The 71,670-nt window shown below is 46.7% G+C and overlaps 1 protein-coding gene and 2 long non-coding RNA genes across 3 annotated transcripts; 1 reads left to right on the top strand and 2 right to left on the bottom strand.

Moving 5' to 3' along the window:
* Nucleotides 1-15,650: 15,650 nt before the first annotated feature.
* Nucleotides 15,651-59,233, top strand: LOC108177398 (uncharacterized). The gene is made up of 5 exons (XR_011388809.1): nt 15,651-15,783; nt 17,329-17,375; nt 39,924-40,095; nt 51,827-56,193; nt 56,749-59,233. It is a non-coding gene; the product is annotated as an uncharacterized lncRNA (long non-coding RNA).
* LOC138849717 (uncharacterized) lies at nt 41,578-60,399 on the bottom strand. Its single transcript, XR_011388810.1, has 3 exons — nt 59,934-60,399; nt 54,625-54,828; nt 41,578-44,523 (listed from the first exon to the last, which is right to left on the bottom strand). It is a non-coding gene; the product is annotated as an uncharacterized lncRNA (long non-coding RNA).
* On the bottom strand, nt 49,437-50,494 carry LOC100357230 (GTP-binding nuclear protein Ran). The gene is given in 2 exon segments (XM_008262366.4): nt 49,437-50,240; nt 50,242-50,494. Coding segments are annotated over 2 exon segments (642 nt in total). The 5' UTR covers nt 50,352-50,494; the 3' UTR covers nt 49,437-49,708.
* Nucleotides 60,400-71,670: the final 11,271 nt, after the last annotated feature.

Here is a 71,670-nt window from a genome sequence, read left to right on the forward strand (position 1 = left end):
TTATTTATCTTGCCTGATGGCACTTGCTAAAACTTCCAGAACTATATTGAATACAATGGTGAAAGTGGGTATCCTTATCTAGTTCAAGATCTTAGTGGAAATGCTTCCAACTTCTCCCCGTTCAATATGATGCTGGCTGTGGGTTTGTCATAAATTGCCTTTATTGTGCTGAGGAATGTTCCTTCTATAAACAATTTGTTTCAGATTTTTGTCATGAAAAGGTGTTGTATTTTATCAAATGCTTTCTCTGCATCTATTGAGATAATCATATGATTTTTGTTCTAAAAACTGACCCACATCTACACAAGGGAATCTAAAAAAGGATGAGATGATTAATTAGAAGCACTAAGAGACTTGGTTACTGATTTGGGGAAAAAATATCATACTGTAAGACAATTGAGGTTTTTACTCAGTATCTACTTTCTCCCTTTTCCTGGTATTGGCAGAAAAGAAGAGTGGAACATCAAGACGGGTCCCTGCCTTCCCCTGAAATTCTCAAGGCAGTTCCATGAGATACTCTCTCCTGGGATTTGAGTCTTGAGCTGGGAACTGATTTAACGGAGACAGCCTCTCTTTTCCTTCTTTCTCAGCTTATTTCTTAGATTTCTTTTCAGTTCTATGAACTCCTTCTTACCCTCCCAGTATACTTACTTATTAATCAAGGAATAGAGAATAAGAGCACTAACTGAGAGTAGGGATCTAGCCTACTGGTTACGACGATTATTTCCCGTATCAGAGTACCGATGCTCAAGTCCCAGCTCTGGCTCTTTACTCCAGTTTCCTGCTGGTGCAGACCCTGGGAGGCAGCACATATGGTTCAAGTAATATAAAAGTTCCTGCCACCCATGCAGAAGACCTGGATTGTATATCTGGCTTTCAGCTTTAGTCTGGCCCAGCCTTGGCTGTTGTGGGCATTTGGAGAGTGAAATAGTGGATGGAAGTTCACTCTGTCTCTCTTTGTGTCTGTCTCTCAAGTAAATAAAAAATAAAGAAATAAAAAATTAAAAGGTAGATTCTGATTTAAAGAAAAAACGCTGACTGATACAGTTGGCTGCCTTACATTATGAAAAAGTAAATTCAAAGCAGCTGAGGCTCAGGCAATAGGCCAGGGGTTAATTTAGCAAGGAGACGGAAAGAGGGGCTCTAGGAAACCTGTCAATCCACCCCTGTGAGCATGGTCTTTGCTGTGGAGCAGAACATTCTCAGATGATAGAAGCAGCAGTCCTGGTCACTCTGAATGTACAGTACAGAATTTGGTGCCGTCTGTCTGGTGGTGCTTTTTGCTCTACGTTGTGAGTGACACAGCAGCAGTAGCCTATCGGGATGGAACTCAGGAATACATGTGCTTCTGAGAAATGCAAATCTCATGTCTGCAGCTGTTGAATATGGTGATAAACAGATCAGAGGTAGTGCTGTGGCTATTACCAAATACTTCCTTGAGGGCTGAAGGGAGCAGGAAGCGTATATACCCAGCCACAGCCTTTCCCACACGAGACCCTGGACCACCTCATCAAAGGAAAGCTCAAGGAAAACCTCTGTCCTTATATAGGCCCAGCACACTCGGAGACAGGTCTCGTGCTACCCAATGGCTCATTTCTTTTTAGCACTGAATCTCTGGTGGAGGAGCCACCCACAAAGAGGCTCTTACAGTTTATAACCTGAACCACACCACTCTAGGAGTGAGGAAAGCCAGTGCACAACACCTAGTGCTTTCCGAAGTCCTGACTTCTGGACTGCACAGCCAAAACAGAGAGTGTTCTCAAGCCACATCGCATTACCAAGCAGAAGAGGAGACGCTGGTGGAGAGGTGGGGAAGAGGCACAGCTTTCCCGGCCGCCACAGCAGGCTTCTCCTACTGAGCAGAGGCGTTGCAGGGGGGCTTTAGGTGTCGTGCTGGTTGTTATAACTCATCTCGAGGTAGCCAGCTGATTCCTCAACTGTTGGCACAGACACCAAACCCCTCAGTAAGGAGCTGAGAATAAGTCTGAGTCCATCCCATCCCACTTTTCTCAAAGTTTACTAAATCCACAGATGTATTCTTTGAGTATGTGGTAGCATAATCCTTTCAGTTTTTGATGAACTCTGTTGGGATCTTACCTGAGAGAAGGAGCATCAGAGACTAGAGATTTAAAAGCGATTCTGCGATGTCTATGCATCTTATGACTCCTCAGTCTCCTCCCTTTTCCTTTAACCCTCTCCACTGTTCAATAACTGTCTCCACTGTTCAGTAACCTACACAACACATTTCTGAGAACTCACCACGTTTCTTTTTTTAAAAACTTTCAATTAACTTTATTTTTCTCCCAAAGAAATCTGTTACAAATTTCATGCCATTTTTTTTTTTTAAGAAATCCATTCAGTAGAGCCAGTGCTGTGCCACCTGCAGTGCCAGCATCCCATATGGGAGCTGGGTTTGAGTCCTGGCTGCTCCACTTCCAATCCAGCTCCCTGCTAATTCACCTGGGAAAGCTGCTGAGGTTGGCCAAAGGGCTTGGGCCCCTTCACCCATGTGGGAGACCCGGAAGAAGCTCCTGGCTCCTGGCTCTGGGGATCAGCCCCACTTTGGCCATTGAGGCCATTTGGGGAGTGAACCAGTAGATGGAAGATCTCTCTCTTCAACCCCCCAATCCCACCCTCTGTAAGTCTGCCTTTCAAATAAAAAAATAAATAAATATTTAAAAAAATAAAAGAAATCCACCCAATAGTTGTTTGCTCCTACTTCACAATTTTCTGTGGCACTGAAAATTGCATTTTATGACTACAATAAAAACCCATTTTGTGGAAAAAAAAGTTGAATTCTAGCTAGCTAGACATCTTTTCCCAAAACGGTATCAGTATTGGAAAATATATACTGGAATAGTTTTATGATCTTGGCTTGGATAAGATTTTCCCAAGTAGAAAAGAAAATTCACAGCAGCCCTAAGAGAAAAGATTGATTGGCTCACACAAAATTCTGTACAATAAGAGACACAATATACAATTTTAAGAGATGAATGACAGCAAAGTATTTATGACATATAAAACAGGTGAAAGAGTTTTATCTTTTTGAGCACTTTGATGGAGTGGAAAGCACAGAGTGTTCCCCTTCCTGCCACCTCCCGGACCCCCACTATGAATACCTCCCACCAGGGTGACACACTTGTTTCAATCAATAAACCAACATTGAAGCATCATTGCCACCTAGAATCCCTAATTCCCATCAAGGCTCATTCTTGGTGTTCTGTATCCTATAGGCTTTGACAAATACATGACAGGTGTCTCACATTACAGTATTATGCCGAGTCATTTCACTGCCCTAAGCAACTTTTTTTTTTTTTTTTTTTTTGACAGGCAGAGTGGACAGTGAGAGAGACAGACAGAGAGAAAGGTCTTCCTTTGCCGTTGGTTCGCCCTCCAATGGCCGCCGTGGCCAGCGCGCTGCGACCGTCACAACGCGCTGATCTGAAGGCAGGAGCCAGGTGCTTCTCCTGGTCTCCCATGGGGTGCAGGGCCCAAGCACTTGGGCCATCCTCCACTGCCCTAGCTGGCCTGGAAGAGGGGCAACGGGGACAGAACCCGGCGCCCTGACTGGGTCTAGAACCCGGTGTGCCGGCACCGCAAGGCAGAGGATTAGCCTGTTGAGCCGCGGCGCCAGCCCCTAAGCAACTTGTGTGCCCTGCCTACTCACCCCTTCTTCCCTTCAACCCCTGACAACTACAGACCTTTTTACTGGGCCCGTGCGTCCACCTTCCCAGAACATGCAGACTTTTCAGATTGGCTTCCTAAACTTAGTCAGATGCATTTCAGATTCCTCCATATCTTGCCAGGCCCGATGGCTCATTTTTTTTTCTTTTCTTTTTTTTTTTTTTTTTTAGCACTGAATGATTCTCCACTGTCTGATGTGCTACAGTTTGTTTATTTTTATTTATTTACTAAAGGATATGTTGGTGGCTGCCAAGGTTTGGCTGCTATAAATATATGTGTACAAGATTTCATGTGGATATAGTTTCAATTAGTTTGATTAAGCAAGTTATTCAATTAATTGAATTTATAGCTCAAAGTTTATTCAAGAAATATAATTGCTAGGTTGTATGGTAATAGTCTATTTAGTTTTGTAAGAAACTATCAAATTATTTTACAAAATAGATGTGGAGTGGAAGCTTTAAGAGGAGAGGGCCAAGGCTGGCGCTGTAGCATAGCGGGTAAGACCACCGCCTGCAGTGCCAGCATCCCATATGGGCGCTGGTTCAAGTACAGCTCTCTGCTATGGCCTGGGAAAGCAGTGGAAGGTGGCTCAAGTCCTTGGGCCCCTGCACCCGCATGGGAGACCCAGAGAGAGCTCTTGGCTCCTAGCTCCTGGCTTTGGATTGGTGCAGCTCCAGCCATTGTGGCCATCTGGGGAGTGAACCAGCGGTTAGAAGACGTACTTCTCTGTCTCCCTCTCTGCCTCTGCCTCTCTGTAACTCTTTCAAATAAATAAATAAATATTAAAAAAAAAATGAGGAGAGGGCCTCGGGTCACTGGGAACTCTGCTCTCAGAAGGAATGGCTGGTCTCCCTGGTCTCCTGGAGTTTCCTTGAGAGGAAATTGTTATAAATCACTGAATCACTCTCTGGCTTCATGCTTTGAGCTGTGATCTCTTCCTCCCACTGACACTCCTGTCAGTGGGTCATCATCCTCTGTCAGGCCCTCACTGGAGGCCACATCAATGGGACCACTCAATCTGGGAATTTTAGCCTCCAAAGCTGTGAGTCAGACAAGCTTTTCTTCTTTATGAAGTAGCCTGGCTTAGCTATTTTGTTTTAATAAAGAACAGCTGCTGGCCGGCGCTGCGGCTCACTAGGCTAATCCTCCACCTTGTGGCGCCGGCACACCAGGTTCTAGTCCCGGTCAGGGCGCCGGATTTTGTCCTGGTTGCCCCTCTTCCAGGCCAGCTCTCTGCTGTGGCCCGGGAAGGCAGTGGAGGATGGCCCAAGTCCTTGGGCCCTGCACCCCATGGGAGACCAGGATAAGCACCTGGCTCCTGGCTTCGGATCAGCGCGGTGCACCGGTCGCAGCACTCCAGTCGTGGCGGCCATTGGAGGGTGAACCAATGGCAAAAGGAAGACCTTTCTCTCTGTCTCTCTCTCTCACTATCCACTCTGCCTGTCAAAAAATAAATAAATAAATAAAGAACAGTGGGCTAATACATTTGCCTTTCTCGTTCACGGTATCTCAAAGCTATTTTTGTGTGAGTGTAAGTGGAGCTTTTTATTCTTTTTTCCTTTATAAGGACACCCCTTAGCATCAGCATATCACTGCATCACCGATGCATTTGAGGGATCTTTAAAAACTTCAGCCACAATGCGTATTATGAAAAATGTATGTATGGATTTAAAAAATTTTTTTCAATACATAAAAATTTTTCTTTTAATTCTACTTTCCCACAAACCTTTTAAAGTACCCTCTTATTATCCTGTTGGTGAACAGTTGGGTTAAATAGCCTTTACACATATAATTTTACACATATATAGGGTACTTTGAGGCCATAGGGTGTGTGCACTAGTAATTTTGATATAGATACTGCCTTGTTGCCTTTCTTGGACATTATTCCAATATATGTTCCCCAACAAGGTGTTTTTTCTTTTTTTTAAAGATTTATTCATTTGCTTAAAAGGCAGTTAGAGAGAGAGAGAGAGAGAGAGAGAGACATCTTCATTCCTTGGTCTACCCTCTAAATGGCCGCAATGGCCAGGGCCGGGCCAGGCCAAAATCAGGAGCCAGGAACTTCATCCCAGTCTTTTTTTTTTTGACAGGTAGAGTTATAGACAGTGAGAGAGAGAGAGACAGAGAGAAGCCTTCCTTCCATTGGTTCATCCCCCAAATGGCCACCACGGCCAGCGCTGAGTCGATCCGATGCCAGGAGCCAGGTGCTTCTCCTGGTCTCCCATGTGGGTGCAGGGCCCAAGCACCACTGTCCTCCCGGGCCACAGCAGAGAGCTGGACTGGAAGAGGGGCAACCGGGACTAGAACCCGGCACCCATATGGGATGCCAGCGCTGCAAGGCAGAGGATTAACCAAGTGAGCCACAGCCCGGCCCCCCATCATGTAGTTTTAATTTATATTTCTGTGACGATAACTGACATTGAGTGTTTTATAAGTTCAAGTGACATTTCCATTTCCTTTCATGTGAACTATTCATGTCCTTTACCCATATTTCTACTGAGTTTATCTTTCTCTTACTGATTTTAGAAATTATATTTTAGTGGGGCTGGCACTGTGGCGCAGCAGGTTAACGCCCTTGCCTGAAGCGCCGGCTTCCCATATGGGTGCCAGTTCAAGACCTGGCTGTTCCACTTCCGATCCAGCTCTCTGCTATGGCCTGGGAAAGCAGTAGAAGATGGCCCAAATTCTTGGGCCCCTGACCCCACGTGGGAGACCTGGAAGAAGCTCCTGGCTCCTGGCTTCGGGTCGGCACAGCTCTAGCCATTGCAGCCATCTGGGGAGTGAACCATCGGATGGAAGACCTCTCTCTCTCTCTCTCTCTCTGCCTCTCCTCTCTCTGTGTAGCTCTAACTTTCAAATAAATAAATAAATTTTAAAAAAAAAGAAGGAGCTACCTTTCTCTGAAAGGAGGAGAAAACTTCCTCTTTAAAAAATTATATTTTAGGAAAACTATTGACTTTTTTTCTAGAAGGAGAATTGAAATATTTTTCCCAGTATGTTGTCTTGATATTTGATTGGTTTACATTTTTTTTCGTAATCTTTTATTTGAAGAAAAGTTTAAACTAGACAGAATAGTTGAAAGAGTGATGTAATAAACACTCACATACCTTTACTCAGGTTCACCATTGGTTAACAATTTGCCAGTCTGGTTTCTTCTCTTCTTGTCTCTTCTCTGCAGATACATGCATATATCTACATTTATGTCCATATCTATGCTTTTCTTTCTCTGACTGATTTGAGAACAAGTTGTGGACATCATGATGTGTCAGCTCTGAATACTTGAGCATGTGATCTCCTGAGGGCAAAGACAGATTCTTTCAATCTCCTAGACATTTACTATAAGACATTTAACATTGCTACAATGACATTACTTATTAATATGTTCTATTTTATTGGCAAACATATAGCAGCTAATTTTTAAAATTATTTTTGTAAGAAAGTTGCAAAGCAGACATTGCAAATTAAGCATACTTAATCCAAAAATCTGAAATGCTCCAAATTCTGAAACTTTTTCAGTGCCAACATGATGCTGCAAGTAGAAAACTCTACACCAGGAAAATTTGTTTCAAGCACAAAATTATTAAAAATATTGTATAAAGTTACCTTCAGGCTATGTATAAGGTGATAAGAACACAAATGAGGGGCTGGTGCTGTAGTATCCCATATGGGCATCAGTTTGAGTCCTGGCTGCTCCACCTCTGATCCAGCTCACTGCTAATGTGCCTGGGAAAGAAGTAGAAGATGGCCTAAGTTCTTCAGCCCCTGCATCCACGTGGAAGACCCACATGAAGCTTCTGCCTCCTGGCTTCGGCCTGGCCCAGTGCTGACTGTTGCAGGTTGGAGCCATTTGGGGAGTGTACTAGTGGATAGAAAATCTCTCTCTCTCTCAAAAAAAAAAAAAAAAAAAAAGATCTCTTTCTCTCCCTGCCTCTATTTTGTAATTCTGACTTTCAAATAAAAAAAAAAATAAACAAATTAATTTCTTGTTCAGATTAGGGCCCCATCCCCAATATATCTCATTGTTTATATGCAAATTTTCAAAAACCAAATTCTTCAGGCTCCAAGCACTTCACATAAGACATATTCAAACTGTCTTAGTAAAAAGAATTCCAAATATTTTGGGGATCAGTGAATGTTGCCTCGTGAGTGGTAGCAACCAGATGGATGGATACTGACCAGCAGTGGTAGGGAGGTATCAAAAAGAAAAAGAAAAAGAAAAAAAAAAAAAGCAAGCAGAATAAAACAATACTATTGCACCATCTTCAGGTTAACTTGTGAATTACAATAATTTGTGTTACAGTTAATAAACGAGTTCTCTTTTACGGGGTGGTCATTTCAGATCACGGTCAAAGCCTACCTTGTTCTTGATTCAACAGAATAAAAACACTGTGAGGTCGTGAAGGCTGAAGCACGTTCCCCATGTTGGAGGACGTGCCTTTCCCTACCGAATGCCATCCTGGAGCTGGAGGACTGACTGTGGCCCAGGAGCAGGCCCCCACATTCCATCAGGCCAGCAGCTCGGCAGTGATGTATATGGTAGGGTCAGCAGGCCGCATGGTCACGTGGTCACGTACCATCTGCCCATGGTACTGTCACTGATTTCATGATAGTAAGTGATCCCTGGGAAGGGTTATAGAGTTTAGTGAGTCAATGTGATGTTCTGTGTGATGTCCCAAGTGTTCCAATCTCTTCAGACTTCAGACTACATTATAATACAGCCACAAGAGTTAGCATAGCTCCAGGGCAAAACACGGACTGTACTGTGAACTGTAATTTAAAAAAGTATTTTTGAAAACTATTTCTGATTCTCTTCTCTGATAGGGATAGAAAGGGACCCATTTGCACAATGGATGGCTGTGTATCATGAACCTGAGACTGTGAGACTCTCTCCAGGAAGTGTTCCCCACCTGGCCCTATGTCCACCTGCTACTTGGTTGAGTTGCTGTAGTTTTCTGTTCTCCGCCAGGACTCAGATTCTTCAGGAGCTGGACAGTTTCATTAAACGGGGATACGATGAGGGGCACCAGCCTACCACCTCTTGGAGTCATAAGAATAGCACTCATTTTGGGCATCTCTCCCATCTCCCATTCTGCATTCTGTAATCCCCTCCTTCATCCTCCCATACTCCATTCCTCTGCCAGAATGAAATATATCTGACGGTACTTTAAAGAGTCGTTCCCCATTTCTGATTCCAGTTTCCGTCAGGTGTGCATCCCAGAAGGCAGCAAGGGAAGGTTTAAGAAGTTCTGCCACTCATGTGGGAGGCCCAGTTGAGTCCTGGCTCAGACCTGGCCCAGTGTGGGCCATTGCAGGCCTCTGGGGAGTGAACCAACAGAGACGGAGCTTTCTGTCGTTTGTTTTTCCGTCTGCCTTTTTCAAATTAAAAAATAATAAAGCAGGCCAGTGCCGCGGCTCAATAGGCTAATCCTCTGCCTAGAACACCGGGTTCTAGTCCCGGTCGGGGCGCCGGATTCTGTCCCAGCTGCCCCTCTTCCAGGCCAGCTCTCTGCTGTGGCCCAGGAGTGCAGTGGAGGATGGCCCAGGTCCTTGGGGCCTGCACCCGCATGGGAGACCAGGAGAGGCGCCTGGCTCCTGGCAGCGTGCCGGCCGCGATGGCCATTGAGGGTGAACCAATGGTAAAGGAAGACCTTTCTCTCTGTCTCTCTCTCTCACTGTCCATTCTGCCTGTCAAAAATAAAAAAAAAAAAGAAAAGAAAAAATAATAAAACAAAAAGTTTGTGGAAAAATGGAATTAACAGTGTGGGGAGCAACTGGGAGCAACTCGGACTAGACTAAGTTACTGGAATTAAGACTTATTCTATGCATCTGCTCTCCCACAATATGGCGCTGGGAGAGGAGGCAACAGCTTCTACCCAGCTGCCTCTCACCAACTTGACAAGCTGCAGGACCTGCTCCTGATTGGAGCAGAGCAGCGTACTCGGCGTGTGGGCAGCCGAGTTAGGATTGGCGGAGGAGGACTATAAAGGAGGAGAGAGACGGCATGCACGAGGAACATCTAAGGGGAACACCTGTGCAGCCCCCGAGAGAGCCGGCCGGCGGTGTGCCGCTCCCCCGCGGAAGTGGGGAATGTGGCAGGGGGAACCGCCCTTCCACGGAGGTGGAAGGGATGGTAGCCAACCCGGGAAGGACCAGCAGCCAACCTGGGAAGGACCAGCAGCAAACCCGGGGAGGGCCGAGCAGACAGAAGAACAGCGCAGGGTCCTGTGTCGTTCCTCCACGAAGATGGGGAGCGACAAACAGGTGTTTATTTTGGTGCAAAAACATTTGAAGTCCACGTATTTTTTTCCTAATGGGCATTTTCCATAAACCTTTTGAAGGTCCCTCACAGTATTGTCAAACCTCAGTATTGTGGGGTTGCACATTCATCAGATCAACCATGGATGATATGGAAAATATTCAGGAAACCATGGAAAATATTCAGGAAAAAAATTGTATCTGTTCTGGACCTGTACAGACTACTTTCTCTGTCATTATTTCCTGAACAGTACAGGATAACAGCTATTTGTTTCCATTGCATGAAGTGTTACAAGTCACACAGAGATTTAAGTTGCCTAGACAGAATTTAAAGTCTACATGGGTTTTATGCAAATACTACATTGTTCTGTAGAAGAGACTTGAGCATCTCAGGATTTGGGTATCTGAGGGGTGTCTTGAAACTAATCCCTTGCAGGTACTGAAGGACTACTATATATAAACTTGTAATTTATTTGTTCTTTTAGCTGAATGATGGGGGCAATCTCGGAAAATTCCACCTGGTTTTCCCCACTGAAAGCGCTCATCCTACAGGCCAACAACCCATGAGGGTGTGGCAACTCTAGAATGTGGAGGTGTGGCGACACGATGTGAGGGTGTGGCAATCCCCTAATTATTCACTGGGGGCTAATGACGCGATTGCTGATTTGTCTGTGGACCTACTCAGTCCCCTGTGTACCACCAGACCACAGGCAAGATACTGTTTGTTACCTGGTGGCCACGTGCCCTGCACTAACAGGATGACAGAGTCAAGGTGATGCTTCAGGTCTCGGGGTATCAGGGTTGGTTCAAATCCTGTTCCAGTTGCCTCCAAATCTCTCCTCTAGGTCTACCTTTCCCCTAGGGATGGCTCCCTGAGTCCTTAGGCCCCACTGTGGGAGCCACAAATGAATCATGACCGTGACTATCTGCCAGGGTGTTTCAAGGTACTTGTCATGGAGACTGCACTCTCTTCCCCTGGGTGGGTTTGAGCTTTCATACATGGAAACTGGGCAGGTGATCCTGACCTTCACTGCGGTACATGCCCTCAGCCTCCTGATGACCTATCCTTGATGTGTTCCAATGCAATAAGCTGAACAGTTTCCTTACCTGCTCATCTAGTTTTGCCCCTAAACATATAGTCTTTAAAAAACATTAGAGCCAGCCATGCCTTATCCTCTTCCGAACCTTACTCCTTTGAGACTGGACATGGTCCTGGTTCCTTAACCTTACCTTCTGGAGTGCAAATGTGCCTTTCCTAGGATGAGAAGTCTCTGTCCAGGTGAATCTGAGGCGGTCCAGAAAGGGCTCCATGTTTCAGGCTTTGTCCCTTTTGATGTGTGCATTCCTTCAGTCTTCCTGGCATCTTGGGGCTTAATCAGGGGGTCTAGTCTGGGCTGCCACCATTTTCCCTCCTGTGGAGATCAAAGTTTTATGATCTTTTCAGATCAGTACAGGTACTCAAATGACTCCAGATCTAATTCTCACAGTATGTGAGGAGTAAAATATTTCTGAAGGAGGTGCCGAAGCTGTTCTTTACATCATGCAGTCTTCTGTCTTGGGACCTCGTGCTTTATGCTGGAGCTCCAAGAACCCCGGGCACATTTTATTTACCACCATATGGCACCGAGAAATCTGAGTGGCAATATCAGCACCCCAGCAAGGCAGGGTGAAAAGAATATAGCGCTCCTCTGCAGAGAAACGGCAATGGGAAATGCAATTGAGAGGGGCCCCTGATTTCAAAGGAATGTGGGGGAGGAGAGTCCATTGTAACTCCAAAATCAAAGTAGGTACAGATACAGGCAAAGGGGATGGAGTGTCAATCAATGTTTTGAGCTACAGGGACCTTTGATCATGGTTAATTATTCACACTGATCCCAGGAATAAGGATGGTAACCTACTTACGGATTATTTAACATATAAGAGAAACTTAAGGTCTAGTGACCAGAAAGCTGGAGTTGCCACAGTGGAGTATCACAGCTTCTCTCCCACTTTGAGGACAGAGAAGGAAAGGCCAACTCCAATTGTTTCTCCTACTATCTACTCACAACACACAGCATGGCTGTGACCCCAGAAGTGTGTGGATTGCTCCCCACCAGCAAACAAGCTGGTGAGAGAAAATCCATGTTCTCCACCCTTTTTCTATGGGATGTAACCTGTCATGCACAAAGATTCCATCAGCTCTCATGGAGTCATGTGTGAAACCCAGGTCTGCAGAGTTACTCTGGTTATTGACTTGGCTGTAGCAAGGAAGTCTTCTCTCAGCCAGGTGCCAGCTGTGTTCTGTTGACTATAAAGTACACAATGGTGCCAGCAGAGTGACAGCTGAGTTCACATGAAAAGTGAAGGGACTGTCCTTTGGGCCCTCTCATGGTAGTAGTGCATGATTGAGACTTCTGTCTACCCTAACGATCCTCTTTACCTTTGTCTTTAGATTTCTTCCTCCTCATTAGACTAGGAAGGTTTGGCATCGTCATTTTATTGAATACAGACTACCAAGGAATCCAAGTTTTACCTACCTAAGCAATCATTTTACTTATTTATTTGAAAGACAGGCAGAGACCTAACTAAGCAATCATTTTACTTATTTGAAAGCAAAGCAGAGAAAGAGAATTATCTCCTGTCTGCTGGTTTACTCCCTGAATGCTTGCAACAGTTAGGGCTGAGCCAGGCTGGAGCTAGGAGTGCAGATCACATCACACAAAGGATGGGAAGAACCCAATTACTTGAGCCGTCAATTGCTGCTTTCAAGGGTACACAATAGCAGGAAGCTAGAACTAGGAGTGAAGCCAGGACTTGAATCCGGGTATTCCAATGTGGGATGCGAGTGTCCCAAGTGTAACCTTTCAGTTCTTTATTTCCTAAAGATTTTATTTATTTGAAAGGCAGAGGTACAGAGAAGGAGAGAGGAAGAGGGAGAGAGAATGAATCTTCCATTTGCTGGTTCACTCCCCAAATGGCCACAATGGCCAGGACTGGGCCAGGCCAAACCAGGAGCCAGGAACTCCATCCAGGTCTCCCACGGAGAAGGCAGGGCCCCAAGCACTTGGGCCATCCTCCACTTCTTTCCCAGGTACAATAGCAGAGAGTTGGATAGGAAACAGAGCAGCCAGGATAAAAACGGGCGCCCATAAGGGATGCTGGCAACAGACAGTGGCTCAACCTGTTGCACCACAACCCCAGCCCCCAAGTGGCGTCTTAACCACTGTACCAAACACCTGCCCCCACTCTAAAATTATTAGAGCCCCTCCCAGATACTCAAATGCACTGAATCCTAAATCCCCACAAAGGCCATCCATACCAATAAACTGAGCTAACACAAGGTCTGTTCTGTAACCTTGGGAATCCATTTCTGCACACATTTTCCAGATTTCTGCCAATACCTGTCCGTGAAAACCTTGCACTTTTTTTTTTGAGTGAAACTATCCCATCCTAGAAGACACTGTTTTGTCTCCCTGAAACAAGCTGAATACTGACTCCAGCAAGAGGTCTAAAGACAATAAGGAGTGAAGACATTGAGAAGAATATGAGACTTATAAAAAGTTCATGGAAAATATGAGTTTATTTCTCTGAAAAAATATGGAAATCCATTCATAGTTTTTTCCTAAGATGCATTTTCCCATGAAGCTTTTTTACATTATGCAGTAATTTTTATTCCATTAATATACACATTTTTATAAGAAAACGATAGGAATGTGAATCAAAATTTTGTGAGAATATTTTCTCAAATATGCATTGGGTACATCAAATAGTTTGTGGAAAAATGGAATCAGGCGATAAAATACAAAAATTGCATTTAGAAAATGGGTTTATTTTGGCATAAAATAATTTTGAAACCCTTTTTTTTTTTTTTTTTTTTTTTAGAATATGTATTGAGCCATCATCGCTTCCTGCCAGGCTATGAGCCAGAAGCTGGTATGGAGAGCAGAGCTGTGCCCTTTAGTCAGACGCTCTAGGATTCCTGTGTCCCCAGCATATCTTAACCACAGTCCTTATTTTAAAACTTCTTAATTCCATTTCTCACAACTGAAATCCCCTCACATACGTCGGAAGGGGGAAAAAGGATTTAAAGGGATAAACAGCTTGTGAAAGGATCTCATTCAGTGTTCAACTAACACAAACCATCTAAAAACACGCTCCACCCAAAACATGCCTTAGTTATCAGTTTTCGGTGCCTAGAAATCAATTTACTTCTGCAAACAGCCCAAGGACTTCATCCACATTAAAAAAATAGAAAAATAAAAAAAAAAAAACCCTAACATTTTGGGGAAAAAAAGTTTTCAGTGCAATATTAGAGGGCAAAAATGGTCAGATGTGATTATAGATATTCCAGCAAGTGAGGACACAGCCCACAGGTAACCAGGCGGCCCACGCCAGGTGGGGACGCGGCATCACCCCCAAGCTGTCTTTTTGTCAGTCGCAGCTCCCGCCTGCCTTCTTCCCACTTCTCGTCTCCAGGCGGAGCCGTCGGCCGGGACCCGCGGGGTGGGCGCCGCCTGCGCACTCGCCGGTCTCCGTCCTGACGCCGGGTCTGCCCTCCGCGAACCATCCGGAACCGCGCCCGGCCCGGCGCGGGCTCTGGCCGCCAGCCGAGGCAGAGTCTCTCTTCTCAGCCATCTCGGTTCTGCATGCGCGGATCCCGCTCCAGGCCGTCTCCTCTCACACCTCCGCCCTCTTGATAAGAAAAGGGCCCGGCTCGCGCCCTGGACTTGTGGACAGGAGATGCCAGGGCCGTCTCCTTCGTTTTCTTCTCCCAACGACACGCTTTTCTTCAGCCATCAAAAAGGACCACTGATCGAGGCCGCCTTGCGAATTCCGGGCTAAATAAAGGCGCGGAGCCCCGAGGCAGGCGCGCCAGCTGTCCGGGCCGGTGGCGGTGTCCGGCAGCCCGCACCCGCAGGTGCCCTCGGGGACAGCATGGAGCGGGGTTCTTCTCCTTGACTAGACTGATGCAACTTTGAAGGAAACAGCGACGTTTTCCTCCAGCCCCGACGAGAAGGCGGCCCGACGCGGCCGCTGCTGCGAGGGACTGGCAGCGCGCTTGCTTCCCCGATGCTGACTAAACTCCGGCCGCTCGCCACAGCCGTTGCCGCCGCGTTCGCCAAGTAACGGCGCAGCTCGCGCAAGTAACGACGCAGCTCGCGTAGTAACGGCGCAGCTCGCGCAAGTAACGACGCAGCTCGCGTAGTAACGGCGCAGCTCGCGCAAGTAACGAAGCAGTTCCTGCCAAATAACGGCGCAGCTCGCGTAGTAACGGCGCAGCTCGCGCAAGTTAACGAAGCAGTTCCCGCCAAATAACGGCGCAGCTCCCATAGTAACGGCGCAGCTCGCGTAGTAACGGCGCAGCTCGCGCAAGGAACGGCGCTGCTCCCGCCAAATAACGGCGCAGCTCGCGCCAAAGAACGACGCAGCTCGCGCAAGTAACGGCGCAGCTCCCGTAGTAACGACGCAGCTCCCGTAGTAACGGCGCAGCTCGCGTAGTAACGACGCAGCTCCCGTAGTAACAGCGCAGCTCGCGCAAGTAACGCAGCTGCTCCCGTAGTAACGGCGCAGCTCGCGCAAGTAACGCAGCTGCTCCCGTAGTAACGACGCAGCTCCCGTAGTAACGGCGCAGCTCCCGTAGTAACGGCGCAGCTCCCGTAGTAACGACGCAGCTCGCGCGAGCGAGGCCGCTGCCCCCGAGGTAACTACGCAGCTGGCGCTGGTAAGGACGCAACTCGCGCCAGAAACGACGCTACCCGCGCTGGTAACGTTGCGGCTCGGCTTCGTTTTGAAGCTGCAGAAACTCAAAGTTTACGAAAAGCATAATTGTTTGCTTATATAATTAAGACGTCTAAGTCGTCACGGGTGAGATTTCCCCCCTAATAACGTGATTTTCGTTTGCTCTGTGCGTTGACTTTATTCTTAGGCTTGTTTTCATCGTATGTGGGAAAGGTCCCTGCTAAATACACGTTTGCAACGATCACGTGTGACTAGAAACCCATTTTAAAAATTCGAGTTTCAGTAAAGAAGTGTTAGATAAAAATGTATAGCTGCGAATAAATAGAAGAGTGAAAATTCATAAGATAAATAGATATCAGAATTAGGAAAATATTAGTAAGAATAAAGGAAAACTAATAGAAGGAACCAAATGTAAGTCGATTCTTTAAAAAGATTAATAAAAGTGACGCTAATCTTTTGGCTGCAAGTGACAGTCGTGTTCTTCCTCCGAAAAATATTTTTTCATGATCCGTAAATTTTAAAATTAAGTCTTGTGATTACATAATTTAGAAATTTTGTGCTGATGGTGTATCTCCTCTACCTTAGTCCATTTAATGAATGGACAAAAGCACCATTGCCAAACACAAATACACCGTAGTTGAATTTTATGTGTTTCCAAATAGCTGTTTATAGATAACCCTGAATTATAACTTATCTAAGGTAGTAAAGAATTCAAAAGTGGAGTTTAACTTGTTACTCTACCTGGTCATGCTGACTTTCAGAGTACCTGACCTTGAAGACCATCTATAAAAGGTGAGAAGTGTTAAATATTCATATAGATATATGAAGACACTGAAATGCCCTTCAAGTGAAAGGCAAACGTTTAGATACAGGAAGTTCTGAGTGTCGTAGTTAAGACCAGAAATATGAAGTAGACATCGCTACCTAGCTTCAGCTCTTGCCTTAGCAGGTAAAGAACGTAAACTAGAACAGAAGTTACTTACTTGGTTCTGAGACAATGAAGCAGTTTCCCCAGTACTTAAATATAAATCCAGCCTCCCAACAGATTTGGGGATGGCATACAATTTTTGTGAAAAGTTGAACATTATTAAGTCTAATCATATCCTTAGAAAGAGAAAACAATGATCGCATTTACTGAACTGGAATTACTGCAAACCCAGTCATTTATTTGATCACACAAGGCAATCTTAAATCAGGACTGTCAAACAAAAATATTCTGTCAGCCATTCATCACCTGAATTCTGGTACATGAGAATTAAGTTATGATATATATATATCAAGTCACGAGACATTCCTGTTGTGTCATAAAGAAGGCAGTGGCCAAGTATTCTAAGTAGCTTTTTTGAGATAACCTATAAAGTCTGCCTTTCATTCTTCTTAATGCCAGTGAAGATCATTTTGGTTCCAGGGATTTATTTCTTGAGATTCTCCAAGTACTCCGTCAGAGTGTCCCCTCCCCAGGCAGTGCCTTTGTGCGTGCTGGCATCTGTGTAGGAGAATCCAACAGCCTGACCTGTCTCCTGCTCAACTAGATCTTGGGGATTTGGTCCAGTCCCGTGCTTGCCTCACTTTTTCACAGTGTGGCATGGGCACATTTCTGAACAAAAGTCTTCTTGCCTTTCTCCACACCACCCATTCTTAACTTGCACTTCTGTTGCTCGTTTTTCAAAGGTCCTCACCAGGAAGCCGGATGTCCTACTCTCTAGAAAATCACATTTGTAAGTCAACTTTTATATTTCTTTTAGTGTTGCTCTGATAAGAATCACAGCTCCTTTTAGGTGTTGTGGAGGTTGACTCAACTACAAAGGTTCTGGTTCTGAACTCAGACTTAACTGTACGGCTACAAAATTAAAGCCATATATTTTAAGAGGGATTTTATTTTTTAATAAGGTCAGAATGTCTTTTTTTAGTTTTCAGCAGATTCAATATAGTTCATAGATATAATTGTAGGAGTATAACGACATCCCCTTTATCTCTCTCCCATCTCCCTCCCACATTTCCTCCTTCCCTTCCCTTTCCTCAAGTTTTTGAGATAACATATTTTTAACTTACATTATATTCAAGGGCTTAATGGTCCATGAATAAAGAGTTCAACTAGTAAAAAAAGAAAAAAACCCTAGGCTAGCAGGAATATAGGTAAGGACTACAAGCAATAATCAAATGGAAAGATGACCATCTCACCCATATATAGTAAATTTGAAAGTAATCACAGATCATTAAACTATAGAACTACAACTTTTTAAAAAACATGTATTTCTTTATTTGAAAGGCAGAGTTACGGCAGACAGGCAGAGGCAGAGAGAGGAGAGAGAGAGAGAGAAGGAGGGAGAGAGAGAGAGTTCTTCTATCTGCTGGTTTGCTCCCCAAATGGCTGCAATGGCTGGAGCTGCACTGATCCAAAGCCAGGATTCAGGAGCTTCTTCCAGGTCTCCCATGTGGATGCAGGTGCCCAAGGACTTGGGCCATCTTCCATTGCTTTCCCAGGCCATAGCAGAGAGCTGGATCGGAAGTGGAGCACTTGAACCGGTGCCCACATGGGATGCCAGCACTGCAGGTGGTGGCTTTACCCACTACACCACAGTGCTGGACTCAGTAGTACAATATTCTTAACTATTGGTTTTGTTGTGCCCAGATCATTAGATCCCCGCAGAGACACTCCAGAGAGTCGCCAGATCGTTAGATCCCCGCAGAGACACCCCAGAGAGTCAATCACACCGAACTGCAAAAGCAAGGTTTATTTGGGAGTACAAGCTGCGACAGGGACCCCATCCAACCAACCCGCGCAGCGGAGGAAGGAGTGAGGCCCCAGTCTTTGTTTGGGAGAATTTTTAAAGGAGAAAAAGGACTACATCAGCAGGAAAAAAGAGTTACAAACAGCATGGAAGCTTTGGGTACAGGGAGTTACAGTGGGGGCTTACAGCACGGAAGCTCTGGGCGCAGGGAGTTACTTTGTTTAGCAATCTCTACTGTGCTGTCCTTGGCCTACCTAGCTGTCCCTGGTAAGCTTTGATATCTCCGGAATGCCTGAATAACTGCTTTTACAAGGACTCGGGTCTGCTATGGGAAACGGAGGCTGCTTTTTTTATTGTTTTAAAATGGAGTCACTTTGGTTCTTCATTTCCCTCTTGTTTTTGCACATGTTTGAAAAACCCAATCATGGGTTTTGGACTGACATATTATAGGTTTTATGAGCATTTAAGGGTTTATATTGGGACCCTTGGACCATTAATTGAACGGTGTCCAATCTCTGTTTCATAACTGTACAAGTTTGTTAACAATGTAAGAGCCAAACGTTAAAATTAAAATCAGGAGAACAAGGGCCCTATGAGTCCTGATAGTAGGGTGGCTTGCCACGGAGAACAATTGAACCAAGACTCAAACCACCCTGAGAGGCCTCCCGTTCTCTTTTTCATTTTGCCAGCCCCTCCCTGACCTTAGCCAGCCATGTTATCTTTTATTAGGCCCGAGTGATCGGTGTAAAAGCAGCATTCTTTCCCAGAGTGGCGCACAGCCCACCACATCAGTCCCAGATGTCCAAGAGGTGCAGAGGGATGACGATCCGTCTTCAGAGTCACCCCTGCTGACGTGGGGCAACGAGGCACTCTGCGCTGCCATGGGGCGATGTCTTAAGCTGCTGTCTCCTGGGTGGGGAGCTGAGCGCATTTCTGTAGTAGCATTTGGTTGATCCCCTGGTTGCCCAAGGCCTTGGTTTGCTCCATCACCAGCTGTAAACACTTAAACAGACACTATAGTATAGAGACAGGGTGAGACTAAAGCAGATTCCAGCCAAAACCGGGAGAAAAGCCACTCATTAGTGTGGGAGAGGATCATCAGTACACACATGTTGGGAGTATAAATGGCAATCTACTACAGAGAACAAAGAATTTACAGAAATCCTCAGCGTTTAATTTCTGCTCTACTTTTATACACAGAATAATGACTAGCTATCTGCAGCATGTCTTTAACTTTTTAACTGTGTGCATTTACTTTTCCTGAGCAAGGCGGAGCTGCTGCTGCTATGTGTAACTGAGACAGTAGTTGATATTTAATAGGAAACACTGCTCACAGAACTGTACTCCCTACTAGCCAAATTTACCTAATAATGAATTATCTTGATAATGGAGAGTAGATACCATATGCACTAATTACACAGATGCTAAAGTCACAGTTTTAAACAAGGTAATTTACATTTTGAAGTACACTACTTACGGTAATACTGTTTAAGAGATACTACTGCTGCCCCCACAGGACATGTACAGAATGTCTGTATACCACTGACTTTAATAAGCAACAAAATTAGCCGGCGCCGCGGCTCACTAGGCTAATCCCCCGCCTTGCGGCGCCGGCACACCGGGTTCTAGTCCTGGTCGGGGCGCCGGATTCTGTCCCGGTTGCCCCTCTTCCAGGCCAGCTCTCTGCTGTGGCCCGGGAGTGCAGTGGAGGATGGCCCAAGTGCTTGGGCCCTGCACCCCATGGGAGATCAGGATAAGTACCTGGCTCCTGCCATCGGATCAGCGCAGTGCACCGGCCGCAGCACGCTGGCCGTGGCGGCCACTGGAGGGTGAACCAAAGGCAAAGGAAGACCTTTCTCTCTGTCTCTCTCTCTCACTGTCCACTCTGCCTGTAAAAATAAAAAAAAAAAGCAACAAAATTACAAGGGAATGAGGCCCAGGAGTGGGCCAGACAGGGTCCAGAACAAAGGACAGAGTTGCTGTTAGAGGAGTCAAGAAAGGTGTTGTCCAAGTTACAAATAAGTTTTCCGATTGAGAGGCAAAGAGAACCTGATAGAAGGGGCTTGATAATAACCCGGTGGGCTTTAGGCCTTGTAAGTTAAGGGACCTAGACCTATTTATCTTTTTACATAGGGTACATTTTAAGGGAGGTGTGAACCTCCTTGGGGAAGGCACTCTGTTGACTTTTATTACTTACCTGGCCTGGGAGGAGAGCTGGCCAGGTAAAGGCAGGTGGCATCTCCAACAGGAAATTTACAGCTCTGTCTGCAATGTTACTGACCCTACTTGGCCATTCTCTCAATAGTGGTGGTCACTTTGGAGACTGGGCGAAGTGAAGGGCTTTTCATCTTAGAGCCAATAAGATCTGTGGCTCTGACCTGAAGTCCTTTGACTCCAGGGCAGGTCCATTTTTAGTGATCCAACTCTTGGTAGAGCTCCCAGGGCTCTTTATAAGCTGACTTCTGCTGAGGCCCAGGCTTACCACATTGAAAGCCACTGCAGTGGACTGGCCTGCTGGGTCTCCCTGAGGGCAGATCACTGCACAGAGCTGCCTGTAATAGGCCTGCCACCCATCTTTACATTGCTTCTGATGCCCAGCTCTCTTTTCCTCCTGGTTTTTGTTAAATCAGGCCAGAGAATGAAAGTCAAGGGAGTGCTCAGTCCCACCTCTAATTTTTGTTGCCTAGACTAGAAGTCTAGAGTTATAGGCATGTTTCTTATGAATATTTAGCTGGGCTGAGTTACTCTGATTTCTGAATATGGTTGACCTTTAATAGGTTGACCTAAAGGTTGACCTTTAACTGACTTATGTCCTTACCCAAATAGCTATGCAAGGATACTGCCAGATTGTCACTACAAAATCTTACCAGTTATGAGCCATGCTTAAAAACCTTGCACCACCAGAGACAAAACAGATATGTTACTCTGTGTGGTGTTGCCTGGCAGCGGCTTTAATTTTAATTTACTTGAAAGAGTTACACAGAGAAGGAGAGACAGAGAGAGAGAGGTCTTCCATCTGCTGGTTCACCCCCCAAATGCCTGCCAGGAGCTTCCTCTGGGTCTTCCACTTGGGGGCAGGGGCCCATATGGGATGCCGGCACTGCAGGCAGCGGCTTTTACCTGCTGTGCCACAGTGCTGGCCCCAGGATGAAAGTTTCCTACAAAGGGTTTATTTTAATATTCAGTCTTGAGATAACTAATAAAATACTAAAACCAGGACCCCCAAAAGGTGTTTGCCCAGTCACCCTGTTTACAAAAACAATCACTTCAAAAAAAAAAAAAAACCCTCAAAGAATAAAAGAATAACATTTAAATATAAATGATGGGTACTTAGTTGACTCTACAAATAAAAAATAAAAAACAAAGAAAAACTTATTTTTCATCTGAAGAAAAGACAAAATACATTTGTGTTATTCTATTCCTCCCCACAGGCTTGCTCAAGGGGATGAATATTTCAGAATTAGGTAAATTGGCCATGCCAAGGAACACCATATGAGACTTGTTCTGCTTTTTGGTGTGTGGGTATGCCCAGTAAAAGTGAGGAAGGCAGAATCATACACTGGTTTTAGACAGTTATCTGCAATAATGTATTACTGGGACATGGTTTCTCTGGAAATTAGAAAACAGGCCAGCCATGGGTCAACAATAAAAGAGCAACAACCAAAAACACCATGGGGTACTGAAGACACTACAATGGCCCAAGTTCAATCAGGGGGCACATTCAGATGGTTTTGTAGTACCCCACTGTGCTGAGTGATACCACAGGCATTATTTTGGATGAGATAAATGCATATCATGCAATAGTAACACTGGCCTTGCTGAGTAAATGACAATTTGAAAAATATTTAAAGCAAAAGAGCAAACAATGAAAACTAAGTTAATACTTCTCCAGTGCGATAAGGAAATTGTATGGTGCAGCCTGCCTTTCGGGACTTCTGTGGAGATGCACCTAAGTAAGACTCTAAGCTCCTCTGTTTAGGTCACTGTTTTCAAGGTACTTCTTGTCTGCCAAGACTGAAAGGGAGAGTGGGGACCACCTCTCTGTGAGGCAAATGGTTTCCCAATCAATATTCTTCGCTCAGGAGGAAAGCTCTCCACTTCTCTCATGAAGTTATATACTGTATTAAACAATACACAGTATTCTGCAATATATAGACTTTTTAAAAAAGATTTGTTTATTTTACAGACAGAACTGGGAGAGGTAGAGGGAGTGAAAGGGAGAGGGAGAGGAAGGAGAGGAGGGCGAGGGTGAAGAGCGAAATCTTCCATTACCTGGTTCACTCCCCAGATGGCTGCAGTGGTCAAAGCCAGGAGCCTGAAACTCCATCTGGGTCTCCCACATGGGTGACAGGGGCCCAAGCACTCGGACCACCTTCTGCTGCTTTCACAGGCACACCAACAGAGAGCTGGATCAGGAGTAAAGCAGCTGGATCTCAAACCGGTGCCCATTTGGGATGCCAGTGTTTCAAGGAGGGACTTAACCCACTGCACCATAGTATCTGCTCCATGCACAGGCATTTTAATGATGTTGATTCTTCCAATCCGTGAGCAAGGAGTATCTTTCTTTTTGTGAGTGTTCTTGATGATTTCTTTCATCGTTGTTTTATAATTTACATTGTAGAGATCTTTTACTTCTTTGGCTAAACTTATTCCTAAATATTTGATAATTTTTATGGCTATTGAGAGTGGGATTTCTTTCTTGATTTCTTTCAGTGAGTTCATCATTAATGTATAAAAAAGTTACTTTTTTGTATGTTTATATTGTAAACTGGGACTTTACTAAACACAAAGGGTTTTTTAAAAAATTATATATTTGTGGTTTTTTTTTATAAGATTTTATTTATTTACTTGACAGGTGGAGTTACAGTGAGAGAGAAAGGTCTTCCTTCCATTGGTTCACTCCCCAAATGGCTGCAACGGCCAGCCAGAGCTGTGCAGATCTGAAGCCAGGAGACAAGTGATTCTTCCCATCTCCCATGCGGGTGCAGGGGCCAAAGCACTTGGGCCGTCTTCTACTGCTGTCCGGGACCACAGCAGAGAGCTGGACTGGAAGAGGAGCAACCGGGACTGTCGCTCCCCCTCTTCGTGGGGGAACGACACAGGACCCTGCGCTGTTCTTTTGTCTGCTCGGCCCTCCCTGGGTTTGCTGCTGGTTCTTCCCGGGTTGGCTACTGCCCCTTCCACCTCCGTGGAAGGGCGGTTCCCCCTGGCCACATTCCCCACTTCCGCAGGGGAGCGGCACACCGCCGGCCGGCTCTCTCGGGGGCTGCACAGGTGTTCCCCTTAGATGTTCCCTTTAGATGTTCCTGGTGCATGCCGTCTCTCTCCTCCTTTATAGTCCTCCTCTGCCAATCCCAACTCGGCTGCCCACACGCCGAGTACGCTGCTCTCCTCCAATCAGGAGCAAGTCCTACAGTTTATTGGCTGAACTGGAGGCAGCTGTGTAGAAGCTGTTTTCTTCTCTCCCAGCGCCATATTGTGGGAGAGCAGATGCATAGGATAAGTCTTAATTCCAGTAACTTAGTCTAGTCCGAATTGCTCCCCACACGGGACTAGAACCCGGTGCCCATATGGGATGCCAGCACCACAGGCAGAGGATTGACCTAGTACGCCACAGCACTGGCTCCTTATTTATATATTTGAAAAACAGAGTGACGAGGGGTTGGGGGAGAGCAGAAAAAGAGACAGAGACATAGAGAAGAGACCTCATTTCCTCTGATTCATTCCCCCAAATGATTGCAACAGCCGGGATTGGGCCAGGCTGAAGCCTGGAGCCTGGAACTCCATCCACACCTCCCATGTGGGTGGCAGAGGTCCAAGTATTTGGGCCATTTTTCACTACTTTTGCAGACACATTAGCAGGGAACTGGATCAGAAACAGAGCAGCTGGGACTTGGACTGACACTCTGATATGGGTGACAACTTAACTTACTGCGCCACAATGCTGGCCCTTCCTGTGAACATCTGGAAGCAGTCTCCTAGGCATCCTCTTGGAAAGCAGTTGCCTTGGGTGAAGTTATTACAAGGTTTCAGGCAAATAAAAGTTAATCTCACACATATGAAGTGTTGCTTCTGCTGACAAGATAATCTTAGCCATTCTAAGTGACCAGCTCTGGGGCAGGCATTTCACATGTTGGTTAGGTTGCTGGTTGGGATACCCACATCCTGTATCAGAGTGCCTGGCTCCACTTCTGATTCCAGATTCCTGCAAATGCCCACCCTTTTAGGTAGCAGGTGATGGCTCAAGTGATTGGTCCTTTGCCACCCACATGAGAGAAACAGATTGAGTTTCAGGCTCCTAGCATTAGCCTGGGCCAGCCCTAGCCATTGCAGGCATTTGGAGAGTGAACTAATGAATGAGAATTCTTTTTCTCTCTGTCCCTCTCATAAGTAGATAGATAGATAGATAGATAGATAGATAAAATTCTCAGCTTTGTCTAAGCTCATGCAGATGTCTCATCCATTCTCAGTGTTCTGTGTGTCACATAGAGAGATAACAAGTCTGTGAAGTCAACTTATTATTGTAATTCTTCAACCCACAAAATGAAATTCTTATTTTTGGCAAGGTCTACCCCGCTGTTGCAAAGAGATACATACTGCTTTAAAAAATTTTTTAGAGCTGTCATAGACACCTCTGATTTTCTGATTCTGTCTTGAGCTGAGAGTTCAGTATTCTGTTTTCCCCCATAAGCTCTTCAGGGCAGCCAGAGATAGTCTATCTGTGGAGGGCAGAATTCTCAGATGGCCTGAGACCCACCTATGGTGGACAGGCCTTGTATTTCCTCCCCTTGGCTGTAGGTGGAGCCCATGAACTTGGTGGATATTAGTACCACTATGGTGTTGCATTTTGTGGTAAGAAAAATTTGCAGAGGCAATTAAGGATATTGATCAGTTGACTTTGAATTTATCAAAAGGAGGCTTATCCGGCTGAGCCTGACTCAGTCATGGCAGACCTGTAAATCTGGGTCCAGGGGCCAGAGAACGAGGAAGTCAGAGATGGGAAGCTTGAGGGGTTCAAAGCAGCAGTGATTTCCCATTACCAGCTTTGAGGAAGGAGGCAGCCATGTGAAAAGGAATGGGGGTGGCCTATGGGAGCTGAGCAGGTTCCCAGCCTATGCCTTGACTTTACCTTGTAAGACATGGAACAGACAACCCAGCTCTATGGTATTTGTGACACAGAGAACTGTAAATTGGTAAATGAATGTTATTTTAAGCAAAGCCAAGCACACCCCACAGCCTCAGTAAGAAGTATTGCGAACAAAATGGTCAAGTGAAGCACCTAATTAGCCTTCTAGGAGCTCCTTCCTTAAGCACTGCATCACAATCACAAGAGGTAGCAATGCGGTTTATCCTGATGGGACAGCATGACATGGACACTATCCAGTCTGCAAAATCAGCGCTGTCTTCAAGTCCAAGCAGGCATTCCCAGTCTCACCCCAGAGTCTTTTTTTTTTTTTTTTAATAGTCTGATTCCTGGAACTTCTTCCAGTAATAGGTACTGTTTCAGCCAGGATCAAGTCAGGAAAAAAATGTCACAGAATGCATTCCAACAGAGAAAATTCAATCAAGGTAATTGACAACATAGGTGTTGAACAGCTGAAAAAGCAAAAATCAAACAAGCAAAATGCCACACTGCAAGCCAAGGAATACCAAGGATTGCTGGCAACACTCTCAACAAAGCTGGAAGAGGCAATAGGGTTCCTCTGTGGAGACTTCAGAGGGAGCATGACCCTGTGAACAGCTCAGTTTCTGATGGCCAGCCCCAGAACTGTGAGTGCATGGATTCCTACTGTCATACGTGATGCCATGTATGGTGATCTGTCATGGCAGCCCTGGGAAATTAATACAAGGCACAGAAAGCTGAGGCACAGACCTCTCAGAAGGGGATGCCACCTGGCTGCTGCTGCTGGTATAACATGTTCTTGTCAATGTGAGAGGAAGAAACAGAAAGAGAAGGAGACCGCCTGTCTTCTAGTTTACTTGCAATGCCTGGGAGCCAGGAACTGAATCCAGATCTCCCGCTTGCATGGCAGGGATCCAACTGTGTGAGCCATCACCTGCTACCTACTAGGGTGTCCATTAGCAGGAAGTTGGAATGGAGAACAGAGCCAGGACTCAAAGCCAGTCCCTCAGAGCTGGCAAGCAGGCACAGCTGGTTCTTAACCACAACATCAGATGCCCACTCCATGAGGCTGAAGGGAGGGGAGGCTGGAACTAGCTGCTGTTAACAATGGAGTGCCATTGCTGGGACTGTGAGCAAGCAAGAAAGACAGTCCCTCTCCCTCCTCCTCCTGCCTTCACATCCCCCCACTCATGCCTCTGAGGCAGAGGAGAACTGCAGCTTGAGGAGTCCCTAGGTTCAACATTGCAGAGCAAAGGGAATGTGGACTTGGGGCTGAGAAGCGGTAAGGAAGGAAGGGCACAGGTGTATGTGTGTGTAGGTGGAGTTGGGTGCAGAATATGCATAGAGTTTACTGGACTGTATCAATATTGTGCATCTGTGACTGCAGATAAGGGGACTTAGGAGCTGTTGAAGAAAAGTTTATTTGCTAGAACTTGCTCAGAGAAGGAGGATCCATGGACCTGGCACTGTGGCGCAGTGAGTTAAACCGCCTCCTGCGAGGCTGGCATCCCATATGGGTACCAGTTCAAGACCTAGCTGCTCCATTCCAATCCAGCTTCCTGCTAATGCACCTGGGAAAGCAGCAGAAGATAGCCTGAGTCCTTGGGCCCTGCTTTAGCTTTATTTTTTTAAAGATTTATTTATTTAAATGTCAGAGTTACACAGAGAAGAAAAAGCAGAAAGAGAGACAGAGAGAGGTCTTCCATCCGCTGGTTCATTCCCCAGTTGGCTGCAATGGCTGGAGCTGCACTGATCTGAAGCCGGGAGCCAGGAGCTTCCTCTGGATATTCCCACACAGGTACAGGGGGCCAAGGAGCTGGGCCATCTTCTACTGCTTTCCCAGGCCATAGAAGAGAGCTGGATCGGAAGTGGAGCAGCCGGGGGCTTCAACTGGTGCCCGTATGGGATGCCGGCACTGCCGGTGGTGGCTTTACTTGCTATGCCACAGTGCCAGCCCCACTGCTTTAGCTTTAAAGAAGGTCACTCCTAGGTTTAGAGGGAGGGACAACTAAAGGGTCTTTGGTGCTGGGGAGACATCCCATAACATATACATAAATATCTATATTTATTTATTTATTTATACTTTTTCTCTCTGAATTTTTTAAAAGATTTATTTATTTACTTGAAAGGCAGAGGCAGAGAGAAAGAGAAGGAGAGAGAGATCTATCTTCCATCCACTGGTTCACTCCCCAGATGGCCACAATGGCTGGAGCTGCGCTGATCCAAAGCCAGGAGCCAGGAGCTTCTTCCAGGTCTTCCATATGGGTGCAGGAGCCCAAGGACATGGGCCATCTTCCACTGCTTTTCCAAGCCAAAGCAGAGAGCTGGATTGGAAGTGGAGCAGCCGGAACTTGAACTAGTGCCCGTATGGGATACCAGCAACTACACATGGTGGGCTTTACCCACTACACCACAGCACCAGTTCCCATAATATATTTACTATATGTGATTGCTCATTAATTTGGGGGGGGCAGGCAGAGTTATAGACAGTGAGAGAGAGACAGAGAGAAAGGTCATCCTTCCATTGGTTCACTTCCCCAACAGTCACCACGGCCGGTGCTACGCCGATCTGAAGCTGGGAGCCAGGTGCTTCTCCTGGTCTCCCATGCGGGTGCAGGGCCCAAGCACTTGGGCCATCCTCCACTGCCCTCCCGGGCCACAGCCGAGAGCTGGACCGGAAGAGGAACAACTGGGACAAGCACCTGGTGCCCCAATCGGGACTAGAACCCGGGATGCCAGCGCCACAGGCAGAGGATTAGCCAAGTGAGCCACGGCGCCAGCCTACTCTTTAATTTCAACCCTGAGAGATCTTATAATCACCTCTATTTTCTAGATGAAGAAACAGGCTTGGAGAACTAGTGTTTATAGTTATAATTTTTTCTCCAAAGCCTGTTTTTTCCTTACTCTAAACTGTAGTGGCTGTTGTTGGACAGAGGCATTTCACTCATTCAACCATTCATTCATCCGTTGTCTGCTGGGCACACACATCTAGGCTATACCTAGATAAATCCATAAACAAAAACAAAGTCTGTGCTCTCACAGTGGAACAATAAAGATAATAAATAACATGTATTAGGTGATGATAAGTGCTATATAGAATTAAGCAGAGAACCTATATTAGAATGATGGAGGGAAGCTCCTATTTTATTTTCTTTTTTAATTTGTATTTATTTGAAAACAGAGAGAACGCTCTCATCCACTGGTTCGCTCCTCAAATGCCCACAACAGCTCGAGTTGAGCTGGGGTAGAAACTGAAATCTGAGAGCTCAATCCAGGTCTCCCACGTGGTTGTCAAGAACCCAATTGCCTGAGCCATCGCTGCTGCCCCCCAGGGCCTGCATTAGCAGGAAGCTGGAGTCAGGAGCTGGAGCCAGGAATGGAATCCAGGCATTCTGATGTGGGGTGCAGGCCACTAAACCATTGGTACAGGCCTGCCCTGTCTCTATTTTAAATAGGGAGTCAGAGGAAGACTTGCTGATAAGGGATAACTTATGAGGGGATAAGAAATTCTGGAATCACAATCAAAAGCCAACAAGTGGAGTGGGCATTGTGGTGCAGTGGGTTAAAGCCACTGCTAAGATGCCTGCAGCCACGTCAGAGTTCCTGGTTCAAATCCTGGCTACTCTGCTTCTGATCCAGCTCCCTAATAATGCATTCTGGGAGGCAGCAGATGATGGCTCAACTACTTGAGTCCCTGCCACTCCCATGGGAGACTCAGATGGAGTTTGAGGCTCCTGGCTTTGGCCTGGCCCAGCTCTAGCTATTGTGGGCATTTGGGGAGTGAACCAGCAAATAGAAGATCATTCTCTCTGATTCTACCTCTATCATTCTGCTTTTCAAGTAAATAAATAAAAAAATTTTTTTTAAAGCCATCAAGTGATGCAGTTTTGCCTGGGGTTAGGGAATCTTTCTTTCTCAAATATAAATGAAGGGTCTGGCACTGTGGTGTAGCAGGAAAAGTCATCACCTGCAGTGCCAGCATCCCATATGGGCACCAGTTCAAGTCTCGGCTGCTCCACTTCCAATCCAGCTCTCTGCTGTGGCCTGGGAAGGCAGTAGAAGATGACCCAAGTCCTTGGGCCCCTGCACCCACGTGGGAGACCGGAAGAAACTCCTGGTTCCTGGCTTCAGACAGGCCCAGCTCTGGCCATTGCCGCCAATTGGGGAGTGAACTAGCAGTTGGAAGACCTCTCCCTCTGCCTCTCCTTCTCTCTCTGTATAACTTTGACTTTCAAATAAATAAATGGTTTTTAAAAATCACACTGAATGTAACTATATATATATAAAACCTTATATCCATGGAGCTTTAATTACCACCTGATCTCATATTATCTGATAACAGCAACCTCCTTTTCAACACCTACCAGCAACACAAAGAGAAGCTTAAAAAAAAAGACTTATTGCTAGCTAAATGATTGTGTTTGCTAAATCAACCAAAATCTGTGGGAACAACATCCTGCAGTCCATCGTTTAGAGGCGATTCTGAATGTCTTCATTCAAACTTAGCCATGAGCATTCTCTTCCCCCTCTGCTTCCCACAGAAACTGACCCTGCTCTCCCTAAATACCCCAAGTGGTCTTTTCTCTCTCATAACCTTTGGGCCACCGAGAACAGGGATGCAGTAAATCTCTTCCTCATTCCTTGTTACTGCTTCCAAACCATTTTCCCTTCCTTCTTCATCCAGCTATGAATCTTATGTTGTTGTCAGACTATTCCACCATGGTTCTTATTGGCAGTTGTCTACTAACCTTGAGGTGACATGCTTTTTCCTTTTAGAGGCACACTGCCACTCTATCTAACCCTGTGACTGCCCTAATCCTTGCTGATTTCAACATCAGTTTAGATGATCCTTCCAACACCCTTGTCTCTCAATTCTGTGATCTCTCCTCCTATTACTTATTGTCTACCCTAGTTCAGCCACTCACTTCTTTGGCCAAACCCTCGACTTTGTCATTACCAGTAAAGACAACCCTGACATTACATAATCTCCATAACTCACTCTCCTTCTACCACCATCTGCTCAGTGTTCCTATTCATGTTTGTATCTCCATCTTCACATATCCTTTGACTCCTCTGGGGCTTCAACATTTTTTCTTTTCTTTCTTTCTTTTTGAAAGGCAGAGCTACAGAGAAAGAGAGATCTCATCCACTAGTTCAGCCCCTAAATGGCCACATTGACTGGGGCTATACCAGGCCAAAGCCAGGAGTCAGGAGTTTCCTCTGGATCTCCCACGTGGGTGCAGGGGCCCAAGGACTTGAGCTATCCTCCACTGCTTTCCCAAGTGCATTAGCAGGGAGCTGGATTGGAAGTGGAGCAGCTGGGACTTGAACCAGCACACATATGAGATCCGGGCAGTACAGGCTGTGGGGCCTAACCTGCTGCATGATAACACCGCCCCTTCAATGTTTTTTCTTCCCTCATTGCCCTCATATCATTTCTTCCCTTCTTATCCCACTGAATTCCATGGTCTAATATTTCATTTCTATGAAATTAAATTTCTATGAAATTAAAAAACATAATGTTTTGTAATTAGTTGATACAAAAGTATAGCATTCTTGCTATACTTTTGTATCAACTAATTACAAAACATTACAGGCTTATGTATACTATATCATATTCAAGACAATGTTGCTTGGCTAACTGGAATAAACTAATCACAAAACTTTGTTCCTTTAATAAACAATTTAGTTAAAATCAACAGTAGCTATTGAAAACCACAAGAACTCAAGATAATTCTATTGTGCCCCAGTGAAAAATGACCCTTGCCCATTGCTGCGGTTCAAAAGCACTTTGTAAAAAGTGTAAAAATGTGCATAGCAAAGGACTTACAAAATTTCAATCATGCCTTCTTGCTACAATATTGACTCAAAATCCTTAATAAATTAATTTTAGTTATCAATTAACTGTGTTAATAAAATTTCATCATTCATTGTTGGTTGTCATTCATGAGTACATTCAAGTGACAGTTTATGTAATGAGACTTCAGGGACAAAGAATTTGCTTTTTTTTTTTTTTTTTTAATCATTTCAAGAGTCTTCATGATGACCTTTGTAGCTGAATTTGAAAATGAAGGCAGGGGCTGACATTATGGTGCAATGGGTTAAGCCACAGCTTGTAATGCTGACATCCCATAGGAGTGCCAGTTCAAGTCCTAGCTGCTCTGCTTCCAATCCAGCTTCCTGCCAATGCACCTGGGAAAGCAATGAAAGCTGCCCCAAGTGCTGGGGATCCTGCCATTCATGTGGATGGAGTTCCAGGCTTCTGGCTTTGGCCTGGACCTACCTAGACTGTTGCAGCCGCTGGGGGAATGAACCTGCAGATGGAAGATCTGTCTATCTTTCTCTCTCCCTCTCTATTGCTCCATCTTTTAAATAAATTTTTTAAAAAAAGGAAACTTAAGAAGGGAAAGGGGAAGGGAAAGGGGAAAGGAAGGGAGAGGAAGGGAGGGGAAGGAAGGAATGTGCCCAAACTAGAGGTGGTTGACCAAACCAGCTCGACCCTGAAGTAGACATATGGGAGGCTGGGTCACCACAACTGGAGACTGTTCTGAGGGAACAAACAGGTGACTGAGAGTTCTGCCATAATCAGAATGGCCTTCAGGCTCTATTCCTTCCTCACACTGTCTGCTCTGCTGTGCTCCTTACAGAGCTGCATTCTGGTAATACTCATGTGTACTACCATGCAGAGAAATTTGGAGTCTCTGGCTCTTGCACCCTGAAATATCATAACTGTTAAGCCTCTGATATTTTTTATATCTTTAAAATTTATTTTCATTTACTCCCCAAAAGTCTGCAACAGCAGGGACTGTCCCAGGCCAAACCTAGGAGCGTGGAAGTCCATCTGTGAGTCTCATGTTGGTGGCAGGGACCCAAGCACTTGAATCATCGTCTGCTGCCTCCCAGAGTGCACAATACACAGCTGGAATTAGAAGTGGAGATGGAACTCAAACCTGGCGCTCCAAAATGGGATGTGGGCGTCCCAAGTGGCGGCTTAATCTGCTGAACCACGATGCCTGCCCCTAAACTTGCATTCTTAAATATGGTATCTTTTGCCCGTATTTTTCTCACTTGAACCAAAAGCTAATTCTAGAAGGGCATTTCCTTAGCTGAAATGATTTTCCCTTAGCTGAGTCATAATTCACATGGTCCCAGAGGTGGGTTTGGCAAATGAGATTCAACAAAAAAACACCTCAGAGCCACACCTGGCCAAGCTTTGCCTCTTCCTGCCCATCTCCCACCATCCCCTGCTTTGCTCTTTGGCTGAGCAGTATAGAGGGGCATGGCCAAGGGGAAGAAAGTGATTGGTTAACAGTGAGGAAGACTTACTGTTGCCTTCAGTAAATACTTACACACACCTCTATACCTGTCTGTTGGAGGTTTCTTCTGTTTCTCAGATTTGCCCTTAGAATTCATTTTCATCTGGTGGTACCTGAACCAAAATCCTGGGGAAAAGAAAGCGCCTAACCAGATCTTGACCTCTACCCCTTGTAAATAACCCTTCCTGTCGAGTCCTCTCCAAACTCGCCACAGGCCATTACCTGTCTCATTTCAGTGTCCAGAGATGGACAAAGCTTATTCTAATGCCGTTCTCTTTCTCCTGCCAAATCCCAACCTTGGCTTGGAATTCTGAACTCTGTTTAGAACAAGTCAGGAGATTAGACAGAGGTCACTGTGTAGGGCATGAAGGCATGTTTTCTTGGGACATGTCCGTCTGTTTCACAATCACACACTAGGAACGACCTAAACAGGCCTCACCAGACACTCTGGGCAAAGCAACTGACTCAATCTGTGCTCAGCTAACTCAGAGGGAGACAATGTCAACTCTTGTCCCTCCTTCTCCCTGGGACCCAGCCCAAGCTGCCACTCCTATCACTGCTTGTGAACGCCCCCCGTATGAGGAGGGCCAGAAAGAAGACTAGTCATCCAGTCCACCCTCAACGTGGTAGAAACTATGACCCGTGCCTTCTCTTCCAATTCAGGAGAGCCCCTTCAATGCCTGCATCCGACACTTAGAGGCAATGTGTCCCATGAAAGGGTAGCAGTAGCAAAATGAGTGCACTCCCAGAGGTGTGATACCAGGAGCTAGAGCGATGTTCCCTGGCCTCGTGCTATGGAGTGGGCACTGAACCTGGCTGTGAGAGGAGCTGTTCTTTGGAGTGGGGCTTGCTCTCCCACTGAGGGCATCTCTGCCCAGGATGTACCCATACCTGCAAGGAAGGGCCCATGTGCCTGGTGCACCGTAGGTGACTTCTGTTTGCTGTGAATCTTGGCACTGTGGGATATAGTGTTTTTTCAAAGTTGATTTCTTGGGGCTGGCTCTGTGGTGTAGTGGGTAAAGCTGCTGCCTGCAGTGCTGGCATCCCATATGGGCGCTGGTTTGAGTCCCGGCTGCTCCACTTTGAATCCAGCTCTCAGCTGTGGCCTGGGTCCTGGGGGCCCTGCACCCACACGGGAGACCTGAAAGAACCTCCTGGATCCTAGCTTTGGATTGGCGCAACTTCAGCCGTTGCAGCCATCTAGGGGGTGAATCAGCAGATGGAAGACTTCCCTCTCTATTTCTGCCTCTGTCTCTCTGTAACTCTGTCTTTCAAATAAATAAATATCTTTTTTTTAAAAAAAAAGTTGATTTCTGAGTCCACTGAAAGATAATTTGAATGAATGTCATTGTTACTCAAATATAGGCAAAATAGACACATATAGTCTTGGAGAGCAGCAGTACACAAACTGTCTCAATGTACAGTTCCCAGGCCCCAGGGAGGAGGTGGGCTGTGCACGCGAGAAAACCTGAAGCATTTGGGGAGGAGGGGGCCCAGTCACTCAACTACTATTTTTGTGGATTTCTACAGGATCCCTGGCAATATGGCCAAGTGCAACCTCGATTAAGGTCCAGGTGCTGGGAAGGGCAACAGGATGACCAAAATAAAGCCACCTGCGGGGGGGAGACGGGGCCATAGGATAGTCCCGGCATTGGACTACAGCAGGAAGAGGAGAGGGGATGGGAGTGAGGGTTCCATGGGGTTGCTGGCACTGGGGCCAATTCTCGCTGTCCCTCTGGTGCTTGTCTGCATTGAGGGAAACAGCTTGCACAGACTGAAGGGTTATTTAGGGGCTGTCGGATGTGGGATTCAGGTCGTCCGAGGCTCCCAGTCCTCCCATCTGAGGATAACCCTCTTGGCCTAGAGGCCTCCAGACCCTCACTCTGGGAGTATAAGGCTTCTGCATGGAGGCTCCTAAATGGTTGTTCCCCTTTCATAATCCAACCAAATCACTCCATTTAAAATTTCGCCAACCAGAAAAGGGGGAAGTAGTTTCCTGCTGTTTAATTTGAATTCGAGTACTACTGAGAACAAATGTATTGCCTCATGCCTTTATTTATATTTCTTTTTATTTGCCCTAAAATTCCATTTCTAGGGGTATAATCTGAAGATATTCTCAAACATACTAAGATAGGCGGTCAAGGGTGTTCCAGTGGCACAGTTTGTGGCTAATTCTAATAAAATAAGAAACATTAGGAATAATCCAAATGTCTGTTGTCTTAGCCCATCTTCTGTAGTCAATAACACAATATCACAGATTGGGTGTATTATAAAGAAAAGAGCTTCATCTTGGGTCATGGTTCTGGTCCAGCACCAAGAAGCTGCCTGCGGTCATAGCCCTCTTGCTGGCAGAGCTCCGAGGCAGTGCAGGGCATCATATGGCAAAGGGAGCGAGAGCATGAGAGACCCAGCCAAACTGACTTTTATAGCAGATGCATCTTGAAACAACTCATTAACCATTAATTCCATGAGTGAGTTAAGGGACAAAGCCTTAATTACCTCTTTAAGGTCTCACCTCCTAATATCTCACAATGAGGATGAAATTTCAACCTGAGTTTTGAAGAAAACAAACCATAATCAAACCAAAGCATCTTACAAACAGGGAACTGGCTGGGACTGACATTGTGACACATCAGTCAAGCTACTACTTGTGGTGCTTAGTATCTCAGAGGACTGGTGGAGTCTGCTCCTCCACTTCCCATCCACCTTCCTGTTTATACACCTGGGAAAGTGGTGGAAGATGGCCCAAACACCTGGGCCTCTGCCACTGATGTGGGATACCAGGTTGGAGTTTCTGATTCCTAACTTCAGGCTGGCCCAGACCTGGCCATTGCACATTATAGCATAAAGCTTAAATCTGTGTTTCTCAAATGTGAACCACAGTAGTCTAATGCTGCTTTGTATATACTGTAAGTGCTACAAATCGTCTCAGTACTGAACATGTTTTAATACCTCTCAAATTAATGCAACCTTTGATGCAGGTGTTTTGAAATGCCTCAGAAAGTATCTGAGTGTCTGGGAGTTTGTTAATCTGTTTGATAATGATTACTTCTAAGTAATCCTATGATCAATTTTTTGAATTTCGTTTCCAGTATTTCTTAAATATCTCCACTTTAAAAAAAAAGATTTATTTATTTATTTGAAAGGCAGAGCTACAGAGAAGCAGAGGCAGAGAGAGAGAGAGAGAGAGAGATCGAGAGATCTTCCATCTGCTGATTCGCTCCCCAAATGGCGCAATGGCCAGAGATGGGCCAATCCGAAGCCAGGAGCCAGGGGCGTCCTCTGGGTCTCCCACATGGGTACAGGGGCGCAAAAACTTGGGCCACCTTCCAATGCTTTCCTAGGCTGTAGCAGAGAGTTAGAAGTGGAGCAGCAGGATCTTGAACCAGTGCCCATATGGGATGCTGGCACTGCAGGTAGTAGCTCCACCCACTGCACCACAGCGCCTGCCCCTAATCTCTCATTTTCACATTCTAGTACTGAAGCGTTGTTGTGTTCCTTTGCAAGCATCATGTTGTCTTCCTTATTCTTGTTTCTTGAGTTGCTGCATTTATTTTTAGGCATTTGTGGAGACAATCGGATTTTTTTCCCTCTGATGGCTTTTACCTTTGGACTATGCCTCTGTGGCTTAGTGGAATGTCTGCTCTTTCAGTGAATACCCTGAGGCGTGTGCTGGGTGTGGCCAGGGAGCTCTGTTCAGTGCTCCAGGGTGAGGGGAGTGTCCAAGGTGACACCCAAATTGGGTGTGGTAAATCTCTCTTTTTTTAAGCATGCTCACCTCCTCTCCTCCAAGGAGATAAGTGCCTGGTTGCTAGCCCCAGTGGATATAATAATCATTTACCCTGCCGCAAGAACCACACAAAGGATCCAAGCAGTCCTTGGTGTGAGCATGGATCCCACAGCAATGACCCTCACCAGGGAATCAGGGAGCCCTGAACATGTGAAGTTACCCACAGGGACTGTCCAAAGACCTAGCCACACCCTGCACCCTCATATGCAGCCACAGTGTTTTCACAGTCCCAGCACATAAGGCTCCCTCGGTCACGGGCACCCAGCCCCTCTGTCAGTTCTCCCAGCCAGACCCGTGTGTCTACGTTCAGCTGGTTGCTGGGCGCATGGATATGAGCTGGTGCAGCTGTTACATATGTCCAAAATGGCCCCCACCCTCTCTCTGCTAGTTATAGGACACTGGTGCTAGGTGGTTGGGGACAGAGAAATGTGCCTCCCTTTTTTCCCCTCTAGGTTGGCAGGCACACTGTCCTCTACAGGGCTCCAAGCTAGACTCATGCCAGGTTCTTCCCACAACTTTATTGCAAGTGGCTTGGGCTGCTGCAGTCTAGTCTCACCTCACACTCCAAAGCTGGTGCTGAGACTCTTGGCTTCTAGGTTCCCGAGTTGAGCACATCCACACCCTCCACATAGGTCCACAGTGTCCCTCTAATTTGCCTGGAGCTTCCCCTGCCATTTTCTACCTAACTTCCCTGAGATTGCACTCTCTCCATTTTTTATTTTTAACTATCTTCCCCTAGATTAAAGCAGCAAGCTCCCTCCCTATTCCACCATCTTGGTCACAAGGGCTTTTCAAATTTTGATAGTGGTTTTCTTTTCTTTTTTCTTTCTTTTTTTTTTTTTTAAGATTGATTTATTTGAAAGGTAGAGTGACAGAAAGAGCAAGAGACAGACTGAGAGATAGAGGGAGAGAGATATTCCATCCACTGGCTCACTCCCAAAATGGCTACATCAGCCAGATCTGGGTGAAGCCAAAGCCAGGAGCTCTATTCTGGTCTCCCATATGGGTGGCAGGGGCTCAAACACTTGGGCTATCTTCCTCTGCCTTCCCAAGTGGAAGCAGAGTAGCTGGGACTTGAACTGGTGCTCAGATATGTTATGCTGGCATTGAAGGTAGGGGCCTAAGCCACTGAGCCATAACTCTGGACCCTTGACATCTGTTTTCAAAGAAATCACCTATATCTGGATTTGTGGTATAGCAGGTTGGGCCTTTGCCTGTTGTGCTGGCATCCCATGTAGCACCGGTTCGAGTTCTGGCTGCTTGGCTGCCAATCTAGCTCCTTGCTGATACACCTGGGAGAGCAACAGAAAATGGCCCAAGTGCTTGGGCCCCTGCTCCCACGTGGGAGACCTGGATGAAGCTCCTGGCTCCTGGCTTCTGGCTTCATCCTTGCCTAGCCCTGGCTGTTGTGGCCATTTGGGGAGTGAATCAGTGAATGGAGGGTCTCTCTGTGCTTCTTCTTTCTCTGTAACTCTGCCTTTCAAATAAATAAAAAAAATAAATTAAGAAAAAGAAAGAAAGGAAAAAGAAATCACCCTTGGGGGGATCTTGTTAAGACTTAGACTCTAAATCAGGAGGTCTCCAGTGAGGACAAGACCCTGTCTTTCTACAAGCTCTCAGGCCATAGACTGCACTTTGGGTTTTGAGACAGCCAAGGCTTTGGAACCCAGGACACAGTTTCCCTTCCTCATCCTCAGCATGGAGTGCTTGCACCCCATTTCAGGGGCCTTTATTCCTAGAGAACCAGCATACTGGTTGTGCAACATTGGCTGAGTTGCATCAGAATGCATTGGTTTGGCCTCCAACACATTGCCTGGACTTCTAATTCAGTCCCAGTAAATGCATGCATGCAGGTCTCTGGAAAATATGTTGGTTTAAATGAAAAGTCACTGGTTGGGAAATAAACGTGGGATTGCAGTGAAAACACATTGCATTAAATAGCACACATGATTCCCACCAACAGATGCTAGGAAGTAATGTTTTGGCTTCAGTAGCAGTTCATTGCATTCACTGGAATGCTATTTCTTTTGCTGAATATGTATGAATTTTGATAAAATGCTTTGTTGGAAGAAATCAGTCAGGCTCTTCTATACAGTCCAGTTATAATATCCTTATTTTTATATTGCCACACCATCTTCACTCTTGTTTGTGGATACATATTATTTTTAATGTTCCATATTGCTTACTGTGGCAGTAAATACAACAATTTTTTTCCTTGAGTTTATAATGGAGTGAATGTATACACTGAACATTAGGGAATATAAATGAGACTAGGTTCCATTACATTAATTAGAAGATGTCTTTAAGACTTTCATCTCAAAATATTTTTTTCTGCACTGGCTTTTGTATTCTAAAAAATATTGGTCTGAATCTAGATCTGATTTTATAGCCACAATATTGTATACTAAACAGATGGAGGCATTGGCACTGTTTGATCAAATAGATGATGTAATTACAGTCAAGCTTCACAAGAAAGCAATTTATTAAACTGAGGACAGAATGCTAACTTGTACCAAATTAATATCTTGCAATGAACCTACATCAAACAGAATGATCCTGAGTGTAGTAATCACTGTCCCTACGCAAAGACATCATGACGGAGTAGGAAAGGGACAAGGAAGATTTTTTTTAATTTCTTATTAATATAAAGAGAAAAGATTTCATACGTAAGATTTTAATGCGATAACCATAATGTCATCCCCTCCTCTCTCCCTCCCTCAGTGCCCTCTTTTGGAAGGATTCTTTAAATTGTAACAATGTTCCAATTCAGTCTTTTAGTTAAAGATGATGCAAAAACAAGCTCATCCAGTGGTCTGTTGTACAAAATTATTCTTGAGTCAACGTGATAATTTAGGGGGGTGCAAATACAAGCTACAAGACACAGGTAGTCAAAGGTCCTTGTGCTGGACTATGTTGAATGCAAGCAGGGGAAACGGACCTTCAGCTTTTCCCCCTTTAACTTGATGTTGGCTGTTGGCTGTTGGCTTGTCATAGATGGCCTTTACCATGCGGTCCTTCTGTAACTAACTTGCCCACAGTTTTTTCATGAAGAGATGTTAAAAGGCACTATTTTGCTCATCAAGTCCAACTGGACAAGAAATTCTTAGAAAACTTAATAGCTGAATGTGCCTCTTGCACAGGGGAGCTGACTGTTACCTCTAGGTGTTGGGAATAGAGACAGAATGCTTGGGTTCCCCCAAATCCACATGCCAGAACCCTACCCTGCAAGGTGACAGCACTTGGAGGTGTGGCCTTTATGTCAGGAGGTTAGAGTCCTCATGATTGCAATTTGTGACCTTCTGCAGAGACTCTGGACAACCACTTTGTCCCTTCCACCATGTGAGGACACAGGAGACAGTGCTGGTTGTTACCAGAAGGCGGGCCTTACCAGAAGCAAGTCTGCCATTGTATTGGACCTCCCAGCCTATAGAATTGTGAGAAATAAACTTCTGCTGCCTGTAAACCTCCCAAGTAAAGGTAATTTTGTATAGCAGTTCAAGTAGACGAAGACAATTGGTATCATCTTGTTAGGCCAATTATAAAATCCAAGTCCAAGTCAAAGCTGTAGTTCTCCACACCTATTGGAAGATCCACCAACTTCTCTTTTCAAGTTTATTTCTAGAGCATCATTCTCCTCAATGGCCCAGTCTAGCTAAAAAATGCATCCCCTCTTCTCTCACAGAATCCAGCTATGATATCCTGTTTCTTGAGGTGTGGTCTGAAATTTATTGGGGTCCTGTATCATGGTGGGCTGAGATTTACTTTCAAATAGCTTAGAAAAAAAAAATACTATAGTATCTCCTATCCCTCTCTCTCAGTACCTTTTTCTATAAATCACATCATCTATCAATCTATCTATCTAATATCATCTATGCATTTATCTGTCTCCATTTTATATTAGCTGTTCATCTATTGAGAGATAAGCAACAATAATAAAATAATTTTTAAATTCAAATGAGAGGTATTTGGATGTTTAAACTTTTTTAAGCTTCTGATTTTTGTTTGAGCTTACCTTTTTAAAAAAAATCATTTATTTATTTGAAAGAGTTATGCAGAGAGAGGAGAGGCAGAGAGAGAGAGAGAGAGAGAGAGAGAGAGAGAGAGTTCTTCATCTGCTGGTTCACTCCTCAGTTGGCCGCAATGGCTGGAGCTGTGCCAGTCCGAAGCCAGGGGCCTGGAGCTTCTTCCGAGTCTCCCACGCGGGTGCGGGGGCCATCTTTTGCTATCTTCCCAGGCCACAGCAGAGAGCTGGGTCAGAAGTGAAGCAGCCAAGACTCAAACCGGCGTCCATATGGGATGCCGGCACTGCAGGCAACAGCTTTACCTGCTATGCCACAGCGCCAGCCCCTGAGCTTGCTTTTTAAAAAGTTGGGAGACAAATGCGTGACCCTGACTGAGTATAAGGAAAAGGAAGAAAGGACTGAATCTGTTGTGTTTCCTGGTGTATCACAAATGTGTGATGGATGATTAGTGCTAATAAGTGCCAAAAATTGGTAAAGAGAAGTTTGAGATTTCTGGGGGAAAAAAATCTTGCTTTGATTTTCTGAGCCACCACAGCCCATCATCCATGGAAACAACCCTCACTTTTTTTTTTTTTTTTTTTTTTTTGACAGGCAGAGTGGACAGTGAGAGAAAAATACAGGGAGAAAGGTCTTCCTTTGCTGTTGGTTCACCCTCCAATGGCCGCCACGGCTGGCGCACTGCGGCCGGCGCACCGCGCTGATCCAAAGGCAAGAGCCAGGTGCTTCTCCTGGTCTCCCATGGGGTGCAGGGCCCAAGCACTTGGGCCATCCTCCACTGCACTCCCAGGCCACAGCAGAGAGCTGGACTGGAAGAGTAGCAACCGGGACAAAATCCAGTGCCCTGACCGGGACTAGAACCCAGTGTGCCAGCGCCGCAGGCCGAGGATTAGCCTAGTGAGTTGCGGCACCAGCCAAAACACCCCTCACTTTAATAAAGGATGTCACCCTTGTCCCCATGTGGAATTCTGTTCCGTATTTTTTTTTTAATAATTTTATTTATTCACTTTCATTTTATTTGAAAGCCTGAGAAATAGACACAGGTCTTTTATCTCTTGCTTCATTCCCCAAATACCTGCAACAGCCAGGGCTGGGACAGACTGAAGCTGGGAGCCAGGAACTCAACCCAAGTCTCACACATGGGTTACAGAGACCCGACGACTTGAGCCACCACCTGCTGCCTCCCAGGGTGTGCATTAGCAGAAAGCTGGAGTTGGAAGCACAGCTGGGACTTAATCCTAAGCACTCTGGTATGGGGTGTGGGCATCCCAAGTGGTGTCTTTACTACTGTGCCAAATGCCTGCCCCTCTGCTGGGATTAAAGAGAGAAGCACAAGATCTTCAAAACCAGGAAAGAACACAGGAAGGATCTGAACCTGGGCTCTGATGTGGGATGCCAGCTTCATAGGTGGCAGCTTAGCCTGCTGCACCACAGTGCCCCTGCATTTCATGATATTAAGGCAGAGATCACTGTTACCCAGGCCAGTGCGTGCCTCAGGGACTCCAGCTTCCTCGTCCTCCCGCAGGCTTCTAGGGCTGAGCCAGCTGGCTCTTGTTACTGGCAGGGCATTAGGGATTTGCCAGCTCTCATCCCAGAGACTCAGTTGGCCTGATTGAGGCTCTTCCTTCTAATGCTATATCAACATGCCATAACCTGTCTCGGGGATTTGGACTCCCCAGACCAGTCAGTTTTCCTGTGCCCTGACCTTGTGGGAAGAACTGTGAGCTCGAGGCCAATGTTGGTGGTATAGTGGGCTAAGCCATTGCCTGCAGCACTGGCATCCCATATGGGCACTGGTTCCAGACTCCAGCTGCTCCACTTGAAATCCAGCTCCCTTCTAATGCACCTGAAGAAAGCAGTGGAAGATGGCCCAAGTGCTTAGTCCCTTGCACCCATGTGGGAGACCTGGAAGAAGCCCTGGGCCCCTGGCTTTGGCCTGGCCCTGCCCCAGCTATTGTGGCCATTTGGGGAATAAACCAGCAGATAGAAGATCTCTCTGTCTCTCTCTCTCTCTGTCTCTGCCCCAGCAGAGTACAGAATTCCAGCACTCTTTCTTCAACCACCATGTATACTGTTGGGCCCTTGAAGCAGAATGTGCCAGTCCTAGCCAAATGTCCTAAGGCTGTGTCCAAAAGCCTCGCTAATAATGTGATTCTCAAAAGAGGAAGAATCATTTGCTTCATGTGATCTTAGCCAAAAGGCCGAGAAGCAATGCTGATTTGGTTCAGTGTGTGTGTCATGATCAAAGAGGATGCAAATTGCAAAGTCAGGAAGCTAGTCTTGGGACAGGAGGTGTAGTGCACTGGGTAAGCTGCTGCTTGGGACTTCCGCATTCCATTTCAGAGTGCGTGCATTTGAGTTCTGCCTCTGCTTCTAATCAAGCTTCCTGCTAATGGACACCATTGGAGGGCACCCTTGGAGAGACTTGAGTACTCATGGCCATGCCACTTACATGGAGACTCTAATGGGGTTCCTAGCTCTCCTGACTCTGGTGTGATCCAGCCCCATCTGTTGGGAGCATTTGGGGAGTGAATCAACATACGGAAAGGTCTCTCTCTCCATCTCAATCTCTCTCTCTCCATCTCTCTCTCTTTCTTGCTTTGCCTATCAAATAAATATTTAAAAATTGGCAAAAGACATACATAGACATTTTATTATTTTTTTATTTGACAGATAAAGTTAAATAGTGAGAGAGAGAGACAGAGAGAAAGGTCTTCCTTCTGTTGGTTCACCCCCAAAATGGCCACTATGGCCAGAGCTACGCTGATCTGAAGCCAGGAGCCAGGTGCTTCTTCCTGGTCTCCCACGCAGGTGCAGGCGCCCAAGCACTTGGGCCATCCTCAACTGCACTCCTGGGCCACAGCAGAGAGCTGGACTGGAAAAGGAGCAGCTGGGACTAGAACCAGCACCCATATGGGATGCCGGCACTGCAGGGGGAGGATTAACCAAGTGAACCTCAGCACCAGCCCCGACATACATAGACATTTTATAAAAAGTTAGTATTTTGTAATCAATATTGAGACCTGATCATTTCACATATTTATTCTTTGGCCTTAAATATATGCCATTGGGAGGTTTCTGTAATATTCATGTTGGAATGACCCTTCCTTTGCAGTATCCAGAGTCACTGGTTTTAGGCATGCCTTATTCATTCATTCATTTGTGTTAATCATTCAAAAAGCACTTATCAAGGGTCTATTATGTGCCAGCTTTGCATAAACAATGAGCACAATAACAGGGCCATTGCTTGTGAGCAGAACTTCCTCTTTTTTTCTTTTTTCTTTCAAGATTTACCTATTTGAATATGAGAGTTATGGAGAGTTATGGAGAAAGAGAGAGTGAGGGACAGAATCATCCATCAGCTGATTCATTCCCCAAATGCTACAGTGACCGGGGCTGGGCCAGGCCAAAGTCAGGAGTCAGGAGTTTCTTCTGGGTCTCCCACATGGGTGCAGGGACCCAAGCATTTGGACCATCTTCCACTGCTTTCCCAGGCACATTAGCAGGTAGCAGCTGGGACTTGATCAGGCGCCTATATGGGATGCAGGTGCTGCAGCCAGAGGCTTTACCCACTGTGCCACAAGGCAGGTCCCAGAATTTCCTTTTCTTGATATGTTCCTCTCCCCCTACACCCTGCTGCCCTTACTTCATGGGACTCTACAAAGACATGCCAGGCCACAGCCCAAGGTTTTTATTAAAGCCCCTAGTTGAAGACTGATTTTTCCAATGTTTTATTGTAAAAGCTTTTGAGCACAGGGAAGCTTGAAGGATTGAAATGCTTAGATGCTTACCCACCAGATTCACCAAGCAACATCCCACTCTGCTTCCTTTGTCACACATCTGTCCATCCTGCCGTCCACTCACCAATATACTTTTTCTGGATGCACTGCAAAAAATGTCACAGGCACCAATAATTTACTTTCACCATGTACTCCCAACACAAATATCCCTTGTCAGAGTTCAGTACTGATTTAGTGTTTGTTTGCAATGAAGTGCACAGTTCCCAAGTTTGTTAGTAAGTTGCAAGTGATGCCCTATTCCATATCTGCACATGCAAACCTCATCAAGGTATACTGCACTGGGGCCAGCATTGTGGTGTAGTGCATTAAACCATCACTTGCAACGCCCACATCCCAAATTGGAACACTGGTGTGAATCCTGGCTACTCTGCTTCGGATCCAGTTCCCTACTAAAGCGCCTGGGAAAGCAGAGGATGATGGCCCAAGTGCTTGAGCTCCTGCACCCATGTCACCCAGGTGGAGTTTCTGGATCCTGGCTTCTGCCTCCTGCTGACCTAATAGTTGAAGCCGTCTGGGGAGTGAACCAGCAGCTGAAGATCTGTCTCTCTCTTTTTCTGTCCATTCCTTTCTGTTGTTCTGCCTTTCAAATAAACAAATAATCTTTAAAAATCAAGCTCACTCAGGAAGCTCTAGAACACCCCCCTTTTACAACCATTGCCCACCTCCCCTCCCAGCTCTCAGAGGCCGCCATTGTTCTGGACGTCCCTGTCTCCACCGCAGGTTAGCCCATAGATAGCTTTTCCTTGTTCTAGAATTGTATGCATGATATGCTAAATAAATATATATTATTATGGGGCCGGTGCTGTGGCGTAGTGGGTAAAGCCACCGCCTGCAGTGCCGGCATCCCTTATGGGTGCCGGTTTGAGTCCCAGCTGCTCCACTTCCAAACCAGCTCTCTGCTATGGCCTGGGAAAGCAGTAGAACATGGACCAAGTCCTTGGGTCCCTGCACCCGTGTGGGAGACCCAGAAGAAGCTCCTGGCTCCTGGCTTCAGATCGGCATAGCTCCCGCCCTTGCAGCGATCTGGGGAGTGAACCGGCGGATGGAAGACCTCTCTCTCTCTCTCTCTCTCTCTCTCTCTCTAGCTCTTCTCTCTCTGTGTAACTCTTGACTTGCAAATAAATAAATAAATCTTAAAAATAATATTATACACATGAACGAGTATACTCCAAAAAGTTTGTAGAAAATAGTATTAAAAGATTATAGAAAATAGTATTAAAAGATAAGTGTGAAAGGCATTGAGACCGGGCTGGGGATACCCACATTCCATATCAGAGCTTCATCTGAGTCTCCCATGTGCATGCAGGGGCCCAGGCATTGGGCCTCTCTGCTGCTGATTTCCCAGGTGCATTAGCAGTGAGCTGGATGGGAAGTGCAGCAACCAGGACATGAACCAGCACCCATACGTGATACCAGTATTGCAGGTGGTGGCTTCACCTGCTATGCCACAAAACTGGCCCCTAAATTTATCTTTTAATTTCATTTCTGTGGAGGTTTTGCACTTCCCTACCATGTATACCATGTACTCTTTTCTGTAGTGCTCCGTTCACTCTCCATAGTATTTTTGAAATTTAGCCTGTTGCTGTATGTATGGAGAGTTCTTCCCTTTTTTATTGCTTAATATTTCAGTGTATGAATTTACCACAGTTGGTTTATCCATACTCCTACTGGCTGTTTTCATTGTCTAGCTATTCTGAATATATCCCTGAACATTTTTAACAAGCCTGGTTGAGGACATATGCTTTGATTTCTCTCTGAGTACATAACCTACTAGGAGTGGAGTTGCCATATTAACATATTAAACATATATATTTAATTAAATTAATATGTCAACTAAAATACATGTTTAATTGTAGAGTTTATTTATTTATTTGAAGAATGGGGAGTGGGGTGGTGCTTCCATCTGCTTATTCATTTTCTAATGCCCACAGTGGTCAGGCTGGGCCAGGTCAAAGCCATGAGCCAGGAACTCAGTCTAGATCTCCTCCATGAGTAGTAGGGACCCGATTACTTGAGCCGCCATTGCTGCCTCCCAGGGTCTGTATTAACAGGAAACTGGAGTCAGGAGCCCGAGCACGGTATCAGACCCAGGTACTCCAATATGCTACAATATGTGGGCATCTTAACTGGTGTTGTAACTGCTAGGATAAAAAGCTGTTACCCATGTTTAGTTTATAAGAAACTACTAGATCCTTTTAAAAATCCATTTTGAAATGAAATAAACCCACTAAATTAGTATGCATTTAGATTAATAAAAATAAATATATAGTTACATCAGTACTAAATGTCTAAATATTCTGTATTGTGGGGTGAATATATACTTAATAAAGCAGTGGAGAGAAAAAATTAAAGAGGCCAGTGGAAGCTTTCTGGACCATGGGTCTACTGCTAGAGGTGCCTTCATTGCTGATTCTACATCATGTTTAAAACATGTACCCCAGGGGGCTGGCGCTTGTGGCACAGCGGGTTAAAGCCCCGGCTTGAAGCACCAGCATCCCGTATGGGTGCCTGTTCGAGTCCTGGCTGCTCCACTTCCGATCCAGCTCTCTTCTATGGCCTGGGAAAGCAGTGGAAAATGGCCCAAGTCCTTGGGCCCCTGAACCTGCGTGGGAGACCCGGAAGATGCTCCTGGTTCCTGACTTCAGATCAGCATAGCTCTGGCCCTTGCAGCCATCTGGGGAGTGAACCGGTGGATGGAAGACCTCTCTCTCTCTCTCTCTCTCTCTCTCTCTGTCTCTCTCTCTCCCCCTTTCTCTGTAACTTTTTCAAATAAATAAAATAAATATTTTTTAAAAATAAAAATAAAATGTGTATCCCAGTGGCAAGGGCTGCTCCCATAGGAATGGAACACAGCTCTTCTAGAACATTCTCAGCACTGCAGCTTTCTCCCTGTAAGCCTCTTTGCTCTGAGTCACAGAAGCTCTCCTTAAATGAGAGCATCTTTCTATCTCAAGGGCTTAGGCTGCCTGTCCCTCCCCCACCAGTCCAGAGATGGCCCCTCCTCTGGGATAACATTCCCGGGGGCACCCTCCATCCTCTGCACCCCCTGTCACTCCCAGTGGCAGCTGCCTGCTGCACCCCTGCTCCATGTCAGTGCTCTGGCACTCTAGAGCTGGCCATTTCAGCCTCATGGCCACGTGCCTTTCAGTTATCTCTAAATTGTGGAATGAGGGTTTTTATCTTGTGTTAAAGGAATTTCAGGCATCAGCAAGCAGGTGGAGTAGCAGGCAAGTCCAGACCCGGCACTGTAGGCTGCCACTCAAGACACATGACCCACCCCCTACAGGGCACTGAGCAGGGACCTCTGGCGCACTTCTTGGGCGCCCCAGCCTTCCTCTTAGAGGAAAGAAGAGCCAAGCATTCAAATGTGTTCTATCGATTGTAGCTGTTTGTTTGGGATATCAGATTCCACAGTTCAGCTGTATATTATCTTGTTTATAGATTGAGCAGCCTAAGCAGCAGAGTGCAGGGAAATAATAACACAAAGTCAGTAGCTGGAAAGGACTTTCTCCTCCTCGAGTCCTTCTTTTCTCTCCATTCACACAAATTCCTCTCCCATCTCATCTCAGCCGAGAAACACATGCTGAGGTCACAGCATCCTGTGGAGGGGGTGCAGATGGGGTGCAGGTCAGCCTGACTCTCCTCTCTTCCCTGTGATCAGAACAAGTCATGACTCCCCAGCTCTTTCCTTCTGCTTCTCCCTACATCATTCCCTCTAGAAATGCTTAGCCAAAGAGAGTAGACCTGAAGCATCCTTACTATGCACAAAAATGTTAACTAAGCGAGGTGATAGATATGGTGATTAGCTTGCTTGTGATAATCATTTCACACCATATATCAAAACCCCACATCTGCGTCTGAAATCTACATACTTCTTATTTGTCAATTATACTTCAATGAAGTTGGATGTGAATGAGGGTGATGGAGAGAAAGCAACTTCTAGCTTAAGCCACATATAAAATCTTAAAGACAAATGTCAATTTTTGCGTCATAATTTTTTCTACACAAAATACATGGTCACTTGTAAAATTCAAAAGCCACAGAATGATAATTTGCAAAAACGGTCTCTACCTTCCAAAGACACCCGCTGTTACTAGGTTCTTGTGTATTTCTAAAATAACCTATACTTTTACAAACATGTACGCATTATTTATCCTCCCCACACACACCAACACCTATCTGCCCATTCCTTTGATAAAAGCATCCTGCTGTATTTGGGGATTCTCACTGTCTGCATTTCTGGGGTGGACATCTGGCCTAGCAGTTAAGACTCCTTCATTCCCTATCAGTGTGGCTCCAGCTTTTTCTTTTGTTTTTAAAGATTTGTTTATTTTGAAAAAGTTACAGAGTGAGAGGAAGAGACAGATCTTCCATCCATTGGTTCACTCCCCAGTTGGCCTCAATGGCCAGGGCTGGGCCAGACCAAAGCCAGGAGTCAGGAGCTTCATCTGGGTCTCCCACATGTGTGCAGGGGCCCAAGCACTTGTACCATTTGCTGCTACTTTCCCCAAGCCATTAGCAGGGAGATGAACTGGAAGTGAGGCAGCCAGGGCATGAACTGGTGCCCATATAGGATGCCAGCACTGGGGGCCGCAGCTTCACCCTCTGTGCCACAGTGCCGGCCCCCCCAGCTCCTGCTTTTTGATTCCAGCTTCCTGCTTACACAGACAGGCAGCAGTGATGGCTCAAGTAGCTGGTCCTTGACTCTCATGTGGGAGACCTGGATTGAATTCTGAGCTCCCAGCTTTGGATCACTCCTCCTGGCTCTTGTAGGCACTTGGGGGAGTAAACCAGTGGATGGAAACTCGCTCTCTCTCTCTCTCTCTGCCTTTTGAATAAAATAAATAACAATTCATTTCACAGCCTTTGCTTTAGATAACAGTAGTGTCTATGTAACTAAGTTCTTTTTTTTTTTTTTGATATTTGAAATACAACTTTATTCTGATTCTAAACGAAAAGGAATGGGAATGACAGTAACAAACAAGATTCCACCACTGAATATTGTGATGTGACTGTTAGCAGTCTTGTATTTGAAACTTGAGAGAAAACAACTGCGTTCCAAAACAGCTAAATATGCAGAGGTCCAAAAAATGAAGGTATTTTTAACTGCCACATTCACTCCGAAGCCCATTCATCTCCTTCAGCACCCACAGATGAAGCACATGTTCTGCTTAGCTAGTAATAAGAGTGGCACACACGCTGCACCGCTGACATCACAGGACAGTTGCCTATAAAACTAGACTTCTGACGCCGGGCTCCAGCTTCACGCACTCACAGGTCATCGTCCTCGTCGGGGAGAGCAGTCGTCTGAGCAACCTCTAAGTCGTGCTCATACTGCGCTGCCAAGGCTGGGTCCATGACCACCTCTGGTGGGGCAAGAGCGGGCATGGCGACGAACTCCAAGTTGGGGTCTCCAATGCGCTTTCTAGCAAGCCAGAGGAAGGGCTTTTCAAAGTTGTAGTTACTTTTGGCCGAAATATCATAGTACTGAAGGTTCTTCTTTCGGTGGATGACAATGGACTTCGCCTTAACTTTCCTGTCCTTAATATCCACTTTGTTGCCACACAGCACGATGGGGATGTTTTCACACACGTGCACCAGGTCTCTATGCCGGTTAGGCACGTTCTTGCAGGTCACTCTGGATGTCACATCAAACATTATGATGGCACACTGGGCTTGGATGTAGTAGCCGCCCCGCAGGCCGCCGAACTTCTCCTGGCTGGCCGTGTCCCAGACGTTGAACTTGATGGGGCCCCGGTTGGTGTGGAACACGAGCGGGTGCACCTCGACGCCCAGCGTGGTTCTTCTCGAACTCGCCGGTCAGGTGGCGCTTCACGAAGGTCGTCTTCCCGGTGCCGCCGTCGCCGACCAGCACCAGTTTGAACTGCACTTGGGGCTCTCCCTGCGCGGCCATCGCGGCGTTTTCTTCCAGAAGCGTCTCCGCGCCCGTCCAACTGAGGCTGGAAAGATGGCGGAAGCGCAATTCAAATACCGGAGACGCAGCTGACGCCGGCGCGCGGGCGGGGCGGGGCCGCGCGGGCCGTAACTAAGTTCTAAATACCGGAATAGAAGCCCAAGTGTATGTCTCACTTGTCAAAAGTCTTCTTTCTGCTGGCTGGAATGTACACTTGATGACTGGAGCTTCAGCGGCCATTTTACACTTGATCTTAGCCAAAAGGCCAAGAAGCATTTAAGCAGTCATTTTAGGCCATGAAACAACCTACTCAGGATGGCAGAAGGAGATGAAGGAACTTAGGTCTTGAGAATCATGGAGTCCTCTTACAAGCCGTGGCCTATTTATACCTAAATTTTTTTTATCTACAGGAGAAACAGTTTAAACCACTGTGATGAGTTTACTGTCATAGAGAACATAATACCATTCCTAACAGACATGTGTACTACACATAGTATCTTGTACCTGTTTTTTTTTTCTTTTTCTTTCTTTCTTTTCTTTTCTTTTTTTTTTTTTTTTTTTGCCCAATCAATTCTCGGTTTATTCTTTTTACAAATTCAACTTCCAATAAGTAAAACAACCAAAGAAATCTTAAAAATACACAAAACAGATCTTCATCTCTGCACTCCTTTCCAAATGAAAAGTATGTCCAGCATGGTTAAAGTATGCAATATGCAAAAGCTCTGTGTTGCCTTTAGCAACGTCCATTCCCACCCACCCTCCTTATTCACAAATGTGCCTCTACTGAACACAATTACATCACTAAGCCTGTTAGTTTCAGAGGGTTTGTTAAAACTGGAAGATCTTTGTATAGGGGCTCCACTCATTTGCCTCGAGATTGTAGACTTCCACCGTATTCAGAAACTCATTGCCATCAAACCCTCCCACTGCATAAATGGTGTTTCCCACAGTTGCGATCCCAGCGTTGCTCCTTGGTGAAGTCATGTTTCCCATCATCTTCCACTCGTTTCTGGCCGGATCATACATCTCCACACAGCTGATGGCATGAGAACCATCAAAGCCACCACCGACAAACAGTTTTCCCTCCAGAACAGCTACTGGGTTTTTTTTTTTCTTTAACAATATGTTTTGGAAATTAATCGATAAGAGATCACAGAACACTGCCTTGTTCTTTTAATGACTGAATAATATTCCTTTATATGACGGTAGCATGACTTATTTAAACAGTGTCTTATTGACAGCATTTACGTTTTTCCAATCTTTGCTGTCACGAACATTACACACTATACGCATTTCCATCATTTCATACACTTGCAGCTCCGACCATAGAATCAGCACCAGGTGGAATCACTGGGTTAAAGGGCGCACACACGTCTATTTGGATATATTTCACAGTGGGGTCATAGACGTGTGGGTCAGTTTCATAGCTCACATTTCTTTCAGCAAAGTAAGATGTCTGTCTGTTCCTCTCACAGCAGTGTCATCAGGGTGCCATTCGGCCACATCAGTTGTGCTTCTCTCCTGAGGCTGAGACCCTTCCCCTTGTCATACAGCCGTCGAAAGCAGCTCTGCGGTGTTGGGACTTGGTCCATGCAGTCAGCAGGTAAGAGTCCTTAACTCGAGATCTGAAACTTTCACTGTCCTCGACCAGCCTACTGACGGATTCTCTTTATTCCTGGATTGCGTGAGCTGGGACACCAGACATTTCATAGTTGAGACTGCTGAGAACCAAGTCATCTCCAGAAGCCAGTTTTCCTTTCCACCTCCGTGCCCACCACTTAGCATTTGTCAGATCTGAAATGAATCCCAGGGGCTGGTGTTGCAGTGTAGCAAGTTAAGCCACCACCTGTGTTGCCAGCAGCCCCTAGCAGAGCACCAGTTCAAGTCCCAGCTGCTCTGTTTCTGATCCAGCTCCCAGATAATGTGCCTGGTAAGGCAGTGGAAGGTGGCCCGAGTACTTGAGCCCCTGCCACCCGTGTGGGAGACCCGAGTGGAGTTCCCAGACTCCTGGCTTCAGCCTGGCCCAGCCTCAGCTGTTGCAGGCATTTTAGGAATGAACTAGAGGATCTGAGATCTCTGTGTCTCACTCTCTCCCTTGCCCCCTCTTACTCTTCTTTTCACCCTGCCTTTCAAAAATTAAAAAAAAAATCTCAGTTGTAGGAAGAAGCTAAATCTGTTGTGTTAGGATCTTTGTGTGTTTCTTAAAATATTGATTTTAGGATGAAATTAAAAACAAAACCATGCATTTTCACATCTATCAGAAAAATAATCATAACAGCATGTAAGAATCTGTTAATGACCCAGAGTAAAGCCCAACAATTGAACTTGGACAAAATTCCAGTAGATGGCAGTGTTGGCCAACTTGAGTCTTAAAAGTTAAGTTCCTTTGTAAAAGGCTAATTAAATCTTGCTTAGATGAGTTAGATATTTTTAAATATACATATGGATGAGAATTTAATGTGCATTTTATTTTATATTGTGCTTTAAACCGTAAAACTAACAAAAGCCTTGAAGTGGTTATAGCAAGCAACAATAGAGTAATTGAGGGATGGATTCACAGTTTTTGAGCTTTGAGAAATGCTGGGGGTTTTGATATGGGCTGAATGCTGTCCCCTCATGGAATTCAGAGCTTGAGCCTCCAACATGGCTGTATTGGTAGACAGGGCCTTCCAGGAGGTAATAAAAGTCTATGAGGTCATAGGGTTGGGCCCTTATCTGATAGGACCAATGAATGTCCTTGTAAGAAAGGACAGAGACTGCTCAGAGAGATCACCCTGGTCCTCTGCATGCACGCACAGGAAATGCCATGTGAGGACACAGGCAGGAGGCCGCTGTCAATCAACCAGGAGGAGCAGCCTCCCCATAGAGCAACCTGGGCAGCATCTTGACCCTAGGCACCCAGCCTCCAGAACTGTGAGGCAAAACATTTCTGTGATGGAAGCTGCCCAGCCTCTGGTATTTGTGTCAGCTTTGCCACACCAATGTAGACTTTCTTTTTCTTTTCTTTTGGACAGGCAGAGTGGACAGTGAGAGAGAGAGAGAGAGAGAGAGAGAGACAGAGAGAAAGGTCTTCCTTTGCCGTTGGTTCACCCTCCAATGGCCGCTGCGGCCGGCGCACCACGCTGATCCGAAGCCAGGAGCCAGGTGCTTCTCCTGGTCTCCCATGCAGGTGCAGGGCCCAAGGACCTGGGCCATCCTCCACTGCACTCCCTGGCCACAGCAGAGAGCTGGCCTGGAAGAGGGGCAACCAGGACAGAATCCGGCGCCCCAACTGGGACTAAAACCCAGTGTGCCGGTGCCGCAGGCGGAGGATTAGCCTAGTGAGCTGCGGTGCCAGCTAATGTAGACTTTACTAATATCACCTCTTTAAAACCTCAGCACCCTGAGGTAGGCCTTATCACACCTGTTTTACCAATAAGAACGCTGAAGGACAAAGGCATAAGTGAATGCTTACCCAACAGTACCCAGGTATTACATGGTAAGTTTGGCTAAAACTCTTAGTCCAGCATCCCTGCTGGTTCTACCACTGCACAGGCCTCTGTGTGGCTAAAGCCTAAAGCAGCAGCATTAGACTCAGTGGCCCACTCCTTCTTCCTGGAAATTGGCTCCCAGGGTCCATGCTGAGTGCTTTTCCTCCTCCTCTTAAGTCATTCTTTCTCGGGTGTGTGTCATCTCCCTACCTCTAAACCAGGTAGAGAAGCCCAGGCTGCCTCGGGCCTCTGCCCTGTTCATATGTGAGCTCTCTCAAGGTATTCATCAGACCCCTGGTAATTGCCACAACCTCCAAATGTGTCCCCCGACAGGGCACAGCAGCCACAGCGACTCTGCTAACATATGCATCAGGTCGTGTCCAGGCACAGCGACTCTGCTAACACATGCATCAGGTCCTGTGGTTCCTAGGCAAAGGCTAGCCCCTGCAAAGGCTCTGCTTTCCCGGAGGAGAAGCTGAAGTCCCTCCCGAGTCTCACGGTGCTGTCACTGGGGACACCTCCAGCCCCAGCCCCCACTGTTTCTCGGTTCTGGCTTCAACCGGCACTGCTCTTTCCCTTGCTCATTTACGTCTACCACGCACGCCATTCAAGGTTGTGCCTCAGGGCCTTTGTACTTGATGGTTTCTCTGCCTGAAATATTTTTCTGGTGACACACATGTCCCCTTATCGTTGGGATGTCCCTATCTAGATTCAAGCCATCCCCATCAGTGCTTCAAACTTCCTTTCTTCATTTAGCCCCTGCCATTCTCCAATATACTGTATGTTATATTTTACTTATTTACCTTATTCATTGTTTTCCTCCCTCCAAGGGGGGGGGGCTTCTTTTTTTCCTCGTTGTTTTAGCTTCAAAACCTATAACAGTGCCCAGTACAGGAGTGTTTGCTGAATCACCGAAGAACTGTCCCCCGTTGCCACACTTGGAGATGGTTACTAAGAATGAGGAAGTCACTGTGCAAAACCAGTTCCCAGCAGTTCTCTGCACCTCACTTAAAAAGAACAAGAAAAAATACATGTAAACCCCTGCAAAGGGGCCAGTGCTGTGGCATAGAAGGTTGAGCTTCTGCCTGCAGTACCAGCATCCCATATGAGTGCCGCTTCGAGTCCCGGCTGCTCTACTTCTGATCCAACTCCCTGCTAATGTGCCTGAGAAAGCAGCGGAAGATGGCCCAAGTGCGTGGGCCCCTGCATCCACGTGGGAGACCCAGAAGAAGCTGCTGGCTCCTGGCTTCAGCCTGGAACAGCCCTAGCAGTTGCAGCCATTTGGGGAGTGAACCAGCAGATGTAAGATCTCTCTCTCTCCTTCTCCTTCTCTCTCTGTGTCTCTTTCAAATAAATAAATGAACACAACACACATTTAAAAATAAACAAATCCTTGCAAAAAGGATTAGTTGAAATAAATTTTTAAACAGATTTATTTTATTTTATTTGAAATGCAGAGACCCAGAAGGAACTCCTGGACCCTGGCTTCGGATCAGCTCTGGCTGTTGTGGCCATCTAGGGAGTGAACCAGTGGATGAAGACCTCTCTCTCTCTGTGTCTTTCCTTCTCTGCCTGTAACTTTGCCTCTTAAATAAATACATAAATCTTTTTTTGTTGTTGTTATTTTGACAGGCAGAGTGGATAGTGAGAGAGAGAGACAGAGAGAAAGGTCTTCCTTTTGCCGTTGGTTCACCCTCCAATGGCCGCCACGGCTGGCGCGCTGCGGCTGGCGCACTGCGCTGATCCGAAGCCAGGAGCCAGGTGCTTCTCCTGGTCTCCCATGCAGGTGCAGGGCCCAAGCACTTGGGCCATCCTCCACTGCACTCCCGGGCCACAGCAGAGAGCTGGCCTGGAAGAGGGGCAACCAGGACAGAGTCCAGTGCCCCAACCGGGACTAGAACCTGGTGTGCCGGCGCCGCAAGGTGGAGGATTAGCCTAGTGAGCCGCGGTGCCGGCCAAAAATACATAAATCTGAAAGAAAGAAAGAGAGAGAGAGAGAGAGAGAGAGAGAGAGAGAAGGAAGGAAGGAAGGAAGGAAGGAAATGCAGAGTTACAGAGAAAGCGAAAGAGAAATCTTCCATCTACTGGTTCACTCCCCAAATGGCTGCAAAGCCCAGGGCTGGGCCAGGCTGAAGTCAGGAGCCTCAAACCCCACTGGTGTCTCCTACATGGGTGGAAGAGGCCCACCCACTTGGGCCTCATCTGCTGCTTTCCCAGGCCATTAATGAGGAGCTGGCTTGGAAATGGAGCAGCTGGGACTTGAACCAGTGCTCATATGGGAAGCCAGTGTCCCGGGCAGCAGCTTAACCTACTGTGCCAAAAATCAGGCCTCTAGATGAAATTCGTAAAAATCAGACATTGAGGATTCTTAGGTATTGTCGCTCCCCCTCTTCATGGAGGAACGACACAAAACCCTGCATAGGCTTCATATCCGAGTCATGGCACCATTATGTCGCTCCCCCTCTTCGTGGAGGAACGACACAGGACCCTGCGCTGTTCTTTCGTCTGCTCGGCCCTCCCCGGGTTTGCTGCTGGTTCTTCCCGGGTTGGCTACTGTCCCTTCCACCTCCGTGGAAGGGCGGTTCCCCCTGCCACTTTCCCCACTTCCGCAGGGGAGCAGCACACCGCCGGCCGGCTCTCTCGGGGGCTGCACAGGTGTTCCCTTAGATGTTCCCCTTAGATGTTCCTGGTGCATGCCGTCTCTCTCCTCCTTTATAGTCCTCCTCCGCCAATCCCAACTCGGCTGCCCACACGCCGAGCACGCTGCTCTCCTCCAATCAGGAGCAAGTCCTACAGTTTATTGGCTGAACTGGAGGCAGCTGTGTAGAAGCTGTTTTCTTCTCTCCCAGCGCCATATTGTGGGAGAGCAGGTGCATAGAATAAGTCTTAATTCCAGTAACAGTCTAGTCCGAGCTGCTCCCCACAAGGTATTACAATAAAGCTACCAAGGAAAATGACCAACTCTGCAGAGACTTTGGTAAACAGCAGAGATTCTAAATTTGCTGGTGATGTTTACCTTTGCTCTGCATAAAAAGGCATTAAATGAAGGGCTGCCCAACTACTTGTGGTTTTGTAGGCCCTGGTGTCTATGACTTAAAGTACTTTTTATCTGATTTTTGTGCATTGAAATGTCCAAATGCAGTATCATTATATATTTAGAGGATTTTATAGGCAGTAAATAACATTATAAAACATTTTTAATCTCACAATAATGACCTGAGTGTAAAGATTATTGTATGCAATCCATTCAAGGATTGTATGATTCAGTTCCCCTAAGGAAGTATCATAATGTTTATGATATTCTTGAATATTATTGGCATGTATTCATATAGTTCTCTTAATTGAAGCCAGTAACGTGATTAAGGGATATATTTTCTCTATACCAGACAGAAATTATTTGGATTTTATAAGTTCAGGTTTACAGTGAGATACGCATGAGTGAATATGTTTTGCCAAATGAGAATGATCACTTTAAAACAGGATTATGCACATGTGGATGGAATTGTTTACCCGAGTTCCATCTGAAAGTGACAAAATAGGAAGACATTCAATGACGTCTTCAGGTCTCATGACCATGGTTTCTTAGCTGCATGTTTCATTTGTAGAATCACCGTTTCTAGGCCGTGTTTGGAAACTCAGCTGACAGATGTGTGGATCTGATTCAAGGGGCTCTGAGAACTGGAACGGGCCTCAGAGATCACTGGGACCCGTCCTCTCCTCTTGCACTACAGATCAGCAAATGTGACCCGGTTACAAGAAGAAACTTGCCCAAGGTCCTCTGGCCTGTTTGTGGCTGACCCTGGAATCCTGTTCTTCCAATTCCAGTCACATGCCACTCAGAAAACCCATCAGCATTCCCAAGCATGTGAGCATTTCACTATGTGTGCTGCTTCTTTATTTTGCGAAGGATGTATATGGTACATATGTAAGCCAGCCACACGCCTCTAGCAAGAGCAGCATAGAGGTGGAACATGGGCTGACATTTGGGAACCATTGCCGAAATGACAGAACCATGATAGAAAAAAAAAAATAGCACAGAGGCCTGGTCCCCTGCTCTTCCACCAGCCTGGACTCGGCTGTGATGATGACAGTGACTTCATACCTGTGTCTGGGCAGCTCATTCTAAGGACACAGGGACACTCAAAACCGGCTCTCCCCAGCCGGTTTTGGTCATAGTCAGTAATGATAATGTCCACTAGATGGCTTTGGTTTCTTGGTAGACAAAAAGAAGTTGAATAATGGGTTCTTTATTTAGGTGAGGATACATGCATCTTTTCTACACTCTCAATCTGTTTTTTATTCAGTTAACTATTAGGCCATCTAGTAATGGGAAAAAAGTGTTTCAAAGCCCATACAGGTTGACCTGAAATGTTGCATATCCTGCCTTTGGGGCTTTGAATTTTTAAGTTGCACGTTATAATGGATGGCTACCAGGATAAAAGTGACACCTGCTTTAGGTATGTGCACATATTTAAGTCTAGGTACTTGTGCATATGACTCACAAGACCCATGCTTTACTAATACACTGCTATGCTCAGAAAACACAAGAATTCTGAAGACTAAAATGAAGTTCCTCCTAGCAACTGGAGGAAAAACCACTAATCCCATTGTTTTGTCAGATAAAGTGTCCTGTTATATGAATATTCTGGAATGAATACATGATATTCAAAATAAGGTTGATAAAATGAGTGTGACTTAGAGTCTGTGGTACTAACGATTCCTGTGGGCAAAGAGTGAAACAGAAGGAAAGTGTGAAAGGATTTCACAGCACAACAACCCAAGCTAAGAGTAGAAAAGAAGGTCTCGAAAGCTCTCCTTTAAAAAACAAGCAAACAAACAAAACACGTGGCAGATGCTGTGGCATAGCAGGAAAAGCAGCTGCCTGTGATGTCACCATTCCATGTAGGTGCTGGTTCAAGTCCCGGCTGCTCCACTTCTGATCCAGCTCCCTGCAACTGGCCTGGGAAAGCAGTGGCAGATGGTCCAAGTGCTTAGACCCCTACACCCATGTGGGAAATTTGGATGAGGCTCCTGGCTCCTGGCTTCAGTCTGGCACAGCCCTAGCCATTGCAGCCATTTGGGAAGTGAACCAGCAGATGGAAGATCCCTCTATCTCCCCCCAACTCTGCCTTTCAAATAAATAAAATAAATCTCTAAAAAAATGAGAAAGAAAAGAAACATCCAAGCACAGAAATTTCAAACAAATGAGCTACTAAAGCTAAGTGTTAACGAACAATAAGAAGACCCTGCTGTGATAGTAAAAGTTTAATGAGTTACATATTCCTGGCAAATGGTAATAATCTTTATATCACTGGTAATCAGATGGAAGATGATGGCAGTAAAAATAACATTAAATATTGTACATATTATGGCAATTTAGGGATTAAGTTTGTATTAATTCTAATCTCTTTCCTTTTTAGGCTTAATCTTATCCAAATGAACTGGAAATTTTTCACTTGTAGCTTATCTCTGCCCCAGTCCTTGTGATAGGTTTGCAAATAAATGAACTGCTTTACTTTGAAGACAGAAATGGAAGGATTAATATTCCTTTTTTTTTAAAAAAAAGATTTACTTATGTATTTGAAAGGCAGAATTAGAGAGAGCTTGTCCATCTGCTGCTAGTTCACTCCCCAAATGGCTGCAGTGGTGGGGCTGGGCCAGGTCAAAGCCAGGAGGCCTTAACTCCAACCTGGTTTCCCTTGTGGGTGGCAGGGGCCCAGGCACTTGAGCTGTATTCCACTGCCTTCCCAGGCATATTAGCAGGGAACTGGATTGGAAGTGGAGCAGCTAGGACTTGAACTAGAACTGTTGCTCATATGGGATGCCGGTGTAGCTTAACCTACTGTACCACAATGCTGGCTGCAAAAGGAATAATTTTCTAGACTTGTGTCCTCACACATTTCACTATGTAAAGATACACAACACACACACACACACACACACACACACAAATCCCACCTATAAAATGCCCCTGTAGCATGTAGCAAAATCCCAAAGGATCCCATGGATTCAGTGGACATAGTTTAAGGAACTCAATTAAAATCATGTGTTCCTGCTTCCTCTTCTAGAACTTCTAGCATTTTTTATCAGGATGATTTGGTTCCAACTATACCTCATTTACTGACTAATCGTGCAGTTACCGGACCATAAGAGGACAGAAATTCTTTTCTTTTAACTTTGCCCTATGAGAGCTTCCTTCATGGTCATCAGATGGCTGCAGCAGCTCCAGATATCACATCCCTTATATCCTTACTTGATAACCAGAACCTGGGAGAGAAAATAAGGACATTACTTTATCTTCTGTTCCTTTTTTAGACTGAGGAAAACTAGGGGTCAGGGTTGTGACATGACCGGTAAAGTTACTGCCTGCAATGCTGGCATTCCATATGGGTGCCAGTTCGTGTCCCAGTAGCTCCACTTTCAATCCAGCTCCCTGCTAATGGTATGGGTGAAAACAGTGGAAGGTGGCCCAACTGTTTGGGCCCCTGCCACTCATGTGGGAGATCCAGAAGAAGCTCCTGATTCCTAGCTTTGGCCTGGCCCAGCCCTAGGCATTGTGGCCATTTGGAGAGTGAACCAGTGAATGGAAGATCCCCCTCACCTCACCCCATCTCTTCCTCTCTCTGTGTAACTCTGACTTTCAAATAAGTAAATCTAAAAAAAGGGAAAAACACCCAGAAGCTCCACTTCTAGTAAGACATCCTTTGTATTCCACTGGCTAAAAATTGCAGCATGTGCTCATCCCTAAACCAGTCACCAGAGATGGGAAAGGACTGATTATCATTGGCTTAGGTAAGTAATTCATAACCCAGGGTGCACATTAGCATCATTTGGAGAGTTCAAAAACTGTCAGGGACCATGCCGATTAAAACTGAATCTTAACGAAGGCTTGGATATCAGTATTTTCATAGAGTTCCCCAGAAGATACTGATTAACAGTGAGGTTGAAAGCTAGCCAATGAACAGAGTAACTCCTAGATGAATCAAGGTTCATCCTTTTGGACAAGGGAAGGACCCAGTGCTTTTCAAAAACACATACTGTCATGTAACTGAACAAAATGTGAGTGCTGTTACCAAGGAAGTACAGGGAAAATGGAATTAAAAGACAAGCTTAGGGGGCCAGCGTGTGGCACAGCAAGGTAATCTGTTGCCTGTAATGCTGGCATCCCTTATCAGAGAGTCAGTTTGTGTCCCAGCTGCTCTGCTTCTGGTCCAGCTCTCTACTAGTGCACCTGGGAAAGCAGGGGAAGATGGCCCAGGTGCTTGGACCCCCAACACCCGTGTAGGAGACCTGTGTGGAACTCTGGATTCCGGGCTTCAGCCTGGCCCGGCTCTGGCTGTTGTCATTTGGGGAGTGAATCAGTAGATGGATGGTTTCTCTCTCTCTTCTCTAGGTGTCATTCTCTCCTCCAAATAAATAAATATTTTTTAAAAGAAAAGTTTTGGGGTCAGTGCTGTGCTGTAGCAGGTTAAGCTGCCACCTGCTGTGCCACTATCCCATATAGGCATTGGTTTGAGTTCTGACTGTTCCACTTCCCATTCAGCTCTCTGCTATGGCCTGGGAAAAACACCAGAACATGGCCCAAGTGGTTTGGACCCTGCATCCACATGGAAGACCTGAAAGAAGCTCTTGGCTCCTGGCTTCGGCCTGGCCCAGCCCCAACCATTGTAGCCATTCGAGGAGTGAACCAGCAGATGGAAGACTTCTCTCTGTCTCTCCCTCCCTCTTTCTATAACTCCACTTTTCAAATAAATAAATCTTAAAAACAAAAACAATAAAAAGACTAGTTTATTTGGGTGCTAAAAATTTTGAAACCCAAGTGTAGATTTTTTTTATAATATGTATTTCCCATGCAATTTTTGAAGAGCCCTTATATGTATGGATTTCAGTTTTTTTTCTTTTTAAGTACTGAAACAAATCTGTCTCTTAATCCCGTTTTCTATAAGTTTTTTGAAGTACCCTTGTGAGGCAAGAAAGCAACTGTTGCATTAAAGATGTAAGAACTAGCCAAGGCAGGTGTTTGGCCTCACAGGGAAGACACTTGTTGAGATGTCTGCATCCCATACGGAAGTACATGGATCAGAACACCCGCCTCTGGCTGCTGACTCCAGCTTCCTACTGATTCTAGGAGACAGCACTGGTGGATCAAGTAGTTAAGTTAGATCCCTGCCACCCATATGGGAGGCCTGGATTTTAATCCTGGCTCCTGGCCTTAGCCCCTACTCACTCCTAGCCTGTAGAAGGTGTTTAGGAAATGAACCAGTGGATGAGGGTACACACACTCTGTCTCTGTCTTTCTGCTACTCAAATAATTTTTAAAAGATTTATTTATCTGAAAGGCAAAGTTAGAGAAAGGCAGAAGCAGAGAGAGAGAGGTCTTCCATGGGCTGGTTCACTCCCCAAATGGTTGTAACAGTCAGAGCTGGGCTGATCAGCAGAGGTGGGCCGATCTGAAGCCAGGAACCAGGAGCTGCTTCTGGGTTTCCCACGCAGGTGCAGGGGCCCAAGGACTTGGGCCATCTTCTGCTGCTTTCCCAGGCCATAGCAGAGAGCTGGATCAGAAGTGGAGCAGCCGGGACTCAAACCAGCACCCATACAGAATGCTGGCACTGCAGGTGGAGGTTTTACCAGCACTGGTCCCAATAAATAAAGTTTAATAGGAGAATTAGGGGCAGGTGTTGGGGCGCAGCTGGGTAAGCAACACTCACATCCCATAACGGAGTGCCAGTCTGAGCCCTGGTTCCACCGCTTCTGATAGAACTCTCTGCTAGTACATCCTGGGAGGCCACAGATGGTGGCTCAAGTGGCTGTGCCCCTGCCACCCACGAGGGAGATGGGTGGAGTTCCTGGCTCCTGACTTCAGCCTGACGCAACCCTGACCATTGCAGGCATTTGAGGAGGGAACAGGTGGATGAGGCTTTCTCTGTATGTTGCTCTGCCTTTCAAGTAGATGAAAATAAATTTAAAAATAAACATTAAAAGTTAAAACAGAATGAGTCAGAGCTATAGAAGTATGTATTACCGATAAATACCATAGGCACAGAAGATGATTTTAATTTTGAAGTCAAAAGCAGTGCACTGCATAATTGTTGGGCATTAAGGAAAATGAATTCCTTCTGTTCTCTTGAGGCTCAGTGCTACCCAGACACTGAGAAGCAGGTTTGTCGAGATGGCAGAGGACCGAGGTAATGGATTCCAGTGACGAAACAGGAAATTCATTCATGAGTCTTGGCACGCCTCCAAATTGATGACTTAGCCAGAAAGGGAATAACTGGATTTTCCTACTTCTCTTGTATTGTCCTCCATGAGAATGGCTGAATGTTAGAGCTAGATGGGGCCTTAGACCACCCTGCCACCCGTTTCAAGTTTGAAGAAATAAAGACAGGTCATGGTCTGACGGGGGACCACCCGGGCAGTCTATGGCAAAAGCCCAGACTCTCGCCCTTCCCCTGCCACATCCCTAGTCTTTCTAGACTGACAAGGGTGTTTCTTTGATTGTACTCAATGCGTCACAGGAGGTGCTAAGTGAACAAGATCATGCTTTGACACTCAGTTTTCTAAAGGAACACGTGGGGGCAGCAAATGTTTAGGGAAAAAAAAATCCAGTTTTAACTTGGACCAGCTGCATATGCACATAGATTTGGGGAATGGGATATTTAGTGTTTTGAGTTTTTTGCTTTGTTTTGTTTGGTTTTTGGTTTATTTGATACTTTTGAGATTGCTTGTGACTCAAATGTTGCAATATGAGGTGGGGAATTTCAGAGAAAGGGCTGGTGTCCATGATTCAACTTGGCTTCCAAACGCGGATCTGCTAAAAGACTGAAAAGCATTCCTTGCATGTAGGACATATGTCTCCTTTAGAATCCTAAACACTTTGGGGCAATACCTTCTTTATAGAAATTAATGAGAGTTGGTGTCACAGAGATCGAAATTAGTCAGACATATTGGTGGAGATTTCCTTTAGTTATCTGCTATCATAACCTACTTTTTTCCCAAGATTTATTGATTGATTTGAAGGGGAGGGGGAGAGAGAGAGATCTTCCATTTGCTAGTCCACTCCCCAAATGGCCACAGCGTCCAGGGCTGGGCCAGGCCAAAGCCAGGAGACTGTAACTACAACTGGGTCTCCCATGTACGTGCAGGGGCTCTAGCACTTAGGCCTCTTTTACTGTCTTCTTTGAGGTAGAAGACAGGAACATTAGCAGGGAGCTGGATTGGAAGTGAAGCAACCAGGACTTGAACTGGTGCTCACATGAGATGCTGGCATTGCAGGCAGCTGACTAATCCAGTGTGCCACAACACTGGCCCCACGTCAAACCTATTTTGGGGGTGGGGGAGGCGATACTGTGGCATAGTGGACTAAGCCTCCACTTGTGGCACCAGCATCCTGTTTGGGCATAGGTTCAAGTCCTGGCTGCTCCACTTCCCATCCAACTCTCTGCTATGGCCTTGGGAAGCAGTGAAAGACGGCCTAACTGCGTGGGCCCCTGCACCGCTATGGGAGACCCAGAGGAAGCTCCTGGCTCCTGGCTTCAGATTGGCCTAGCTCTGGCCATTGCACCATCTGGGGAGTAAAACAGCAGATGGAAGACCTCTCTTTATGTCTCTCCCTATCTGTCTGTAACTCTACCTCTCAAGTAAATAAATAAATCTTTTTTTTTTAAAGCAACCTATTTTAGTGTTGTGATTATTGATAAATAAAGTCTATTTGGTAGATATTTCTGGTTTTATTTTCCTCACTCATGAATATTTTCACCCTTATTGTCATATTTATTATTACTCCCTAATAATTCCCTGTTAAGTAGTGATTTTCCAGGGGATTACTGCTGCCTCCTATCATCCATCACCCATTGAGTTGAAAAGACAGAACAATACTCTAAGAAGTAAACACGAGTTTACTAAAAGAAGAAACTATAACATCACAAGACTAAATACTAAATCACAAAAAGAGATACCGAAAGTACAATCCTCACACAGAAATGCCAGCATCACAGAATATCAGGCCTATGTCCAAACTGTTCAAGACACACTACAGACACAGGCATATTCGGGCTCGAAGTTTCCGTTTGCTGGCTTTCATTACGTTTTCAGTGGAAGTTGATCTCACCGTGGGAAGCGGTCACCGAAGAAGCATCTCTGAGTTCATCCAGAATGGAGGCTCTGGAGGTGCGTCTGGCAGTGGTTAACACACAGCGTCGTGTCTGATTCCACCCCTGGAAAGCAGGCTGCACGCCTGGGTGTACAAACAGTGTCTACCCAAGAAGGTATTTGAATCAGATCTTTACTCCTGAGCAGGGCTGCAACACCACGCCAGGACCAGGTGGGGAAGAGAAGGCCGATCCCCTCAACCTGCGTGGCTTTCGGGTTGGGGGGTACACCTGGACCGGGCTCAGGGTGCACCCGCACAGAGAGCGCCATCATGATGAGAGCTCTGAGGCTCTGATGTTCTTCAGTTCTGATCATTTCTTCCTCAGGATAAAACTTTGGAAAACACACCGAATTCCCTGTCTTTGGGAAATTTGAGCCAGGCTGCTGTCTAATCGCAAACATCACAAATCACATTTTTCTTATCTAGCATTTGGCACTGGAACACACAAGGACTTGCCAAGGCCAAATAAATCCCACTGTTTTAAGAGGTTGTGCTTGGTTAGCTTCTCTTTCTGTTAGTAAAAGAAAAATGATGTTAAAAATCATGTCAGTATCCTAGTTTTTTTTTTTTGTAAAAATATTTGAATGCCATAAGAATATGTAAACTGGATATGTTTTTCACAGGTTTTACTTAACCTGAAATTTACATAATAGTTGCTTAAGTGCTCCAAAAATGAAAGGAGAAAATATGCATTTAAACACTTTTTAAGTAGTTAGGTAGAGAGTTATTCAAGCTGTAGTTTTCACCTTTAAACATTATAAGATCATCAAAAATTAAAAGCAGCCACACGTTATTGTCAGGGTCTTTGCTCAACCAAGAATCTTAGACAATTTTGCCTTTAAAAGCCCCTGAGGCAAAAGATAGGAGGTTTTTCAGAATTAGAAATGAAGCATTTAAGCTGAAGACCAGTTAACCGAGTGTCCCATAACTTTGGCATTTAAAATAGTAATTCTCAAAGGAGAGAGCCAAGTCATAAAGGGAACCGTGTGTATAAATTGTCAGGTCCTGGTGTTTGCTTTCAATCACTTCCAGAGAGAAAACTTCCTTTTCATTCTTCTGAGTGCCACACTTCAAAGAAGAATTGTGTAATTCCTATTTTCACAACATCATGGCTGAAATTATCTAATTCGAAAATGTTATACAATTTACATTGTAAGACGCAGAAAGAGCACAGTGTGGGCTTGGAAACAGATGAAGTGATGTGTGCTCTGTCAGTTAAAAAAATCCTCATATACTTGATCTGGCCTTGTTAAATTGTCAGCTTGGGTTTTGAATACAACTTGCCATGTTGAAATAAATACAGAAAAACACAATGCCATTTGAACAATGCCTCCCCGGGGCCCCTGAGACAAGTTAAATACTGTGGGTTTTTTTTTTTGGGGGGGGGGGAGGAGGGATAGAGGGGTGAGGGTTATATGACTTAAAACAAAAAACTCCTCCATACTCTAGAAGCAAGATAGCCCTTGAGCTTCGAATCCGTGATTGGAAAGCCAGAGATAGCTGGTGTGTCATTTTTGTGATCTTTGATTTAAAAAAAGAAAATCTTGTACAGGCTCCGCAGGCACACAGCGCCCTTGCACCGTAGGTCTTTTCTTTCAGCAACACGTGCGAAAGTGATGAGGCTCGACTGTTAGGTTAGGAGCAGAGATTAAAAGGTGGGAGTGTGGCAGATCCCGAAGCAGCCCACGTTGGTGCTTTTTCAGTCCGTGGTCCCAAGAAGAGGCAATGAAATGTCAAGTCTGGGTCGCCGCAGAGCGAGGTGTGCTTGCTTGGGGAAGGCAGAAAGGGCGAAGCAGGTGCCCTCACTTTTAAATAGAAAGCCTTACCTCGTCTTGTTCAGCGACAATGGCAGAGCCAGGCTATTCCGCCATTAATCAACCAAGACAAACTGAAAGTACACGGAGCCCTGTCCGAGGGCATCCACAGCCGGATCCCTGCCGGCGGCGGGAGGCGTCCGCGCACAGGGCCTCGGGACCGGGCCCTGGCCACAGCCCGGGCTTCGCCTGCCGCAAACTTCGCAGGCTTCCTTCCCAGACTTTCAGGAGACTCCCTGTCTCCGCCGGCCTCCCAGTTCTGAATGGGAACCAGCTCCATGGGCTCCCCGCTCCGCCCCAGGCCCGCCCGGGTTTGGCGCCAGGGCGCAGCGGGGACGGTCTGGCGGGGGCGCCCTCCGCAGGACGCGGCCGCCGCCCGGGAGCCGGCCGGGTGGGCGCAGCGAGGCGGCGGCGGCCGTCGGGGAGCCCGAGCCCGCTGCTCGCCTGGGGTCCCCGCGCGTCCCCTGCGCGCCGCCTGTAAGTAGCGCCCACCTGTTTGCCCAGAGTGCGGTTTCCAGGCAAAGCCGCTTCCCCGAATGGGGACCGGGCCCCACCCGAGGCGAGGCAGAGCCACCCGGGCACACACCCTCCTGTAGATAACGTGGCCCGAGGGGCAGCGGCGCCCGCGCTCCAGCTGCCCGCAGAGCGGGGTGGACGGGGTGGAGCCGGAGCGCTCGCCCTCAGGTTGGCGCGGAAGGCTGAGGCTGCCGCGTGCCCGGCTGGCCGCCAGCTCCAGGAAGAGGCATCCGAGCCGCGCCTCCCGCAGACCCAAAGGCCTTTCTGTGCAAACACAGGGCACCTGGCCCTGTGCAGGGACAGTATCGGCGAGGGCGCTGGGACCGCCTGCGCAGCGAGTTTGGAGATAGCGTGGAGTGGGCAGTGGAAATGTGAGTCCTCATTTAGCAGGAGCTGGGCGACTTCAGGACGCGCTGGGTTTTCGGGTTCCAGGTGCAGAGAACAAGTCCCAAGCACCTGGGCAGAGCTCGCGAGGCCGAGACTCGGGGGTGGCGGTGGGAGGAGGCGGAAGAGGGGAAACCTAGGAAGAAAAGGCCCTGAGGTGGAGCAAAAGTTACACGGCTGGTTCCGAGTAAACCCGGAGATTTGTCTGGATTTTCTCGTAGACCAGGAGACACCCCACCCTATGGTGCGGTCCCTAACATTTGTCGCTTGAAAACCCGCCCACCCCACCGAGGGATGACGGGAAACGCTGGCTTGCAGGCTCCGGCTGACAAGGACATGGGTTCTTAGGTTGGTTCGTCCCAGTGTGAGCGGTCTGTTTGAGAGGTTTACTCCTACCCCCGGCCCCCAGTGCCTAGGACTGGACACGCACTGCTTTTATGCAGGGTCAGGTGAAGTAGGGGTCTCGAACTGTTCACAAGGCCAGCGGATGAGGAGTGGATGCACGTTTTAAAGTCAGCCTCTCACCCCGGACTTTGCCTCAGACAGAGACATACCTTTTTCTAAGTGGTCCCCAAATTTGCAAGTGCACCAGCCTGACCACTAGGGCTTGTTAAAATACTTACTGCCGAGTTTGGTCCGCAAAGTGTCCACCAGGGCCAGACTGTCACCTGTTAATCTGCACTTGTAGCAAGTTCCCCCAGGGATGGTGATCTTGCCGGTCCCAGGACCACACTTTGAGAACCACTACCCTAAGCCATTCTCAACTTTGACTGCATGTTAGCACCACCTTAAGCACTTTTAAAATATTTACGCTTGGGTCCTCCCCGCCAGGAATTCTGATGTAATTGGTTTGGGGATCTGCTTGGGAGTCAAGATTAAAAAGGAAAAAAAAAAAAAAGATTAATGCATTTTGAAAGAGAAAGATCTTTCATCCACTGGTTCAATCCCCAGATGGCTGAAACAGGCAAGGCTGGGCCAGGCTGAAGCCAGTAGCCAGGAGCCTCTTCCGGGTCTCTGCGTGGGTGCAGGAACCCAAGGACTTGGGCTGTCTTCGGCTGCTTTTTCCCATGTCATTAGCAGGGAGCTAGATCAGAAGTGGAGCAGCTGAGACACAAACTGGTGCCCATCTGGGATGCCAGCATGGCAGGCGGCGGCTTTACCGTGCGGACCCTGATCCCAGGCATCAAGATTTTAAAAACTCTCAAGATGATGCTAATCTACAGCAAAGTGGGAAGCCACTGCCCCAGGTCATCTGCTGCCCCAGGCAACTTTCTTTGGGGCAGAAGCTGCAGGGAGCTTCTCCCCTTGCATTCTGGGTGCTTCTGCCTGCCTGCTGCGCTCCAGCTCCCCGTTCTCTGGGAAGCGCAATCCTTCACCTCTCAGAGGCTTTGCGCAGCCAGCACAGCGTGGATGAGCAGGAATTATGACAGATGAAGCAGCCTCCCCCAGGCCCTCCATATGAGCAAATCTGAAGTTGAGTATTCTGCCTGCAGTGTGGACAGTAAACTTATTCCTTGGCTCAGGATATCCCCGCCAGGAGCCACGGTGTTCTGTGATCGTCTCTCAGGGCTAATGCTTGCAGTCTTTGCAGGCTACAGTTCCAGGGACTGAAAGTCCCAGATCCAGGCTGTGTCACGCCACACACAGTTGATTCCCAAGTCATCACATGCTTGATCTGCTACATGAATGAGTCCCACTGCTGTCTAGAATGGACAGGGCAGGATGGGCAGCTTGTGGCTGGGTGGGAGGGAGCTGTAATGGTGTCCAGGACTGGTCATACTCAGTGGCTGGGTGGGAGGGAGCTGTAATGGTGATCAGGACTGGTCATACTCAATGAAGTGTTGATGCAAAGACCAGCAAAGTAATGGCTTCATAGGGAACACCTGGAGGGCAAGGGATGCTCCATGTCTTGACCTTTCCCCTGTGACGGACAACTCAAGAGAAGGGACACCTGGGAGGAATTCGCTCCCCTCCCACTCTGCCTGTTCCACCTAGAGGAGTTCTCACCTCTGTTCAGACCGGGCAGGAACTGGGAGTGCGGTGACTGCAGAGGGGGGCTGGGGCTGGATCCAGATCAGTAGTGAGTTCTACCAAGGCAGTCTTCCTCCACTGTTGCAGTTTCCTGGCCGTTTGGTGGGCACTGCCTGGTCCTCCTGCAACTCTGCCTGCCCCGGCAGGAGCAAGTGCATAGTTTAAGTTGGGGGTGGGGGTGGGGAGGGATAAAGCAGAACTGGTCGGGAATTCTGTGCCTGTGCTGTCAAAGACTGGGGAAAAGACTTTCCAGTGTCCAAGAATTCGCTTTTTAGAAAATGTTGCTGATCACCTCGGGGGTATCTGCAGAGACACTAGGAGAGCAAACATCACATCGGAGGAGGAAGCTCCGGGTGGGCCTATGCCAGAGAGACAAGAGAGCAATTCGGCGTGCTTAGGCCCTGCCCCGGCGGGGTCACGCCCCTACTCCAGAGTTCCCGGTACCCTCGGTCTTTCCCGACCCTCCTAGCGACCCACTCCGCAGCAGAGTCGAGAGAGTTCTCCTTTCCTCGGTCCCCTCTGTCCCCGCCCCCACAACTCAGCGCGGTTCTCCGCTAGGGTTTCCCTCCCGGGCAGATTACTTTATGACAGGGTGTGATAAGTGGTGATTTTGTTCCTCTTTTGATGGCAGGATTGCTTTGTAAACAGAAGCCAAACTCGTTCCGATAGTGGTTCCGCACCAGTGCGCGGCAGCCGCCCTGGCACAGCGGGCGGCCGAGACAGCGGCTGCACCTGTCACCAGGGACCCAGAGGCCATGCGTGGAGGGGGCGCACCCAGCGGTGACGCTCTCCTCCGCCCCCAGGGCATCTCCCGGTTCTCTGTCTTGTTGCTCACCTTGGGCCTTGCAAACCGACTGCTCTCAGTTGAAAGTGGCTGCCCAGGAGCGCCATGGTGGCACACTCCAGACTCTCGACAGGGTCTCAGGTGGCCCTTCTGCAATTTCTCCCTGGGCACCTGCGCCAAGAGGTTTGGCTGCTTTTGTTCTGTGGTTACCTTTAATCCTATTCCTTTGCCCTAATCCAATTGGAGAGTCAAGAGGGCTTTGGCGCCCTCTGCCCCCCAGGCAAGGCTCCCAGTCAAGGTCCGGGTGTGGCAAGATGCCACTCAATTCCCTGCACCTCCTTTGTGGAGTATGAACCTCTCCTCTTCTGGTCCCACGCTGACAGCCACTTTACCACTTCCAGGGGCCCAAGAAGTTGAATGAGGCTTGCCTGGCTCAAGGGCAGAGAGAACCGGCCACAGAAGAGGGGGATGCATGGGGCTCAGAGAAGGGGTCCCTTGTCCTGCCCAGTGATCCTGGGCTCCACGGAGGGAAAAGCAGAGACCACCGCAGGAGTTAACCCATTGTTCAGATTTCCAAGTGTTTTGAAGAGGCTCGGCTGGACGGGAGCAAGTGCTGGTGAATGAATGCTCCCGAAGTGTGGCAAAAATGAGAGGTTCAAGCAGAGCTCAGCACTAACAGGGAGATGGTCACGCCGCACCCCAGGGGCTGCCGGCACTGGGAGGAGAGCTGCAGAGGAAGGGCACACCTGACACCGCAGGTCCCGGGCAGCCTGAGCTCCCATTGCCTGAAGTTGGCAACTCCATGGTCTGTCACCAGGTAACCCCTTCCCGCAGCCCAGGTCTCGAGCCCCGAATGATGCCCAGGGGGAGAATTCCAGGTCCTGTTAAACACTGTAGCCAGCTTCATGGTGATGGTAGCACCTGGAGGAGGACCCCTGATGCTGTCACTCCCCTACCCCCACAGAGAAGTCACAGGTATCTGCTTCCAGAAAGGCCCCCCGGGAGCTGAAGCCAGTGCCAAGGGCAGCTAGTGGCCTTGGGTCTGCACAGACACTGGGCACTGCCAGCCTTCTAGGATGGTGTGCAGTGAACCTGGGAGACCCCTTCTCCGCCCACCGTGGCTTTCTGGAAGCAGCTGAGCCCCGGAGAGGCTCTGAGGGGTTAAGCAGGT

Source organism: Oryctolagus cuniculus, chromosome 5, assembly GCF_964237555.1.
Source record: "Oryctolagus cuniculus chromosome 5, mOryCun1.1, whole genome shotgun sequence".
Classification (NCBI taxonomy): domain Eukaryota; kingdom Metazoa; phylum Chordata; class Mammalia; order Lagomorpha; family Leporidae; genus Oryctolagus; species Oryctolagus cuniculus.